This window comes from Stegostoma tigrinum, chromosome 44 (assembly GCF_030684315.1).
Source record: "Stegostoma tigrinum isolate sSteTig4 chromosome 44, sSteTig4.hap1, whole genome shotgun sequence".
Classification (NCBI taxonomy): Eukaryota; Metazoa; Chordata; class Chondrichthyes; order Orectolobiformes; family Stegostomatidae; genus Stegostoma; species Stegostoma tigrinum.
In genome coordinates this window covers 14,877,864-14,949,952 of record NC_081397.1, presented here as the reverse complement: position 1 = coordinate 14,949,952, position 72,089 = coordinate 14,877,864, and the positions used below count along the sequence as shown (strand labels likewise).

General features: G+C 45.8%; 2 protein-coding genes and 1 long non-coding RNA gene across 5 annotated transcripts; 1 reads left to right on the top strand and 2 right to left on the bottom strand.

Annotated features, from left to right (window-relative positions):
- The first annotated feature begins 43,653 nt into the window (after positions 1 to 43,653).
- On the top strand, positions 43,654 to 59,201 carry LOC132206864 (late histone H2B.L4-like). The gene is made up of 2 exons (XM_059641976.1): positions 43,654 to 44,168; positions 58,694 to 59,201. Exon 1 carries the CDS (start codon positions 43,681 to 43,683, stop codon positions 44,059 to 44,061), a length of 381 nt encoding a protein of 126 aa, XP_059497959.1. The 5' UTR covers positions 43,654 to 43,680; the 3' UTR covers positions 44,062 to 44,168; positions 58,694 to 59,201.
- On the bottom strand, positions 50,063 to 58,362 carry LOC132206858 (zinc finger protein 239-like). Of its 3 annotated transcripts, none has more exons than XM_059641962.1 (4): positions 58,233 to 58,362; positions 56,842 to 56,891; positions 52,823 to 52,923; positions 50,063 to 51,309 (listed from the first exon to the last, which is right to left on the bottom strand). In XM_059641962.1, the coding sequence occupies exon 4, from the start codon at positions 51,208 to 51,210 to the stop codon at positions 50,698 to 50,700; it is 513 nt and encodes a 170-aa protein (XP_059497945.1). In that variant the 5' UTR covers positions 51,211 to 51,309; positions 52,823 to 52,923; positions 56,842 to 56,891; positions 58,233 to 58,362; the 3' UTR covers positions 50,063 to 50,697. The 3 variants fall into 3 exon arrangements, with proteins under 3 accessions (XP_059497945.1, XP_059497946.1, XP_059497947.1); XM_059641963.1 differs by having other exon boundaries at positions 52,837 to 52,923; XM_059641964.1 differs by lacking the exon at positions 52,823 to 52,923.
- Positions 58,900 to 61,041, bottom strand: LOC132206867 (uncharacterized). Its single transcript, XR_009443215.1, has 2 exons — positions 60,903 to 61,041; positions 58,900 to 59,429 (listed from the first exon to the last, which is right to left on the bottom strand). It is a non-coding gene; the product is annotated as an uncharacterized LOC132206867 (long non-coding RNA).
- Positions 61,042 to 72,089: the final 11,048 nt, after the last annotated feature.

The window sequence follows — 72,089 nt, the reverse complement described above, 5'->3', positions numbered from 1 at the left end:
ATATTAAAATATCCAAATGATTATTAACTAAATGTTGTGTTGATCAGTTAAACATTGTCAAACCCAACTGATGCTGGTTTACACGAACTATCTCTTCTGTCCTCCTGCAGAAAAACACTTGAAGGACCAAGACAAAGTAAGATTTCTTCAGTACAACGGCAAGTGTGACCAGATCCTTCTGACAAACAGCAGGTATGTTCCCACTGTCAGAGCAGAGAACATCCTTTCCACAGTCACAGAGCAGATTGAGTCAGACACACAGTGAGCTTAATTTCCAACAGATATGTTCAAACAAACAGTAAAACAACGTTGAGGAAATGAAACTTTATTTTTCTTATCTCTCCATTCCAAATGCACAGTTCCAACAAATTTCAGAATTCATCACCCATTGACTTTTACACCATTTTGAAGATGGATAGACTGAAATTATACACTCAGTATCTGAATGAAATCCACATAAAATTACTCTCATAGCAACTATCACATAATGAATCACACCTCCACCGATAATATTCCTGGCTGCTGACAATTAAGCCAGTTTTACAAGTAGAAAATGACCGGTATGGATTGATACCTAACCTCACTGATTTGTATTGCAAATGCTTACAAAAAAAATGATGACGAGACTCACATTGACATTGCAGAAACGGACAGCTAAAGATTAATAAAGATATTCACACATTCACATCATAGCAACTGGTATGCACACATTCGTAAACAACACTCACATTCACATAGCAAACTGACAGCAACTGAACGGTAGCTACTTTCACATATCCACACAGCAGAAACTGGCAGCTACATATTGATGACAACTCCCAATTTCATAGACCACAAAGTGACAGGTACAGATTTGTAACTGCAATCACATATCCACAGATTAAAAAAATACTGACTGTTAGAGTTTGATGACTATACTCAAATATTCACAACGTATATTCCCACAGGTACACATTGATAACTTTACTGGCAAATTTTGAGGTACTGACTGGTACAGGTGCTCGACATGCACATATCCATACATAAGAAATTGATAGGAACTGATTGACGATAACCTTAGAGATAGCAAGAGCTGCAGATGCTGGAGTCAGCCTTCCCAGTTTTACAAAGCATTAGCTGACAGGTACAGTTTGGTAACTACTCTCATATTCACAGAGTAGAAGCCGACAGGCTGTTATTGATAGCTGCACACATGGTCACCAAGCAGAAACTCAGAGATTGATAACAGTGACATTGAAATTGCAGAAACTGGCAGCTCCCCATTGATAACTGCTGTCACACTTGCATTGCAGGAACCGTTGGGGTCAGATTAATAACCATGCTGTTGTTGAATTGCTTGACAAGCTTGTTGTTGCTTGTTTACAGACATTTTGTCACCATACGACATAATACCTTCAGTGCACCTCTGGTGATGCATTGCTGTTGTGTCCTGCTGGCTGTTTATGTGCCGCAGTTTGCTGGGGTGGCTGACATCACTGCCGGATTTGTTTCTCAGTGGTTGGTATATGGGATCCTGCTCTATGCATTTGTTAATGGCATTCCAGTTTGAATATCAGGCCTCCAGGAATTCTCATGCATGTCTTTGGTTGACTTGTCCTCAGATGACTACGTTGTCCCAGTCAAATCGGTGTCCCACTTCGTCCATGTGTATTGAGATGAGTGATAGTTGGCCATGTCTCTTGGTAGCTAGATGGTGTTTATGAATTGTGATGTCTAGCTTCCTACCAGTTTGGCCTTTGTAATGTTTTTGGCATCTGTCCACGATATCTCGCAAATAACGTTGGTTCTGTCAGTTGTGGTTTTTGGATTGGGGTAATATGGTGGTCATTTCTGATATGTTTTTCATGTATGGTGGGGAGACCAGTGTCTCTGGAAGTGTTGTGTTATCCATTTGTCGTCTGTTGTGCAGGTGTTGAAGGACTACGCTTTTCAGGTAACCCCGTCATTTCTGTCGACACTGTATCTGTGTTCTTACACAGAACATTACTGCACAATACAGGCCCATCAGCCCTCGATATTGTGCCGACCTGTCATACCGATCTGAAGCCCATCTAACCTACACTATTCCATGCACGTCCATATGCTTATCCAATGATGACTTAAATGTACCTAAAGTTGGCGAATCTACTACCGTTGCAGGCAAAGCGTTCCATTCCCTTACCACTCTCTGAGTAAAGAAACTACCTCTGACATCTGTCCTGTATCTTTCACCCCTCAATTTAAAACTATGCCCCCTCATGCTCGCTGTCACCATCCTAGGAAAACGGCTGTCCCTATCCACTCTATCTAACCCTCTGATTATTTTATATGTTTCAATTAAGTCACCTCTCAACCTTCTTCTCTCTAATGAAAACAGCCTCAAGTCTCTCAGCCTTTCCTCGTAAGACCTTCCCTCCATACCAGGCAACATCCCAGTAAATCTGCTCTGCACCCTTCCAAAGCTTCCACATCCTTCTTATAATGCGGTGACCAGAACTGTACGCAGTACTCCAAGTGCGGCTGCACCAGAGTTTTGTGCAGCTGCAGCATAACCTCTTCGTTCCAGAACTCGATCCCTCTATTAGTAAAAGCTAAAACACTGTATGCCTTCTTAACAGCCCTGCCAACCTGAGTGGCAACTTTCAAGGATCTGTGTATGTGGACACCGAGATCGCTCTGCTCATTGGCACTACCAAGAATCTTACCCCAGTACTTTGCCTTCTGGTTACTCCTACCAAAGTGCATCACCTCACACTTGTCTGCATTAAACTCCATTTGCCACCTCTCAGCCCCGCTCTGCAGCTTATCTATGTCTCACTGCAACCTACAGCATCCTTTGTCACTATCTACAACTCCACCGACCTTGGTGTCGTCCGCAAATTTACTAACACATCCTTCTACGCCCTCATCCAGGTCATTTATAAAAATGACAAACAGCAGTGGACCCAACACCGACCCTTGCGGTACACCTCTAGTAACTGCTGTCCAGGATGAACATTTCCCATCAACTACCACCCTCTGTCTTCTTTCAGCAAGCCAATTTCTGATCCAAAATGCTATATCTCCCACAAATCCATTCCTCCGCATTTTGTACAATAGCCTACTGTGGGGAAACTTATCGAATGCCTTGCTGAAATCCAACACATCAACAGGTTTACTCTCATCTACCTGTTTGGTCACCTTCTCAAAGAACTCAATAAGATTTGTGAGGCACGCCTTTCCCTTCACAAAACCGTGCTGACTATCCCTAATCAATTTATTCTTTTCTAGATGATTATAAATCCTATCCCTTATAATCTTTCTAACACGTTGCCAATACCTGAGGTAAGGCTCACTGATCTATAATTATCAGGGTTGTCTCTACTCCCCTTCTTGAACAGGGGAATCATATTTGCTATCCTCCAGTCATCTGGCACTATTCCTGCAGACAATGATGAGTTAAAGATCAACGTTAAAGGTTCGGCAATCTCCTCCCTGGCTTCCCAGAGTATCCTCAGATAAATGCCATCCGGCCCAGAGGACTTATCTATCGTCACCCTCTGTAGGATTTCTAATACCTCTTCCTTGTGAACCTCAATCCCACCCAGTCTAATAGCCTGTATCTCAGTATTCTCCTCGACAACATTGCTGTTTTCAGGGGTGAATACTGTTGAAAAATATTCATTTAGTGCTTCCCCTATCTCCTCTGACTCCACACACAATCTACCACTACTGTCCTTGATTGGCCCTCATCTTACTTTTGTCATTCTTTTATTCCTTAAATACCTATAGAAAGCCTTAGGGTTTACCCTGATCCTATCCGCCAACAACTTCTCATGTCTCCTCCTGGCTCTTCTGAGCTCTCTCTTTAGGTCTTTCCTGGCTACCCCGTAGCCCTCAAGCACTCTAACTGAGCCTTCACATCTTATCCTAACATAAGTCTTCTTCTTCCTCTTTACCAGAGATTCCACCTCCTTCGTAAACCACGGCTCCCGCGCCGTACAGCTTCCTCCCTGCCTGACAGGTACATACTTAGTAGGACACACAGGAGGTTTTCCTTGAATAAACTCCACATTTCTAATGTGCCCATCCCCTGCAGTTTCCTTCCCCATCCTATGCTCCCTAAATCTTGCCTAATCTCTTCGTAATTGCCTTTCCCCCAGCTATAACTCTTGCCCAGTAGTATACACCTATCCTTTTCCATCACTAAAGTAAACATAACAGAATTGTGATCGCTATCACTGAAGTGCTCACCTACTTCCAAATCCAACACCTGGTCGGGCTCTTGCCCAGTACCAAATCTAATGTGGCTTCGCCCCTTGTTGGCCTATCTACATACTGTGTCAGGAAGCCCTCCTGCACAAACTGGACAAAAACTGACCCATCTATAGTACTTGAACTATAGTGTTCCCAGTCAATATTTGGAAAGTTGAAGTCCCCCATGACAACGACCCAGTCTCTCTCACTCCTATCGAGAATCATCTTTGCTATCCTTTCCTCTACATCTCTGGAACTATTCGGAGGCCTATAGGAAACTCCCAACAGAGTGACCTCTCCTTTCCTGTTTCTAACCTCAGCCCATAGTACCTCAGTCCCCAAACATGCTTTCTGCAACTGTAATACTGCCCTTGACCAACAATGCCACACCTCCCTCATTTTACCATCTTCTCTGTTCTTACTGAAACATCTAAATCCCGGAACCTGCAACAGCCATTCCTGTCCCTGCTCTATCCATGTCTCTGAAATGGCCACAACATTGAAGTCCCAGGTACTAACCTATGCTGCAAGTTCACCCACCTTATTCCGGACGCTCCTGGCGTTGAAGTAGACACACTTCAATGCAACTTCTTGCTTGCCGGCGTCATCTTGCATCCCTAAAACTTTATTTCTGACCTCCCTACTCTCAAACTTTTCTATCCTACAACTACAATTTTGGTTCCCATCCCCCTGCTGAATTAGTTTAAACCCACCCGAATAGGCTGAGCAAATTTTGCCCCCAGGAGATTGGTACCCCTCTGGTTCAGGTGAAGACCATCTTCCTTGTAGAGGTCCCACCTACCCCAGAAAGAGCCCCAATTATCCAAGAATCCAAAACCCACCCTCCTGCACCATCCCTGTAGCCACGTGTTCAACTCCTCTCTCTCCCTATTCCTCGCCTCACTAGCACGTGGCACGGGCAGCAAACCAGACACAACAACTCTGTTCGTCCTAGCTCTCAGCTTCCATCCTAGCTCCCTGAATTTCTGCCTTAAATCCCCATCTCTCTTCCTACCTATGTCGTTGGTGCCAATGTGCTTCCTCGGCTTTACGCAGCTCTGGATGCTGCAGTGTGTTATGGCTCACTTGAACAGTGTTTTGATGCAGCTCCATTAGTGGGGATTGGCGTGATTGCTGTTGTAGTTGAGTACCTGATCAGTATGTTTTAAAAACTGTAATAACTGCACTGTCAAGACTCTTGTAACTGAAACTGACAGATACAGATTGATGTGGAGTGCCTCCGAGATGGATTCTTGGAACAGCTGGTACTGGAACCTACCAGGGAGAAGGCAATTCTGGGTCTGGTGTTGTGCAATGAACCAGATTTGATGAGGGACTTCAAAGTAGAGGAGCCATGAGGAAGTAGTGACCATAATATGATAAGTTTTAATCTGCAATTTGAGAGGGAGAAGGGAGAATCGGAAGTGTCAGTATTGGCATTGAACAAAGGGAACTATGGAGCTATGAGGGAGGAGCTGGCCAAAGTTCAGTGGTTCAATACCCTCGCAGGGATGGCAGTGGAACAACAATGGCAGGTATTTCTGGATATAATGCAGAAGGTGCAGGATCCGTTCATTCCAAAGAGGAAGAAAGATCCTATGGGGAGGCAGGGCCGGCCGTGGCTGACAAGGGAAGCTAAAGACTGTATAAAGATAAAAAAAGAAGTAGTATAACATAGCAAAGATGAGCGGGAAGCCGAAGGACTGGGACAGTTTTAAACACCAACAGAGGGTAACTAAAAAGGCAATACATGGAGAAAAAAATGAGGTACGAAGGCACACTGGCCAAAAATATAAGAGGATAGTAAAGGACATCTGCCAATGTGGTATACTGCATCCACTGTACCCGGTGTGGCTTCCTCTACATTGGGGAAACCAAGCGGAGGCTTGGGGACCGCTTTGCAGAACACCTCCGCTCAGGTCACAACAAACAACTGCACCTCCCAGTCGCAAACCATTTCCACTCCCCCTCCCATTCTTTAGATGACATGTCTATCATGGGCCTCCTGCAGTGCCACAATGATGCCACCCGAAGGTTGCAGGAACAGCAACTCATATTCCGCCTGGGAACCCTGCAGCCTGATGGTATCATTGTGGACTTCACTAGTTTCAAAATCTTCCCTTCCCCCACTGCATCCCCAAACCAGCCCAGTTCGTCCCCTCCCCCCACTGCATCCCAAAACCAGTCCAACCAGTCTCCGCCTCCCTAACCTGTTCTTCCTCTCACCCATCCCTTCCTCCCACCCCAAGCTGCACCCCCGTCTACCTACTAACCTCATCCCACCTCCTTGACTTGTCCATCTTCCCTGGACTGACCTATCCCCTCCCTACCTCCCCACCTATACTCTCTCCACCTATCTTCTTTTCTCTCCATCTTCGGTCCGCCTCCCCCTCTCTCCCTATTTATTCCAGAACCCTCACCCCATCCCCCTCTCTGATGAAGGGTCTAGGCCCGAAACGTCAGCTTTTGTGCTCCTGAGATGCTGCTTGGCCTGCTGTGTTTATCCAGCCTCACATTTTATTATCTTATTACAGAGGATAGTAAATGTTTTTTTAGGAATGTGAAAAGAAAAAAAAAAGGTTCAGACTTAAATTGGGCCCTTGAAGTCAGAAACGGGTGTATTTATTATGGGGAACAAGGAAATGGCAGAAGTTGTGTAGGTACTTTCCTTGTGTCTTTCCTAGCGAAGACAGATCGAATCTCCCAGATGTTAATAGTGGCTGAAGGACCTAAGGTAATGGATGAACTGAAGGGAATTTATATTAGGCAGGAAATGGTGTTGGATATATTGTTAGGTCTGAAGGCTGATAAGTCCCCGGGACCTGATGGTCTGCGTCCCAGGGTACTTAAGGTGGTGGCTCCACAAATCGTGGACGCATTGGTAATTATTTTCTAATATTCTATAGATTCAGGATCAGTTCCTGCGGATTGGAGGGTGGCTAATGTTGTCCCACTTTTCAAGAAAGGAGGGAAAGAGAAAATAGGGAATTATAGACCGTTAGCCTGAAGTCAGTGGTGGGAAAGATGCTGACGTCAATTATTAAGGAAGAAATTACGAATTATTTGGATAGCAGTAACAGGACAGGGCAGAGTCAGCATGGATTTACAAAGGGGGAAATCATGCTTGACTAATCTTCTGGACTTTTTTGAGGATATAACTATGAAGATGGACAAGGGAGAGCCAGTGGATGTAGTGTACCTGCTCTTTCAGAAGGCCTTTGATAAAGTCCCACACAGGAGATTAGTGAGCAGAATTAGGGCACATGGTATTGGGGGCAAAATACTGGCTTGGATTGAAAATTGGCTGGCTGACAGGAAGCAAAGAGTAGTGATAAACGTGTCCCTTTCGGAATGACAGGCAGTGACCAGCGGCGTTCCACAAGGTTCGGTGCTGGGACCGCAGCTTTTTACAATATACATTAATGATACAGATGAAGGCATTAAAAGTAATATTAGCAAATTTGCTGATGACACAAAGCTGGGTGGCAGGATGAAATGTGAGGAAGATGTTATGAGAATACAGGTGACTTGGACAGGCTAGGTGAGTGGACGGATGCATGGCAAATGCAGTTTTATGTGGATAAATGTGTGGTTATCCACTTTGGTGGCAAGAACAGAAAGGCAGATTACGATCCAAATGGAGTCAAGTTCGGTAAAGGGGAAGTTCAACGAGATCTGGGTGTTCTTGTACATCAGTCAATGAAAGCAAGCATGCAGGTGCAGCAGGCAGTGAAGAAAACTAATAGCATGCTGGCATTCATAACAAGGGGAATTGAGTATAGAAGCAAAGAGGTCCTTCTGCAGCTGTACAGGGCCCTGGTGAGACTGCACCTGGAGTATTGTGTGCAGTTTTGGTCTCCAAATTTGAGGAAAGACATTCTGGCTATTGAGGGAGTGCAGCATAGGTTCACAAGGTTAATTCCCAGAATGGCAGGACTATCATATGTTGAAAGATTGGAGTGACTGGGCTTGTGTACACTTGAGTTGAGGAGGATGAGAGGGAATCTGAGTGAGATGTAAAAAATTATTAAGGGTTTGGACACTCTGGAGGCAGGAAACATGTTTCCGTTGATGGGGGAGTCCAGAACCAGAGGACACAGTTTAAAAATAAGAGGTAGGCCATTTAGAACAGAGTTGAGGAGAAATGTCTTCACCCAGAAAGTGGTGGATGTATGGAATGCTCTGCCCCAGAAGGCAGTGGAGGCCAAGTCTCTGGATAGTTTCATGAAAGGGACAGATAGAGCTCTAAAAGATAGTGGAATTAAGGATTATGGGGATAAGGCAGGAACAGCATACTGATTGTGGATGATCAGCCATGATCATAATGAATGGTGGTATTAGCTTCAAGGGCCGAATGGCCTACTCCTGCACCTCTCGTCTATTGTCTAAACATTCACACAGCAAAACAGTGTCGTGGATAGACTGATAATTTCAGACACATATTCACTGAATAGAAACTGACTGAAAGAGAATGACATCTATACTCAGGTACCCAGAGAGCAGAAACTGACAGGAACAGGTTGATGATAACACTGACATGTATAGGGTGATCCCTACACTCTCTCATTCCAATTGCATTAACTGAGTGGTACAGATTGATTCCTGCACTCTCACATTGACACAACAGAAAGTGGCAGAGACAGACAGATAACTGCATTCATTCACGCAGCACAAATTGTGAGGACGAGGTTGACAACATACACTCTCACATTCACAGAGCAGAAACTGACAGCTGCAAAGTAAATCTGCTCTCAGACATTCACAAAGCAGAAACTGAAAGGCCCATTTAGATACCCTCACTCTCCGTTTCACACAGCTTAAATGGACAAAATAAAAATGGAAAGAACTACGGATGCTCCCCCCGCAGTGGTCGAGAATGACCTCATACCCTCACCCTGCCCTCGCAATAACTGCCAAAAGAGAATCCCCCTTCGTCCTCACTTACCACCCCACCAACGTCTGGATACAATACATCATCCACTGACACTTGCACCATCTACGATTCGACCCCACCACCAAAGACATTTTTCCTTCCCCACCCTTGTCTGCCATCCGGAGAGACCACTCTCCGCGACTCCCTTGTCTGCTCCACACTCTCCTCCAACCCCACCAGACCTGGCGCTTTCCCCTGCAACCGCAGGAAGTGCTGCACTTGCCCCCACACATCCTCCCTCACCCGCATCACAGGCCCCAAGATGACCTTCCGCATCAAGCAGATGTTCACCTGCCCATCCGTCAATGTGGTATACTGCATCCGCTGTACCCGTTGTGGCTACCTCCACATTGGGGAAACCAAGCGGAGGCTTGGGGGCCGCTTTGCAGAACACCTACACTCGGTTTGCCAATAACAACTGGACCTCCCAGTCGCAAACCATTTCAACTCCCCATCCCAATCCTTAGACAACACGTCCATCCTGGGCATCCTGCAGTGCCATAACGATGCGTAGGTTGCAGGAACAGCAACTCATACTCCGCTTGGGAACCCTGCAGCCTAATGGTATCAATGTGGATTTCACCAGCTGCAAAATCTCCCCTCCCCCCCACTATATCCCAAACCAGCCCAGCTCATCCCCGCCTGCCGAACCTGTTCTTCCTCTCACCTATTCCCTCCTCCTACCTCATGCCGAACCTCCATTTCCTACCTCCTAACCTCATCCCGCCCCCTTGACATGTCCGTCCTCCTCAGACTGACCTATCCCCTCCCTACCTCCCCACCCATACTCTCCTCTCCACCTATCTTCTCCTCTGTCCATCTTCAGTCCACCTCCCCCTCTGTCTCCCTATCTCTTTCAGAATCCTTCTCCCTCTCCCCCTTTTTCTGATGAAGGGTCTAGGCCCGAGATGTCAGCTTTCATGCTCCTAAGATGCTGCTTGGCCTGCTGTGTTCATCCAGCCCCACACCTTGTTATTTGCGGATGCTGTAAATCGGGAACAAAAACCAAGCTGCTGGAAAAGCTCAGCAGGTCTGGCAGCATCTGTGAGGGAGAAAATAGAGTTAACATTTCAGGTCCAGTGTACAGATCGATAACTAAACTCACATCTTCACATTGAGGAATCTTTGAGCAAGAGACTGATAATTACAGTCATACATTCACAGAACAGGAACTCACAGGCACAGATTGATAACTAAACTCATATTTTAACATAGCAGAAACTGACTGGCATAGATTGGAAACTGCATTCACATTATCTTGTCAGCTGCATCTAACATGTACAGATAGATAACTACACTCATACATTCACACTGTAAATACTGACAATGACAAACAGATCGCTTCAATCCCACCTATTGCATAGCAGAAACTGTCAGGAACAGATTGATAACTGCACTCAGATGTTGACACATCAGAAGCTGACCAGCACTGTTTAATATCCAAACTCTCATAATCACATACCAGAAAATGGCAGGTACAAATTGACAACCACACTCTCGCATCCACAGTCACAGAAACTGACAGGGAAAGAACTGATAAAAGCATTCAGACATTCACATCGCAGACCCTGGCAGAAATAGAGTGACAACTAAACTCTCACATTCTTATAACAGAAACTCATGGATAGACTTAAAATTTATTCATCAAGCAGAACCTGACAGATACAGAGTGATGACTGCTGCCAAACATTCGCAGAGCACATATGAAAATAAACAAATTGATAACAAAACACCCATTTTCACGTGACAGGAGACTGATGGGGAAAAAATAGCACATACACTCACACATTCACGAGGCAAAGACAGATATGGACAGAATGATAACTACAATTACACATTCATGCAGCATAATCTTTCAGGAATGTGCTGATAATTGTACAAACAAACTGACTTAGGAGAAACTGACAGTCACAGATTTAAAACCACACTCTCGTTTTCACAAACTAGAAAAACTGGCAGGTACTGCGTGACACCTGAACTCAAATAGTCACAGAACAAAGTCTCCCAGGTACAGTGTGATAACTACATTCTCACATCTGCCGAATGGAAACTAAACTCACGTATTGACAGAGCAGAAATTGGCAGGTCCAGAGTACTGCCTGCACTCTTACATTGATACCACCGAATGGACATTTAGGTACGAGTAACAACACTCATGCATTTTCTTGGAGAAATTGTCAGGCATGGATTGAGAACTACACCCACACTTTCACAGAGCACAGATTGAAAGGAACAGACTAATAATGTCACACTTTCAGACAACAGAAATGATAGAGGCAGATGAGCTGAAATATCAAGGGACATTGAGGATCTGGTCAGGAAAGGGAAGAAGGCATACATTGGGTTTAAACTATCAGGCTCAAGTGAATCTGTAGATAACTATAAAGAGTGGAGAAGCACACATCAGAGGGAAATCAGAAGAGCAAAAGATGGCATGAAATGGATCTGGCAGAAAAGGTTATAGAGGCTCCATGGCTATATTAAGACTAAAAGCTTGGCTGGGGAAAGGAGGTCCCCTTAAAGATCAGGTTGGTAGTCCATGTGTGAAGCCACAGCAGAAGGGGAGGATTTTTAACGAATATTTCTCCTCAGTGTTTGCTGAGGAGAGAATCATGGATACTGAGGAAATAAGGGAAGGAAGTGGAGATATTTTGTACCGCACATATATGACCAGAGAGTGAGTGTTTGCAGCCTTAGATCATATTTAAGATGGATGAATTCCCAAGGCCTGATAAAGTCCATCCTCAGATTTTGTGGGAAGCTCAGAAAGAAATTGCAGAGGCCCTTCCCTTGCTGAGATTTTAGCCTCATTTTTAGCCACTGGTGAAGTTCTGGATACTGGAGGGTGGCTAATGTTTTCCATTGTTTAAGAGATGGAGCTAAGACAAGCCAGGGAACTTCCAGCCAGTGAGCCTAACATCATCAGTAAGCAAGTTATTGGAGAGGATACCGATTGACAGGATCAATGAACACAGTCAAGGTATGATTATGGATAGTCATCACGGATTTGTGTGCGGGAAGGCACATCTGACAAATTTTTGAGCATTTCAAAGAGGGAACCAAGTGGAGGGCAGTGGATGTACTCAGTATGGACTTTAGTAAGGCCTTTGACAAGGTCCTGCACGGCAGAGCCCCTCTCACCGCCAGCCAAGCAATGTCCTTGTGCTTGTTTGAAAATTCTGGTGATGACGCATTCTGCTGAACGACTTTGGCAGTCTGCGTGGGCAACGACACGACGGGATCCACATTCTCCTTTTCCCGAAGGGTCTCGAGGATATTACGTGCTGACCACTGCCTGGCGGCCTTGTGGTCAAAGGTGTTTCAAAAATTTCTCCACGAAGGACAGGTGGTACGGGACGGTCCAACTACGCAGAGCGTTCTGCGGCAACGAAGCCAGGCCCATCCATCGCAACACAGGGGACAGGTAGAACCTTGGTATGCAGTGACACTTGGTGTTTGCGTACTGAGGATCTACGCACAGCTTGATGCAGCCACACACAAAGGTAGCCATCAGGGCAAGGGTGGCGTTCGGTACACCCTTTCCCCTGTTTTCCAGGTCTTTGTACATGGTGTCCCTGCGGACCTGGTCCATCCAGCCTTGACCCCCAAATGAAGTGGAAGACGGCCCGGGTGACTGCAGCGGCGCAGGTCCAGAGAATAGGCCAGGCCTGCGCCACATAGAACAGTACCGAAAGCCCCTCACACCTGACAAACAGGTTCTTACCCGTGATGGAGGGGGACCGGAGCGTCCACCTGTCCAGCTTCTGCTTCAGTTTGGTGATATGCTCCTCCCAAGTCTTAGTGCACACCTCACCTCCACCGAACCAAACACCCAGCACCTTCAAGTAGTCTGTCCTGACGGTGAAGGGGACGAAGGAGCGGTTGTCCCAGTTCCGGAAGAACATGGCCACGCTCTTACCCCTATTGACTTTGGCACCCGAGGCCAGTTCAAACTGGCCGCAGATGTCCAACAGCGTACTCACCGACCGAAGATCGGTGCAGAAGACGGCGACATTGTCCATGTACAGGGAGGTTTTGACCTGAAGGCCTCCGCTGCCTGGGATAGTCACGCCCTTCAGGCTCATGTCCTCCCTGATGTGGCCAAGGGCCCAATACTGCGCACGAAAAAGGCAGGAGAGAGCGGGCAGCCCTGCCTGACTCCAGATCTGACGGGAAAACCGTCTGATTCCCACCCATTGATCAAGACTAGGCTAAAGATGTTGGTGTAGAGCAGCCGGATCCAATTGCGGATGCCCTCCCCGAACCTCAATTTGGAGAGCATGTCCCTCATGTAAGCATGAGAGACCCTGTCGAAGGCCTTCTCCTGGTCCAGGCTGACAAGGCAGGTGTCCACCCTCCTGTCCTGCACGTAGGCGATCATATCCCTGATCAGCGCGACGCTTTCAGCGATCTTCCTGCCCGGCACAGCACAGGTTTGGTCAGGGTGAATCGCCGACTCCAGGACAGACCTAACCCGGTTGGCTATGACCTTGGCCAGGATTTTGTAGTCCACGTTCAATAATGAAATGGCACGCCAATTCTTAATTTCTTCCCTCTCCCCCTTCCTCTTGTAAATGAGGGTGATGATGCCCTTCATCATGGACTGGCACATTTCCCCTGCCCGAAGCGCACTATCGTACACCTCCAGCAGGTCCTGGCCGACCAGGTCCCACAGAGCGGAATACAGCTCGATCGGTAAGCCGTTGCTCCCAGGAGTCTTATTCCACAACAAGGAATTGAGGACTCTAGTCAGCTCATCCAGGGATATCGGCTGGTCCAGCCACTCCGTCGTGCCGTTGTCTAAGGCCTCTGTGATAGATCACAGGAACGACTTGGAGGCCGTGCTGTCTGTCGGCTTCACGTCGTGCAGTCCGGCATAGAAGGATCTGCTGATCCTCAAAATGTCGGGCCGAGAACGACGTCACCGAGCCATCATCCTCCTTCAGCCGGCTGAGCACAGAGCTTTCCTGGTGCACCTTCTGAAAGAAGAAATGCGAGCACGTCTCGTCCTGCTGCACGGAGCAGACCCTGGACCGGAAGATTATCCTGGAGGCCTCCGCGGCGAAGAGCGAGACTTGCTGGCCCCTCACCTCGGAGGTCCTCCGTGACTTCGACTGCCATCGACTGCAGAAGGAGCAAGTTCTGCACCCTTTTCTGGAGTAGCGACAGCTTTCCCCGCCTCTCTCTCGCCTTCCGAACACCCTTGAGGACAAAGAACCTCTTGATGTTCTCCTTCACTGTCTCCCACCAGTTGCCCGGAGTCTCAAAGAGGGGTTTCACGGTTCTCCAACTGGCGTACTCCCTCTTAAGCTCCTTGACATTCTCTGGGGTCAACAGAGTCGTGTTGAGCTTCCACGTTCCCTTGCCGGCCTGCTGGTCATCCTGTAAGTGACAGTCTGCCAGCAGGAGGCAGTGGTCAGAGAAGAACACCGGCTCGACGCCGGTGGAGCTGAGCGAGAACGCCCGTGACACAAACAGGAAGCCTATCCTTGAGCGGATAGACCCGTCTGGCCGTGACCAGGTGCATCTCCGCTGGGCTCCGTCGGCAGGGGTGCAGAAGACGTCGAGCAGATTGGCGTCATTCATCGTGCCCATCAGGAATCTGGACATGACGACCAGTTGACTCCCCCCACCCGCTGTCCCCACGCCGGATCTTCCATCTGCATCAATGATGCAGTTGAAGTCTCCGCCAAGGATGACCGGCCTGGACGTAGCCAGCAGGGGTGGAAGCCGCTGCAGGACGGCCAACCGCTCACTCCGTACCGCTGGGGCATACACATTGATCAGCCTCCGGAGAGCGTTCCTGTCGGTGACATCAACCACGAGGTGGCGACCCCCCATCACCTCCTGAACTTGAGAGATGGCGAAGTTGCGCCCCCGCAGCAGAATAGCCAGGCCCGAGGAGCGACAGTCGTTACCACCCGACCAGATCGAAGGCCCACAGGTCCAGGCGCTGGACCATTTCCCCGTGCCTGCTGAGGTGCAGTGTCCCACAGTCCTGTAGAAACAGGAGGTCCGCCTTGACGGTGGTCAGGTTGGCCAACATGGACACACATCTTGCGGTGGACTTGACGCTGCGCACATTAATGCTCGCAACTCATACCCCCATTGTGGGCAGTGACCACAGTACCCTCCCCAAGTTCAAGGTCCAGCCCATCCATCTGTCCCTTCATGCCCATTGCCCGGGATAACTGCTGGACGCTCTCCAGGCTCAGGAATCCGTGTGTGCTGTCTTCTGGGTGGCATCCACCCGGCGGGGGTTGGGAGGCAGGAGAGTCTGGCTCTGGGTCAGGCTGGGGACATGCTGTTTCCTTCTTCCCACCTGAAAATTCCAGGGGGCCCTCCAGGGCGCCAGCGGCACGTGGCTGGGTGTCGGAGAGAGCCTCAGGACGCCTCCCATCACCTGGAAGCGGGGTGCTGCTTTCCTTCTCCCTTGAGATCTATAGCTTCTGCTTTGGGCGGGCCGCCTCCGAATCCCCCTCGTCAGAGGAGCTCTTATAGCCCCCCTGCAGCTGTCTCTTCCCGCCTGATGGTTGCGGTGACTGGGCCTGCAGGCGCGCCCTCCTCCTTGCTTTCCAGACCGTCGCCCATCCCTGGGTCACCTGACGCCTCCTCCATCGACTCCGGGTTGTCGGGGCCGGGGTGGGGGTGGGGCGGTGTCTACAGGGGCGCTTTGCTGGCCTCGGGTCCGTCCTGCGGGGCTGGGCCCTCCTGCACGGCCTGGCCCTCCTGCACATTTGGAGGGGGGTGGGGGGGGGGGGGGCCTTGCAGGGCCCTGGTGCCTTCCTCTCCTCCGGGGGGGTGGGGAGTGGGGGGCTTGCCCTGCAATGCCCCTGCCGGCGACCTGGGCGTAGGTGGACCCCGCCGCAGGCATGCCCTATAGTGCTGGCCCGCTTCCCCACAAAGGTTGCAGCTTTTTTCTTGTGGGCAATCCTTTGTAAGGTGTCCCTCCTCCCTGCAGTTCCTGCAGATGGTGGACTTGCAGTCGGCAGCCACGTGACCTGACCTACCACAGGCATGGCAGACTTTAGGTTGCCCTGCGTAGGTCAGGTAGCCCTTGCTCCCGCCGATCGCGAAGCTGGACGGTGGGTGTACGATGTTCCCGTCCACACACCTGTCCTCAGCGTCACCTTGACCTGCCTCTTCCTGGTCCAGATCCCAAAGGAGTCCATGATGTTGGTGAGGTCCCCTTCCACCTTCACGTACTTTCCAAGGAAGGTCAGGACATCAACTGCTGGCACATGCGGGTTGTACATGTGTACAGTCACCATACGGCTCCTCTGCGCCGGCATCACGAACAGCGGGACAGCAGTCAGTACAGAGAGGGGGCCCTCACCTCCATTCTCCTTGAAAACCTGCAGGAAGCGCTCGCAAAGCTTGGCACTCCTGAAGGTTACATCGTAAAAACCTCCTCCGGCGAAACCCTGCAGGCAGTAAATGTCCGCAGCAGCATCCCACAACAGTCCAACAGGACCATCTTCATGAAGAAGGTGCGGTCCACAGGTGCACCTTCATCCACCTTCTTCATAGAAACACGGATGGTGTTCCGGACCCCCTGACCTGGGGCACAAGCACTCGCCACAGCCATCGTTGCAGGTTGGCTGCTCCCCTGAACCAGCGTTAGGCTGAAGCCAGCATTAAGATCCACCGGTTGCAAGGGTGCACAGCCAACGAGACGTCTTCCTTCCACCTCCAACACAGTCGCGCTCTCCTCTTCTCGGTCCACAAAAGAGTGGGTCTTTATTTTGCCCCGGATGTAAGCTGGTTCACTGAGCGGGAAGGTTCGTTCCCAGATGTTTTGTCACCATTCTAGGTAACATCATCAGTGAGCCTCCGGTGAAGCGCTGGTGTGATGTCCCGCTTTCTATTTATCTGTTTGGGTTTCCTTGGGTTGCTGATGTCATCTCCTGCATTGGTGATGTCATATCCTGTTCTTTTTCTCAGGGGATGGGAGATAGGCTCCAAACCAATGCAACTCAATCCAAACAAACGCAGCCTAAACGAAAACAGATAAATAGAAAGCGGGAAATAACACCAGTGCTTCACCGGAGGCTCCCTGGTGATGTTACCTAGAATGGTGACAAAACATCTGGGAACGAACCTTCCCGCTCAGTGAACCAGCTTACATCCGGGGCAAAATAAAGACCCACTCTTTTGTGGACCGAGAGGAGGAGAGCGCGACTGTGTTGGAGGTGGAAGGAAGACGTCTCATTGGCTGTGCGCCCTTGCAACCGATGGATCTTAATGCTGGCTTCAGCCTAACGCTGGATCAGGGGAGCAGCCAACCTGCAACGATGGCTGCGGCGAGTGCTCGTGCCCCAGGTCAGGGGGTCCAGAACATCATCCGTGTTTCTGTGAAGAAGGTGGATGAAGGTGCACCTGTGGACCGCACCTTCTTCATGAAGAGGGTCCTGTTGGACTGTTATGGGTTCGCTGCTGCGGACATTTACTGCCTGCAGGATTTCCCCGGAGGAGGTTTTTACGATGTAACCTTCAGGAGTGCCAAGCTTTGCGAGTGCTTCCTGCAGGTTTTCAAGGAGAATGGAGGTGAGGGCCCCCTCTCTGTACTGACTGCTGTCCTGCTGTTCGTGATGCCGGTGCAGAGGAGCCGTATGGTGACTGTACACATGTACAACCCGCATGTGCCAGCAGTTGATGTCCTGACCTTCCTTGGAAGGTACGTGAAGGTGGAAGGGGACCTCACCAATATCATGGACTCCTTTGGGATCTGGGCAAGTAAGAGGCAGGTCAAGGTGATGCTGAGGACAGGCGTGGATGGGAACATCGTACACCCACTGTTCATCTTCGCGATCGGCAGGAGCAAGGGCTACCTGACCTACGCAGGGCAACCCAGAGTCTGCCATGCCTGTGGTAGGTCAGGTCACGTGGCGGCCGACTGCAAAGCCACCATCTGCAGGAACTGCAGGGAGGAGGGACACCTTGCAAAGGATTGCCCACAAGAAAAAAAGCTGAAACCTTTGTGGGGAAGCGGGCCACCTCTATAGGTCATACCTGCGGCGGGGGACCACCTACACCCAGGTTTCTGGCAGGGGCAATGTGGGGCAAGCCCCCACGGAGGAGAGGAAGGCACCAGGGCCCTGCAAGGACTCCCTAACGAGCAGGAGGGCCCAGCCCTGCAGGATGGACCAGAGGCCAGCAAAGCGCCCCTGCAGGCTCGGCTCCCCTGCAACAACCCGGAGTCAATGGAGGAGGTGACAGGTGACCCAGGGGAGTGGACCCAGGTGAGGAGGAAGGGTTGGCGAGGGCCCCGGCACTGCAAACATCAGGCGGAAAGAGGCAACTACAGGCGGACTATAAGAACTCTTCTGACGAGGGGGATTCAGAGGAGGCCTGCCCAAAGCAGAAGCTAAAGATCAAGGGAGAAGGAAAGCAGCACCCCGATTCCTGGTAACGAGAGGTGTCCTGAGGCTCCGTCCGACACATAGCCACGCTCTGTTGGGGCCCTGGAGGCCGCTGCGGAACCTTCAGGCAGGAAGCAGGAAACAGCGTGTCGGCAGCCTGACCCAGAGCCGGGCTCTCCTGCCTCTGTACCCCCGATAGGGGGACGCCACCCAGAAGGCAGCAAAGATGGTTTCCTGAGCCTAGAGAGCGTCCAGCAGTTCGCCCGGGCAATGGGCATGAAGGGACAGATGGCTTGCTGGACCTTGGACTTGGGGAGGGTAATGCGGTCACTGCCCACAATGGGGGTATGGGTTGCGAGCATTAATGTGTGCAGCGTCAATTCCACCACAAGATGTGTGTCCACGTTGGCCTACCTGACCACAGTCAAGGCAGACCTCCTGTTTCTGCAGGAGTGCGGGATACTGCACCTCAGCAGGTACTGGAAATGGTCGGACGCCTGGACCTGTGGGCCTTCAATCTAGTCGGGGGGGTAACGACTGTCGCTCCTCGGGCCTGGCTATTCTGCTGCGGGGGCACAACTTCACCATCTCTGAAGTTCAGGAGGTGGTGGGGGTGGCACCTCCGTGTGGTTGATGTCAGCGACAGGAACGCTCCCCTGAGGCTGATCAACGTGTACGCCCCAGCGGTACGGAGTGAGCGGTTGGCCGTCCTGCAACGGCTTCCATCCCTGCTGGCTACGTCCAGGCCGGTCATCCAAGGCGGAGACTTCAACTGCATCATCGATGCAGATGGAAGATCCAGCGTGGGCACAGCGTGTGGGGGGGAGTCAACTGGACGTCACATCCAGATTCACAATGGGCACGGTGAAGGACGCCAAGCGGCTCGGCATATTCAGCACCGCTGCAGACGGAGCGCAGCGGAGATAGACCCATCTGGCCGCGACCAGGTGTATACGCTCAAGGATAGACTTCCTGTTTGTGTCACGGGCGTTCTCGCTCAGGTCCACCGGTGTCGAGTCGGTGTTCTTCTGACCACTGCCTCCTGCTGGCCGACTATCACTTACAGGATGACCAGCAGGCCGGCAAGGGAACGTGGAAGCTCAACACAACTCTGACCCCAGAGAACGTCGAGGAATACACTGGTTAGAGAACCGTGAAACCCCTCTGAGTCTCCGGGCGACTGGTGGGAGACAGTGAAGGAGAACATCAAGAGGTTCTTTGTCCTCAAGGGTGTCTGGAAGGCGAGAGAGAGGCAGGGAAAGCTGTAGCGGCTCCAGAAAAGGATGCAGAAGTCGATGGGGGTCGATGTCACGGAGGACCTCCGTGAGGTGAGGGGCCAGCAAGTCTCGCTGTTCGCCGCGGAGGCCTCCAGGATAATCTTCCGGTCCAGGGTCCGCTCCGTGGAGCAGGACGAGATGTGCTCGCATTTCTTCTTTCAGAAGGTGCACAAAGAGAGCTCGGTGCTGAGCCGGCTTAAGGAGGATGATGGCTCGGTTACGTCATCTCGTCCCGACATTTTAAGGATCAGTAGATTCTTCTATGCCAGACTGTAGGACGCGAAGCCCATGGACAGCATAGCCGCTGCGTTGTTCCTGTCGTCTATCACGAAGATCTTGGACAACAGCACAAGGGAGTGGCTGGACGGGCCAATATCCCTGGACGAGCTGACTAGAGTCCTCAATTCCTTGGTGTGGAATAAGACTCCTGGGAGCAATGGCTTACTGGTCGTGCTGTATTCCGCTCTGTGGGACCTGATCGGCCAGGACCTGCTGGAGGTGTACGATAGTGCGCTTCGGGCAGGGGAAATGTGCAAGTCCATGAGGAAGGGCATCATCACCCTCATTTACAAGAGGAAGGGGGAGAGGAAAGAAATTAAGAATTGGCGTCCCATTTCATTATTGAACGTGGACTACAAAATCCTGGCCACGGTCATAGCCAACCGGGTCAGGTCTGTCCTGGAGTCGACGATTCACCCTGACCAAACCTGTGCTGTGCCGGGCAGGAAGATCGCTGAGAGCCTCGCGGTGATCAGGGATATGATCGCCTACGTGCAGGACAGGAGGGTGGACACCTGCCTTGTCAGCCTGGACCAGGAGAAGGCCTTCGACAGGGTCTCTCATGCTTCCATGAGGGACATCCTCTCCAAATTGAGGTTCGGGGAGGGCATCCGCAATTGGATCCGGCTGCTCTACACCAACATTGTTAGCGCAGTCTTGATCAATGGGTGGGAATCAGACAGTTTTCCCGTCAGATCTAGAGTCAGGCAGGGCTGCCCGCTCTCTCCTGCCTTGTTCGTGTGCTGTGTGGAGCCCTTCGCCGCATCCATCAGGAAGGACGTGAGCCTGAAGGGCGTGACTATCCCAGGCAGCGGAGGCCTTCAGGTCAAGACCTCCCTGTACATGGACGATGTCGCCATCTTCTGCACTGATCATCGGTTGGTGGGGTAGGCTGTTGGACATCTGCGGCCAGTTTGAACTGGCCTCGGGTGCCAAAGTCAATAGGGGTAAGAGCGAGGTCATGTTCTCGGGAACTGGGACGACCGCTCCTTCATCCCCTTCACCGTCAGGACAGACTACCTGAAGGTGCTGGGTGTTTGGTTTGGTTGAGCTGGGGCGTTCACTAAGACTTGGGAGGAGCGTATCACCAAATTGAAGCAGAAGCTGGGCAGGTGGACGCTCCGGCCCTTCTCCATCGCGGGGAAGAACCTGGTTGTCAGGTGCGAGGGGCTTTCAGGACCATTGTATGTGGCGCAGGCCTGGCCTATTCCCTGGACCTGCGCCGCTGCGGTCACCCAGGCCATCTTCCACTTCATTTGGGGATCGAGGATGGACCAGGTCCGCAGGGACACTATGTACAAAAACCTGGAAAATGGGGGAAAGGGCGTACCGAGCGCCACCCTCGCCCTGATGGCTACCTTTGTGTGCGGCTGCATCAAGCTGTGCGTAGATCCTCAGTATGCAAACGCCAAGTGTCACTACTTACTGAGGTTCTACCTGTCCCCTGGTGTTGCGAAGGATGGGCCTGGCCTTGTTGCCGCAGAACGCTCCGAGTCGTTGGACCGTTCCGTACCACCTGTCCTTAGTGGAGAAATTTTTGAAAGGAAACACCTTTGACCACAAGGCCGTCAGGCAGTGGTCAGCATGTAGTATCCTCGAGACTCGTTGGGAAAAGGAGAGGGTGGATCCCGTCGTGTGGTTCCCCACGCAGACTGCCAAAGTCGTTTGGCAGAATGCCTCATCACCATAACTTTCAAACAAGCGCAAGGACATTGCTTGGCTGGCAGTGAGAGGGGCTCTGCCAGTGAGATCCTTTATGCATGCCCAGAATCTCTGCACCACCGCATGCTGCCCTCGAGATGGCTGCCGGGGTGGGTGGGGGACGAGACCGTCGATCACCTCCTTCTGGAGTGTGCCTATGCCCAGGAGGTCTGGAGGGGGATACAGTGGTATTTGTCGAGGTTCGTCCCGAGCAGCTCCGTGACACTAGACTCCGTGCTCTACGGGCAGTTTCCCAAGACGCACACCGAGACCAACATCAACTGCGCCTGGAGGACCATCAATGCGGTGAAAGATGCTGTTTAGCCTGCCCGCAACTTGCTGGTCTGCCAGCTGAAAGAACTGACCCCGACCGAGTGTTGCAGACTGGCGCTCTCCAAGGTCCAGGACTACGTGCTGAGGGACGCTCTAAAGCTTGGGGCAGCCGCCGCCAAGGCGCGGTGGGGAAAGACCACCGTATGAAACCCCTCGTCCAGAATGTGAAAAAGGGCCCTATCTGGTAACTGGGCCCAGCTGGTGCCTTCCTCAACTGGTCAGGAGCCAATGGGGACTGTGCGGGTGGACGACTGCCGGGGCATTTTCTTTGCTTTGTTTTTTTTCTGCTTTGTTTGTTTTTTTCCTTTAGTTGGTGTATGTACCCCCTGGGTAACCCGAAGCGGTCTGCATGACTGGGTAGGTGTGTAAATGTTTTATTTTTTGTACATCTTATGAATAAAGTATATTTTTTCAAATAAAAAAATGGTGACGAAACGTCTGAAAACTAACCTTCCAGCTTAGCGAGCAAACTCACATCCAGAACCTCAAACTGAGCTACAAATCTTCTCAAAACTCATTATGAGATTGTGTCAAACCTTGGCCTGGCTATTGGTGGGCCCATCTTCAATTAGGAGTTTCAAAGGATTGATCATATAGAATAAGGGGAAGGGTACAGTGATCCCGTTTCATTGGATTACTGTAACACAAAATGTATTGCACTGCAAGAATCAGAGCATCATCACTCTCGCTTTCCAATCTGAGCTAAAGATTAATGCGGTAACTGCATCTTCAAGAGGGGTGGCTGTGGCCCTCTCCCCGCATGATCTGGTGACTGGTTGACGAAATACTGCGATGGCCCTGAATTCTGACTGTACCCCGAGTCTTTGTCCAAGGTCTGGAGTTTCACTCCTGCAAGGAATCAAAGCAGCAGATTTAAAATTTGGCCCATTCAATTTGCTCCACTGTACAATGACAATATCTGATCCAAGTGAACTGTTAACTATAGTATTCATTCACCTTGACCTTTATCCCATAAATATTAATTCAATGTTGAAAGAACATACAGAGAAATGAAAGAAATGGGACATTCTCACTGAAGCAACACATAAGTATTGGATGGCACCCTGTGTCACAGTGGTATCTAGATGGAAGTGGTCGTGGGCTTGGAAGGCACTGTCTATGGAGCGTTGGTGAATTCCAGCTGTGCATCTTCTGGAAGGTACACATTGCTGCTTGAGCATTGGTGTTTGAGGGAATGGACGTTTGCGGATGTGGAGCCAATCAAGTGTTTCTCTCCTGGATGGTACCTTGCTTCTGGTGTGTTTGTGGAGCTGCATTCATCCGGGTAAGTGGGGCTAAACTATCACATTCCTGACTTGATCACATTAGATGTTGGACAGGATTCGGGGAAGCAGGAGACCAGACACTCACTGCAGGATACCCAGACTCTGACCTGTCCTTGCAGTATCTGTATTTATGTACAGAATCAGCTCGAGCATCACAGCGTCCATGAGTGAAACAGAATGGGAACAGACCCTTTCATCCAACTGGTCTGCAATAGATTAACATCCCAATCTGATCTCGTCCCATTTGCCAGCATTTTGCACGTATCCCTCTCATGTCGACCTGTTCATCTACCTGTCCAATGGTGTTTAAAACTTATCATTGTACCCTCCACAAGGCGTACCTCTGTCAGCTTGTTCCAAACATGCCGCACACTCTGCACGAAAGAAATCTCCCTCAGGTCTCTTTTAACATTGACCCTCTCACCATGCCCTCAAGGTTTGGGCTCCTCCACCCAAGAAAGAAAGACCATGGCTATTCACCCTATCCATGCCCCTCATCATTTTATAAACCTCTATAAGGTCACCCCTCAGTCTCTGATGCTGCAGGGTAGAAAGCCCGAGCCTGTTCACCCTCTCCAAACAGTTCACACCATCTAGTCCAGGCAACATCTTTGTAAATACTTTCTGCACCCTCTCCAGTTCAACAACTTCCTTCCCACGGCAGGTTGGCTACAACTTCAAGCAGTAAAAGTGGGACTCAACAAATTTCCTGTACAGCCACAACGTGACATCTCAACTCCTATTCTCAATACACTGACCAATGAAGGCAAACACTTGCTTCACCACCTTATCTACTTGCGACTCCACTTTCAATGAACTACGCACACAAACACCTTGGTGTCTTTGTTGGGGAACACTTCCCAGGGCCCTCCCATTAACTGTCGAACCCCTCTCCTGTTTTTGAACAATGAGAATGTGTGTGTTATCATCATTCTCTTCTTGTCAGTTACTGCAACATGAACAAGAGCAACTATTAATGTATGCCTTTCCGTTTCTGTTAGGTCCATTTGTGAGTTTAGTAATTGTTGCAAATATACCAGTTTTTGCTGTGTGACTGTGTGAGTGAAGTTCTCAATCCAAAATAATCAATTTCTACTCTTGTGCATCAAAGTGGTTTTATTCTCTGGCCACCAGTGATATTCTGTGACTGTGCTTCAATCTGAGAGAATAGTTATGAGGGTGTAGAGAGTGAGCTTTCATCCCATTTCCATTTGATGTTTATGAGCTTTCTGTCAGTCAAAGAGTACAAATGTTCTAGAGCAAGCACAATGGGCTGAATGGCCTCCTGCTGACATGTACCAGGTCTGTATTTCTGAGGCATTTTCATTTATCCATCTGTGGTATAGTGTATCAGGATAAAGATATCATGTAGAAATGGACAGACAAGCTAATTTTTCTTTTAAAAAAGCTGGCCCTGTGAGTCAGTGTGGGCTGTTTCCTTTTTTAGGGTTCTATGGTATCACAGATACTTAGTTTTACCTTGCACTAGGATTTTTTGTTTTATTTATTTGCAGAGTTTTATTCTGCATCTGGCAGTCCATGTTGCATTCTCTACTTGTCAGGCTTTGGCAGGGAAAGTGCATTTGTATTTCACATTATTTAATTTCTGTGTCTTTGTATGGGACATGTATTCATCAAAAGATTATTTTAGTCCTAAATAAAAATTCAAAAAAATCTTCCGGTGCTGTATGTCAGTAACAAAAATGGAATTTGCTGGAAATGCAAAGCAGGTCTGGCAGCATGTGAAGAGAAATCATAGTTAACTTTTCAAACACTTCCACGGTTCTGCACAAAGGTCACATGGATCCGAAACATTAATTCTGATTTCTCTTCACAGATGCTGCCAGGCCTGCTGAGCTCAACCCGAAAATTCTGTTTTTGTTTATTATTTCTGTCCTCCTCAGTCACTGATAACACCAAAAGTTTCCTTCCATATTTGTACTCAATACCTACTCCATATATGGTCATTGTAACTGTGTAACAATTTGATCTGTTTGTATCAGCGATAAATAGAACCGCAGATGCTGGATAATCCGAGATGACAAGGTGTGGAGCTGGATGAACACAGCAGGCCAAGCAGCATCTTAGAAGTAGGAAAGGTGACATTTCGGGCCGAGGTATAGGTATTTAAGGAATAAAAGAATGAGGAAAGTAAGATTAGGCCCAATCAAAGATAGTAGTGGTAAGTTGTGTGTGGAGTCAGATGAGATAGGGGAAGCGCTAAATGAATATTTTTCAACAGTATTCACTCTAGAAATTGACAATGTTGTCGAGGAGAATACTGAGATACAGGCTATGAGACTAGGTGGGATTGAGTTTCACACGGAAGAGGTATTAGAAATTCTTCAGAAGGTGAAGATAGATAAGTCCCCTGGGCCGGATGGGATTTATCCTCTGATCCTCTGGGAGGCCAGGGAGGAGATTGCCGAGCCTTTGGCATTGATCTTTAACTCGTCATTGTCTACAGGAATAGTGCCAGATGACTGGAGTATAGCAAATGTGGTTCCCCTGTTCAAGAAGGGGAGTAGAGACAACCCTGGTAATTATGGACCACTGAGCCTTACCTCAGTTGTTGGTAAAGTGTTGGAAAACAATATAAGGGATAGGATTTATAATCATCTAGAAAAGAATAAATTGATTAGGGATTGTCAGCGCGGTTTTGTGAAGGGAAGGTTGTGCCTCACAAACCTTATTGAGTTCTTTGAGAAGGTGACCAAACAGGTAGATGAGTGTAAACTGGTTGATGTGGTGGATATGGATTTCAGCAAGGAATTCGATAAGGTTCCCCACAAGAGGCTATTGTACAAAATGCGGAGGAATGGAATTGTGGGAGAGAAAGCAGTTTGGATCGGAAATTGGCTTGCTGAAAGAAGAGGGTGGTAGTTGATGGGAAATGTTCATCCTGGAGACCAGTTACGAGTGGTGTACCGCAAGGGTCGGTGTTGGGTCCACTGCTGTTTGTCATTTATATAAATGACCTGGATGAGGGCGTAGAAGGATGGGTTCGTAAATTTGCAGATGACACTAAGATCGGTGGAGTTGTGGATAGTGACGAAGGATGCTGTATGTTGCAGAGAGACATCGATAAGCTGCACAGCTGGGCTGAGAGGTGGCAAATGGAGTTTAATGCAGACAAGTGTGAAGTGATGCACTTTGGTAGGAGTAACCGGAAGGCAAAGTACAGGCCTCATGGTAAGATTCTTAGCAGTGTAGATGAGCAGAGAGATCTCAGTGTCCATGTACACAGATCCTTGAAAGTTGCCACCCAGGTTGACAGGGCTGTTAAGGCGGCATACAGTGTTTTAGCTTTTATTAATAGTGGGATTGAGTTCCGGAACCAAGAGGTTATGGTGAAGCAGTACAAAACTCTGGTGCGGCCGCGCTTGGAGTACTGTGTACAGTTCTGGTCACCGCATTATAAGAGAGGATGTGGAAGCTTTGGAAAGGGTGCAGAGGAGATTTACTAGGATGTTGCCTGGTATGGAGGGAAGGTCTTACGAGGAAAGGCTGAGGGACTTGTGGCTGTTTTTATTAGAGAGAAGAAGGTTGAGAGGTGACTTAATTGAAACATATAAAATAATCAGAGGGTTCGGTAGAGTGGATAGGGAGAGCCTTTTTCCTAGGATGGTGACGGTGAGCACAAGGGGGCATAGCTTTAAATTGAGGGGTGAAAGATATAGGACAGATTTCTGAGGTAGTTTCTTTACTCAGAGTAGTAAGGGAATGGAACGCTTTGCCTGCAGCAGTAGTAGATTTGCCAACTTTAGGTACATTTAAGTCATCATTGGATAAGCATATGGACGTACATGGAATAGTGTAGGTTAGATGGGCTTGAAATCGGTATGACAGGTCGGCACAACGTCGAGGGCCGAAGGGTCTGTACTGTGCTGTTATGTTCTATGTTCTATGAATAGTGAAGAACATTAAATGGACGGAGTGGCTTTGCTCTAAATGAGAGTGAAGGGAATAGGGAAATGACCAATTGCTAACAAGGTGTAGAGCTGGATGAACATAGCAGGTCAAACAGCAACAGAAAAGCAGGAAGGCTGACGTTTCGGGCCTGGAGCCATTTCAGAGAGAAGGGTCGAGGCCTGGAATGTCAGCCTTCCTGCTCCTCTGATGCTGCTGGGCCTGCTGTGTTTATCCAGCTCAAACCTTGTTATCTCAGATTCTCCAGCGTCTGCAGTTCCGACTGACAATGACCAAATGATGTTTGTTTCTGGGGAGCATTGTGAAGTGCAGCGCATGCGTGATGTTGTTTCTGCGCGCCGCCCCCCCTCCCAAAACCGCCAAAAGGCAACAAAAAAAGCTGCTTGTTGTGACCGGAGGAGCGCATGCGTGAGGTCCTCCCCCCAGCGCTGCCATTGAGGAGCATTGAGTCAGTGAGTGGGAGAGGTTTGTTTGAGACAGGCCGCAATGGAGAGACCAGCGCCCAGGGAAGCGAGGGAACAGCAGGCTCCTTCCAGCAGCGCATCGAGATGTGAGTCTGGGGCACAGAGGGGGCTCCGAGACCGGCATTGATTCGGGCTCAGTTCAGGGAGAACCGGGGGCTGTTGGTAAGAGGTGGAGCGGAGCAGGAACTGGTCCCGGAACTTGGAGTGAGTGGCCTGGGGGCGGGGAGAGAGAGGTGTATTGGGAGCTGGGTATTGAAATGTGTAAACATTCAGTTCAAGGACTGTACAGGTGTTGGTTAGTTTTTGTATCTTAATAAATTGTTTTAGAATTTTGCACAAAGAAAGATGAGGAGGAGTCCAGGTCAATTATCGAGCCAACTGTTCTCTGTTTGAATTGTTGGCTTTAAAACAAGGAAGTATTGTGAGTATTAATTAAATTTTGCCTTGATCAGTTCTAATATTTTCAAAATTGTTGGATGTTAATTTACAGGAGAATTCTGTTCTTTCTTCCTCCAGGCAAATACTTGATGGGCCAAGACTGTGTCATATTTCATCAGTACAGCATCTACCAGCTGCTCCAACCAAACAGCAGGTATGTTTGCACTGTCAGAGTGGAGAATTTACTTTCCACAGTCATAGGGGTAAGACTTGCACTGAGCTCAAATTCCAGATATATATATTCAATCCAAGGGTCAAACAACATCAACAAAATACAAACGTATCTCTTTCCCCATAAACCGGTGCAGTTCCAGTAAAGTTCATCTTTGAAAGTCCATTGTCTCTTTTAAGCATTTGAAGGGGGATCAATTGAATCTTCATCACAAATATATGCTCACTAACTGCATTGAATGCATGTTGAGGAAGGGCATTTTTAAAGTTACAGTCAAGGTATGTAAATAGTTCAAGTTGTCCTTGTAACAATGTAACCATATATGGAGTGGATATTGGGTACAGACATGGAAGGAAACTTTACATGTTATCAGTGACTGAGGAAGACAAATAATAAAGGGAAGATTCTGGAAAAGCACAGCAGGTCTGGCAGCATCTGTGATGAGAAATCAGAGTTAATGTTTCAGGCCTGGTACGCTTCCTCAGTTCTGAACAAAGGCCACCAGATCTGGGAGGCATTGACTTCGTGGTCGTATCACTGCACTGTTAATGCAGAGACCAGACAACATTCTGGGGACATGGTTTCGAACACCCCACAGCAAATGGCGGAATTTGAATTCAGTAAAGATCTGGAATTAAGAATCTAATGATGACAATGAATCCATTGTCTGTCAGGAAAAAGAATCCATCTGGCTCACTTGTGTCCTTGAGGGAAGGAAACTGGCATGCTTACCTGGTCTGGCCTCCGTGAGACTCCAGACCCACAGCAATGAGGTTGACTCTGAACTGCTCTCTGGGCAATTAGGTGCAGGCAATAAATGCAAGCTGAGACAGCAACACCATCATGCTGTAAATGAATAAAAAATTACAGGTATTACTATTAGAAGAGAAGACGTTATTCTGACACAAGAGGGAGCATTTGTATGAACAACTGCGAGAAGGTTTGTGCGAGACAGTTTGAAGATTTGGAACAAACATTGAAGGGGATAGTAAGCTCCTGCAAGAACAAACAGATGAACTAATGGTTTGCATAAGTACCAGAGGATCAAGCACATTCATCAAATTACAGCCATGATTAATTCCAATCTCATTAATGAAAGGATATTGTCCCTTCGGGTGAACAGAGTTGGTTAGGGCAAGGGATGTGAATGATCCCAGATGACAGTCAGCCTAGAATTTCATGAAAACAGCAGATAAGGCCATTATGCAGCAATTTGTTGTTTCTTTCAAATTATTCTTAGTATTAAGAAATACTTTTAAAGACTCTTCTGATAATTATGATGAAATCGAGAAATATATGCACATAATACAATACAAAGATCACTAAAAGCGTTTGGGGGAAAGCTTCAAATAGAGATGTTAATTAGTCTCCGGAGGCTTTCCTACATCAGAACAAGGTGCACTAAGCATTCCTTTAAAGGTGAATTATTAGTTCATGCCATTGCATAGTTACGCCAACCAGATGTGAAGTAGATAATGAGTACAGATGTGGATGGAAACATTCACATCAGTAACTGAGCAGGATAGTATTAATCATTTGACCAACACATGTTCCAGACAGAGACAGAACAATTAAATAATGTGACGTTTAAATGCACACATCCTGTGTCAAAGCCTGACAGAGAATGCTTATTGAGTGCATGTGTTTTTTCACTCTCGAAGTCTCACCACACAAACACACTCTCAACATACACACCTACAGTGGTTTACAATGACTTGCAAATACATACACAGCCCTGACATGTGCTAAACATGTACCAGGCATGAAGATCAAATACACTGCAAGCCTCAGAGCATGTAACATTCAAAATTGCTTCTCCTCATGGATTTCAGATCAGAGAGCTACCTTTTCATAAGAGACAAACAGTACCGAATGTGAGCGAAGGAATCTAATTCCCATGCATTTAAATCCATGGTAATTGCCGTGGTCATAAACTAAATATCATTTGGTCGCTCCCTCAGAAGAAAAAAACTGTTGGATTTTGTGACAGAATTCTCATGAACTGCTCATGAAACCAACAGATACAAACTGATAACTGCACTCAAACATTCACATGGCAGAAACTAACATGAACAGATTGATGACTAAACTCACATATCGACATTGCAGAAAAGAGAGGTAGGGATGGCTGTCTGAATATATAAATGTCTTTTTCAATCAGTCTGTCAGTTTTAGAAACTGAATTCAGTCAGAAACTGAATTAAATCTATGTTTATTAAGCATATTTTTCAAGTTACAATCCAGATGATCACTGTTACATTGTTTCAACAGTCTTCTTAGAGGTCGATGTTTAATACAGATGTGGGAAATACTGCAGTCACCATGAGTCAACGAAATAAATGATGAATGATACTTAAGTTTAGTTGACCAATAACTGATCAGGACAGAATTGCTCCTTTGATAAATATTAATCCCATACATAAGCACAACAAATAAATGACGTGAATTCCACATGCATTTTTAGTGTCAAAGCCTGACAAATAGAAAAATCAAGGAACTGCGGCTGATAGAAATCAGAAACAAAAGTAGAAGTTGCTGCAAAACCTCAGCAAGTCTGGCAGCATCTGTGAAGAGAAATGAGTTTTCTGAAGAAGTGTCACAGGTCCCATAATATTAACTCTGCTTTGTCTCCGTGTGGATGGACTGACAGACATAGGTACTGACTGATCCAGAATTAGTTCAAAGCGCAAACGCCATAACTACAGATATGATGCAAGGACTAACAACTGTGGAGTTCCATTTAAACTCCAGCGAACAGAAAATGATATGCACAAAATGATTATCACTCACATACAGTCATAGACATCTGCGACACAGAAAACAGTCCTGTCTCTCACTGAGTCTGTACTGGTTAGAAACAACCAGGCAACAATTCTACATCCGTTCAGCCAGCATTCAATTTCCATCAATATATCATGGTGGTAGAGGAACTACCATCCCTACCTTTATTGCCGGATAGTTGTCAGTTTTGTCACCGAGCAGAAATAGATTTTTCTTTTATTCTGTCCTAAGCAGGAGGACTTTATAATCATGGACGTTTTTTTTCTAATTAGCTTAAATATTATTCAAATAGCCCTGTGTTCCACATGACACTCCCTTTGAAGTATTCCATCTCACACAATAGAAAACTAGTTGCCATTTTCTCAAATAAGGAACATAATAAAAAGCCATTCTTCAAAACAGTGGAGAAAGAAGGATTTGGCCAAATCAGGTAGATAGTAAACATTCTCTTTTTTTGTTTGCCAGGAGAGTTCAGCAATGTTTATTCTTCAGTAAATTTAGTTTGACTGTTGCAATTTTCTCCACTGCATGACAGAAAATAAAAATTCTGTCTTCTTCCTCCCCACACAGCGAGGGTAATGTCTGAGCCACAAAATAAAATAGAAGTAAATAAGCCAATTTTCTTTCCTGCACAAGGAACATTGTGATCAGTCAGCTGCAATGCAGTTGATTTGTTCATGGCACTTTCCCTTTGGCTATAACATATTAAATTAATACCTTTACTTCAGTATTCCAAAATGTATGTCACTATGCAATATGAAACAATACTCATATCAATACTCAATACTGATATCATACTCGAAGATGTCCCTTGATATCACCACTGCTGTTTAGACTCTAATATAGCAGTTGCAAAGGTCCGTTCCTTTTCCCTCCTCAACTCTGAAGAAAAGCCAACACTCATACTATTGCAATGTCCTGCATTTTCATCTGCCTGTGAAAGCTACAGGCTCAAACAACTGAAGAACATACGGTTCTTCCCATTCACTACGGGAGAGATGACTTGAAAACTCTCTCCTCTCCCACTGTGGTAAATGGTTCTCCAATTTACAGGAAACATTTAAACCGCTCAGTCGCATAATGCAGGAAGATTGAAACTGGATCCATCGAGTGTGGCTGTCCATCTTGTTTCATCACAACAGCTCTTTTCAAAAAAACTCTCAGATGAATTCTGAGAATTTGCACATGAGAGCAGCCCTAGTCCTGAGTGTTAAATTTTATTTTCCAAGTTCTTCACAAAATAATCACGCTGGTCTGTGTTGACTGTCTGTCTAATTTTAACGGGCAACAGACTGAAACCTGCAGCCCCATTGAATAGCACATTCTGACGGGTAGAGAAGTAATTCCTATATACAGAAATTGTACCTGTGAATGGAAGAAACAAGTAACAGAGAAGACCAAATAGGCAGCACCAGGTATTCTCCTTATTCATGCAATTAAGGACTTGAGGAAACTGATTTTCTGACACAACAACGAATGCAGTGAGATGGTGCCAATACACAATGCACGAACTCTTTTAAGAGCAACCTGAACCTCCCCCGTAAGTTCTGTAAGCTGCAGGGCTATGGGATGTGTTGAGGAAAATGGGATGGTGATGGCTGTCTGGTGTTGTTCGGGTCAGCATGGACATGATGAGCCACATGGATGCCTTCTGTGCTGGATCGTTTAAGTCAGTCTGGAGATCTGTACCATTCTGTCCTTGTCAGTTTCTGCTGTGTAATACATAAATAATTTACCAAATTTGACAACAACGCTCTCACATTCGCCAAGTAGGAATTGACACGAATAAATCAATAACTAAACTCATATCCACAGACAGGTTTGTATAAGGTAGATGCAGTCATGGAGCTGTGCAGGTTTTGGTTACTTTTGAGACCTCACTCAAATGGTGTTGATGTCATTAAAAATTATTAGACAAGAAGCAGCTCAGTGCAAGACTGGAATCTGACCCATAGTTATGTTAGAATTCCTGGTGATAAACAAAATATCCAAATGACTATTAGCAAAATGTTGCATTGATCAGTTAAATATTGTCAAACCCAACTGATGTTGGTTTACAGGAGCTATCTGTTCCGTCTTCCTACAGACAAACACTGGAAGGACCAGGACAATGTAACATTGCTTCAGATCAAAGCCAAGTGTGACCAGCTCATTATAATAAACAGCAGGTATGTTCCCACTGTCAGAGTAGAGAACATCCTTTCTACAGTCACAGAGCGGATCGAGTCAGTCACACATTGAGCTTAATTTCCAACAGATCTGTTCAAACCAACAGTAAGACAGCACATAAAAAATGCAATTTTATTTTTCTTTGCTCTCCATTCAAAATGCCCAGTTCCAATAAGTTTCACCATTCATAGCTCATTGATATTTACACCATTTTTAAGGTGGATAGACCTCCTTGTCCAAAGTATGCACGCAGAAATTGAAGAAAATCTACATAAAATGACTCTAATAACATCTATCACATTATGAATCACATCTCAACCCATAAAATTACTGATTGCTGACAATTAAACCACTTTTAGAAGTAGAAAGCAACAAACATGGATCGATATCTAACCTTTCAGATTCATATTATGCAAACAGACCAAAAAAGATTGATGAGTCTCTCATATTGACTTTGCAGTAACTGACAGGTAAAGATTGATGAAAATATTCGCATAGCCAAAACTGGCATGCACACATTAATAACCACGCTCACATTCACACAGCAAACTGACAGCAACTGAACAATAACTACGCTGTCATATCCACATTATCATATTGATGATAACACTCTCAATTTCACAAAGCATGAAGTGATAGGTACAAATTTGTAACTGCACTCACATATCCGCAGATTTGAAAAATACTGACAGGCACAGTTTGATCGTTGTCCTCAAATATTTGCAAAGTAGATTCTCACGGGTACATAATGATACATCAGTTTACTTTCAAATTGACAGAGAAGAAACTTTGAGATACAAGTTGCTGTACATGCACATTTCCATATCGAAGCAACTGACAGGAAAAGTTTGAAAATAACCTTGAAGATAGCAAGAATTGCAGATGCTGGAGCCAGCTTTCCCAGTTTCACGTGAAAAGGAGAATATTGTAGAGGAGAAGACTGAATTACACGCTACTAGAATTGAAAGGATTGAGGTGAGTAAGGAGGAAGTGAGATCAGTTCTACAAGGTGTGAAGGTAGATAAATCCCCTGGGCCGGATGGGATTTTTCCGAGGATTGCCTGGGAAGCTAGGGAGGAGGTGGCAGAGCCCTTGGCCTTGATCGTTGAGGCCTCATTGTCTACAGGTTTAGTACCAGAGGACTGGAGGGTTGCAAATGTTGTGGCCTTGTTCAAGGATGGCAGTAGGGATGACCCAGGCAATTATAGACCTGTGAACGTTGTGTCTGTTGTAGGAAAAGTTTTGGAAAGGATTATAAGAGAGAGGTTTTATAATCATCTAGCAAGCAACAATTTGATTGGAGATAGTCAACATGGATTTGTCAAGGGCAGATCATGTCTCACAAACCTCATTGAGTATTTTTGAGAAGGTGACCAAGCATGTGGATGAAGGTAGGGCAGTTGATGTGGTGTACGTGGACTTCAGTAAAGCCTTTGGTAAGTCTCCACATGGTAGGCGATTGAAGAAAATACGGAGGCTTGGGGTTGAGGGAGATTTAGCAGTTTGGATTAGAAACTGGCTTTCTGTAAGAAGGCAACGAGTGGTGGTTGATGGAAAATATTCAGCCTGGAGTCCAGTTACTGGTGATGTGCCTCAAGGATCTGTTTTGAGACCACTGCTGTTTGTCATTTTTATAAATGAATTGGACGCAGGCCTAGGTGGATGGGTTAGTAAGCTTGCAGATGACACTAAGGTCGGTGGAGTGGTGGACAGTGTGGAAGAATGTTGCGGGGAGAATTGGATAAACTGCAGAATTGAGCTGAAAGGTGGCAAATGGAGTTCAATGTGGATAAATGTGAGGTGATTGACTTTGGGAAGAATAATAGGAAGGCAGAATACTGGGTCAATGGAAAGATTCTTGGTCGTGTGGATGTGCAGAGGGATCTTGGTGTCCATGTACATAGATCCCTGAAGGTTGCCACCCAGGTTGATAGTGCTGTTAAGAAGGCGTACAGTGTGTTAGGTTTTTATTGGTAGAGGGATTGAGTTCCGGATTGGTGATGTCATGTTGCAACTGTACAAAACACTAGTGCAGCCTCATTTGGAATATTGCGTACAGTTCTGGTCGCCCCATTACAGGAAGGATGTGGAAGCATTGGAAAAGGTGCAGAGGAGATTTACCAGGATGTTGCCTGGTCTGGAGCGAAGGCCTTATGACGAAAGGACTTGGGTCTGTTCGCATTGGAGAGAAGGAGGCTAAGAGGCGATTTAATAGAGACATAGAAGGTGATCAGAGGATTAGACAGGGTGGACAGTGAGAGTCTTTTTCTGAGGATGATGACATCAGCTTGCAAAAGAAGGCATAGCTACAAATTGAGGGGTGATAGATATAAGACAGATGTTAGAGGCAGGTTCTTTACTCAGTGTTTAAGGCACTGGAACGCCCTGCCTGCCAATGTGGTTAACTCAGCCACATTAGGGGCATTTAAACTGGCCTTGGATAAAAATATGTATGATAATGTGATAGTGTAGGGGGATGGGCTGAGATTAGCTCACAGGTCAGCGCAACATTGAGGGCCGAAGGGCCTGCTCTGCGCTGTATTGTTCTATGGCATAAACTGACAGGTACATTTTGATAACTACTCTGATATTCACAGAGCAGAATCTGGCTGGTCCTTATAAGCGTATTCACACGGTCACCAAGTAGAAACTGAGATTGATAACAGTAACATTCAAAATTGCAGTAACTGACAGATAGAAGTTGATAATTGCAGTCACATTTGCATTGCAGTTACTGTCAGGGTCAGATTAATAACTATGCTTTTGCTGACTTGCTTGCCAAGCTTGTAAGTTTGTTTACAGACATTTTGTCATCATCCTACGTGACATCATCAGTGCGCCTCCAGTGAAGCAGTGGTGTTCTGTCCTACTTGCTGTTTATGTGCCTCGGTTTGCTGGGGTGGGTGGCATCACTTCTGGATTTGTCTCTTCGTACATGGAGTCCAGCTTGACATGTTTATTAATGGAGTTCCAGTTTGAGTGCCAGCCTCTAGGAATTCTGGTGCATGTCTTTGGTTGGCTTCTCCTTGTATGCCTACGTTGTCCCAGTCAAATTGGTGTCCGTCTTTGTCCGTGTACATTTAGATGAGTGATAGTTGGTCATGTCTCTTGGTAGCTGGTTGGTGTTTATCCTGAAGGCTAATTTCCTACCGGTTTACCCTGTGTCATGGTAACGACGATCTCTTCATAATCTTGTAAATAACTTAACTCCTTTTTACATTTCATATCTTGTAAATAACGTTGGTTCTGTCGGTCATGGTTTGCGGATCCTTTGTTCTCATCAGTAGCTGTCCGTTTGTGGCCTACCATGATTCCTACTGGGCGGTGTCATCTAGTGGTCATTTCTGGTATGCCGTTAATGTATGGCAGGGTGACTAGTGTCTCTGGACATGTTGTGTCTTTCTGTTGTCATCTGTTTTGTAGTTATTGGCAATGACGCTTTTCAGGTAACTATCACTTCTAAAGACACTGTATCAATGTTCTTCCTTGGCTCTACACAGCTCCGGGTGTGACAGTGTATTGTAGCTGACTTGAACAGCGTTTTGATGCAGCTTTGTTTGTGGTTCTTGGGATGATTGCTGTTGTAGTTGAGTACCTGACCTGTATGAATTACAAACCTTAATAACTACTCTTTCAGATGCTCAGAGCTGAAACTGACAAATACAGATTGATAAGGAAACATTACCGTAGCAAAGCAGTGTGTCATGGACAGACTGATAATTTCAGAAACACATTCACTGAGTAGAAACTGACAGGAAGAGAATGATCTCTATACTCAGGTACCCACTTAGCAGAAACTGACAGGAACAGGTTGATGATAACACTCCCAGTTTCACACAGCATAAACTGACAGGTTTAGATTTATGATGACACTCAAGTATTCACAGAGCAGCTCATTGTTACATGTTGAAAACTGCACTCACAAATTCACCTCACAGAAACTGACATGTACAGATTGATAATTAAACTGTCATATTGACATAGCAGAAACAGAGAATGAACTCACACATTCACCCAGCAGGAAGTGAATAGTATGGATTGATAACGGCACTTTCACCTTCATATTGCAGAAACTGAGAGGCGTCAATGAATAACAACACTCACACAGTCAAGTCTGACAAACTGACAGGTACAGGGTGATCACTATACGCTTTCATTCCAATTGCATTAACTGACAGGTGCAGGTCGATGGACTCAACAGACGTAACAGAGACAGATAATTGCATTCATTCACTTGACACAAACTGTGTGGACTGTGTTGATGACTGCGCTCTCAGATTCACAGAGCAGAAACTAACAGGTACAAATTAAAACTGCACTCATACATTCACAAATCAGAAACTGAAAGGTCCAGGTCAATATCTACACTCACATATTCACAGAGCAAAAACTGTCATGAACAGACTGATCATAACACTCTGTCTCCCACAGCATAACCTGACAGGTTCACTTTGATAACTACGCACATTCACTGAGCAGAAAACACCAGGGATAAATTGATATCTAAACTCACAGATGGACATTGCAGAAACTGACTGACCTAGAAGGATAAGTACACTCACCTTCTCACAGCAGAAAATGACAGGGACATGTTGATTACTACAGTCACACATGCATATTACAGAAACTTTCAGGTTACATTCAGAGGTTGACATGACAGAAACTTGACAGAGACAGACCGATAACTACACTCCCTTTATTCACATTGCATATACCTGCCAGAACAGTCTGACAACCAGACTTTCATACTTGCATATTGGAAAGTGACATTTACAGATTGATAATTCTGCTCAAATAGTCACCTGGCAGAAACTAACATCACATCAATAACTAAAATCATTGTAATAGCAGAAACTATAGAGACTGAAAATGACACCCATAGCCACAGAGCTTAAAACAAAACCTGACAGATACAGATTGATAGTAAGCTCACATTTCTTTATTCATTCACAGGGCAAGGGTGTTGCTGGCAAGGCAACATTTTTGCCCATCCCTAATTGCCCAGAGGGCAGTTAAGAGTCAACTACACTGTTGTGGGTCTGGGGTCACATGTAGCGTGGACCAGGTAAGGATGGCAGTTTCCTGCCCAAAGAGACATGATTTTTATTTTCTTCTGACAATTGCCAATAGATTCATAGTCATCATTAGACTCTTAATTCCAGATATTTATTGAATTCAAATTCCACCATCTGCCATAGCGGGATTTGAACCTGGTACCCAGAACATTATCTGGATCTTTGGAGTAACAGTCCAGTGATAACACCACTCGGCCATTGCTTCCCCCATTCACACAGCAGAAACTGACACGGAGACAATAATAATGACACTAACGTTTACGTCACAGAAAATGACAGGCACTGACTAACAATTATGCTCTCATGTCCGCAGCGCAGATCTGACAGGGAGAGATTGGTAAACACACTCACATATTCACACAGCAGTGACTGAGAAAGATTCATACCTGTCCTCTCATTCACAATACAGAAACTGACAGGTATAAGTTGATAACAGCACTCATGGTTTCACAGCATATTGCCTGACACTCGCATAAACCTCATAGAAATTGTCAGATATAGGTTGATAATTAAACTCTCATTCGCGTAGCAGAGATTGACAGGTAAAGGCGGATGACAACAGTCATATCTTTACATCGCAGGAACTGACAGGCATAGATAGATAAATACACTCAGATTTTAACAGCAGGAATGGGAAGGTGCAGGTTAATAACTACAGTCACATAGTTGAACTGCAGAAACTTATAGGGTCACATTGATGACAACAGTCAGACATTCACATGACAAACTGACAGGTACAGATGAATATCGAAACACACACTCAGCAGAAACTTTGAGGTAGAGACTGGTAATGACAGCCATACATTCACAGAGCACGCACTCACAGGCATGGATTGATTATCAAACTCATATTTTAACACAGCAAAAACTGACGGGCGGAGACTGGTAACTGCATTCACAAAGCCACACAGCTGAAACTAACAGATACGTAAGGATAACTGCATTCATGCATTCACACAGTAAATAGTGACAGTGACTGATAGATAACTGCACTGCCATCCTTTGTGTATCACAAACTGTCAGGAACAGATGCACTCAAATATTGACACACCAGAAGGTGACAGGTACAGATTGACATGCAAACTCTCATATTCAGATACCAGAAAATGGCAGGTACAAATTGATACCCATACCCACACTCCCATATGCACAGAGAAACTGAGAGGGAAAGACTGATAAAAGCAATCAGACATTCACATAGCAGAGCCTGGCAGCAACAGAATGATAAATAACTCTTGCATTCTTATAACAGAAACAGTCATGGATTGACTGAAAATGTATTCATCGAGCATAACCTGACAGGTACAGAGTGATAACTGCTGCCAAACATTCAGAGCGCAGACAAAAATGAACAGATTGATAACTAACCTCACATTTTCATATGACAGGAAACTGAAGGAAACAAATTAGTAAATACACTCCTATTCACATGGCGAAGACTGATACGGACAGAATGATAACTACAATTACACATTCACGCTGCAGAACCTTTCAGGGATAGATTGATAATTGTACAAACAAACTCCCCAAGGAGAAGCTGACAGTCACAGATTTAAAACCAAACTCTCATATTCACCAAGTAACATGTGGTAGGTACACTGTGACAACTGAACTCAAATAGTCACAGAACAATATCCCCCGGGTAGAGTGAGATAACTACACTCTTGCATCTGCCTTGCAGAAACTAAACTCTCATATTGATGGAGCACAAATTGGCAGGTACAGATCAATGCCTGCCCACTCATATTGATGCAACAGAATGGACATGTAGGGACTAGTCACAACACTCATACATTCTTTTGTAGAAACTGATCGGTATAGAATTGAGAATTACACCTGCACTTTCACATAGCACAAACTGAATGTTACGGACTAATAACATACACATTCGGACAGCAGAAGTTGACAGAAGTGACAAAAGCTGACCTGAGATATTGAGGGATACTGAGACTCTGCTCACGGAAAACAAGGAGGAATATATTGGGTTTAAGCGATCAGACTCTGATGAATCCCCAGATAGCTACAGAAGGAAATCAGAAGGTCAAAAAGAGGGTATGAGATGGATCTGGCAGATTAGGTAAAAGGTAATCCCAAGCGGTTCTACAGCTATATTAAGAGTAAAATGGTGGCTCAGGAGAGAACAGGCCCCCTTAAAGGTCAACATGGTGGTCTATGCGTGGTGCCAGAGGAGTTTGGGGTGGGGGGTGATTTTTAATGAATATTTCTCCTCTGTATTTAATAAGGAGAGAACCATGGATGCGAAGGAAATAAGGGGAACAAGTGGAGATATTTTTAGACTGCATACATATTACCAGAGAGGAGGTGTTTTCAGCCTGAGAGCATATTGAGATGGATGAATCCCAAGGCCTGATCAAGTCCAGCCTTGGATGATGTGGCAGGCTAGTCAAGAAATTGCACAGGCCCTTGCAGAGGTTTTTGCTTTCTTTTTAGCCACTGGTGAAGTTCTGGAAGACTGGAGGGTGGGTAATGTTGTTGCATTGTTTAAGAAAGGTAGCAAAGACAAGCCAGGGGACTACAGGCCAGTGAGCTGACATCACTGGGAGGCAAGTTAGCAGAGAGGATAGTGAGGGACAGGATCAACCAACATTTGGATATTCCATGTCTGATTAGGGATAGTCTGCAAGGATTTGAGAGTTGGAAGTCATGTCTGACAAATGTTTTGAGACTTTCAAAGAGGTAACCACATAGATAGATAAGGGTAGGGCAGTGGATGTTGTCTGTGTGGACTTTAGTAAGGCCTTTGACTAAGTCCTGCACAGCAGGCCAGTAAGGAAGGTTCGGTTGCATGGCTACCAGGGTGAGTAGGCTAATTGGATTCAAAATGTATTTGATGGGAGGAAGCAGAGGGTGATGGTTGAAGATTGTTTCTTGGACTGGAGGCCTGTGACTTGTGGTGTGCCACAGGAGTCTGTGCTGAGACGTTAGTTATGTGTCATTTACATAAATGATCTGGATGTCAATGTACAAGGTATGATGAGTAAGTTTGCCAATGACACAATATTGAGAGGCATTGTTAATAGCGAGGAAGTTTGTCAAAAATAACAGAAGGATCTTGATCAGATGGGTAAGTGAGCTGAGGATTGGAAAATGCAATTCAACACAGAGAAGTGTGAGGTTTTGCACTTTGGAAGTCAAACCAAGGTAGGACTTGCACAGGAAGTGTTCAGGTCCTGAGGAGTGTTGTGGAACTGAGGCACCTTGGAATACAAGTACATGGCTCATTGAAAGTGATGCCACAAGTGGACAGGGTGGTGAAGAAAGCATTTGACATGCTGGCCTTCATTGTTTGGAACATTGAGTGTAAGAGTTACGTTACAGTTGTAGAAGTTGCTGGTAAGGCCACATTTGGAGGATAATGTACAGTTTTGGTCATCCTGTTAAAGGAAAGTCATTTTTAAACTGGAAAGTGTGCAAAGAAGATTTACGAGGATGTTGCCAGGGCAAGGAGGCCTCAGTTATAGGGAGAGGTAAGCCAGGAGAGTACTTTATTCCTTGGAACAGAGGAGAATGAGGTATGACCTTATTGATGTGTGTTACATCATCAGAGGACAGTTAGGATGAATGCATACAGTGTATTTTTTCTGCAAGAATAGGGAATTGAAAACTAGAGGGCAAAGGATTAAGAAGGACATGAGAGAGTGGTGCATATGTGGAATCAGTGAAAGTGGTTGAGGCAGGTACAATAGGAACATTGAAAAAAACATTTGAATAGCAAGGGTTTAGAGGGACATAGACCAAATTCAGGCAATTGGAACTAGCTGAATCAGCACTGTGGTCAGCATGAACCAATTTGACCTGAAGGGCCTTTCTCCATGCTGTATGACCTCAGACTACAATGGGACCTTGATCAAAAGGAGCAATGGGCTGTGGATTGTCAGATGGAGTTTAATCTTGACAAACATGAAGTGCTACATTTTGTTAGGGAAAATCAGGGCAGGACTGGCAGACTCCAGATAAGCTCCAGGGAAGCCAAACCAAAGGGTCTTCGAGTACAGGTTCATAGCTCCTTGCAATGGAATTACAGATAGACAGGTCAGCAAAGAAGGTGTTTGATACACTTGCCTTTATTGGTCAGTGCATTGAATGTGTGGTTTGGGAGGTCATGTTATGAATGTACAGAACATTGGTTCAGCTTCTGAGAAAATGCATTCGGGTCTGGTGTCCCCTTAAAATGGGAAGGGGTTTTTAAACTTGAAAGAGTTCAGAAAATGTTTAAAAGATTGTTGCTACGGTTGGAGACTTGGCCTTTGGGGAAAGACTGAAGAGACAGGGTTTGTTGGGGCTTGTTTTCCACGGAGTGTTGGAGGCCGAGTGGTGACCTTCCAGAAGATTATAAAATTATGAGCAGCATGGATAGGGTGAATAATCAAGTTCTTTTGCCCAGAGTAGAGGAATCCATAACTCGAGGGCATGGGTTTAAGTGGAGAGGTGAAATGTTGAAGAGCAACCTAAGGTGGGCAACAATAGCTCGCAGCGAGTGGTGCATAACTGGATTGAACTGCCAAAGGACCTGGTAGAGGATACGACAATTACAACATTTAAATGGCTTCTGGATGGGCACAAGATTAGGAAGGGTTCAGAGTGGTATCGGCTAAATGCTGGTAAATGGGACTAGATTAATTTACGATATCTGATTATTATGGTCGAGGTGGACCCAAGAGTGCTGTACATCTCTATGACTGTATGACAGGAACAGATTGTGAGAGAGTGATAATCACTCACACTGCATAAACAGACAGGGACGGATAGATAACTGCACTCGCATTTTCACATAGGAAAGACTGACAGATATTGGACAAAACTATCCTTCAATAAACCTGAATCTCTCAATGACACAAGTGTCCTGCGGAACTCAGAGAGAGATGAAATAAAATAATATTACACAGAAAGATTACTTTGAGTAGAACAAAACACACTGCCACAATTAAAATCACTCAGATACTGTGTTCAAGGTATCATTAAATGACAATAACCAGTTGATTTGCGAGTGAGCTCGGAGTTTGTTCCGTGTACAGAATTTGGTTTGTGTCTCACATTTCATTGAAGATCCTGACAGATCCGCATTGTCTCCATAAACTAACCAATCACAGCGAGGCTGATGTCATGTTTGACATTCTTTTTAACTGTCCAATCATGAACAAGACTTTCCCCCATCCCTCATTAGCATTGCTGACGCGGTAAGGCTATAAAAAGCGAGCTCCGAGCCCGTTTTTGCTTATTCTGTGTCTGAAAGTAACCGTCCCGATGGCAGATGAGAAGAAAGCGCAGGCACCTTCCAAGAAGGGCGCCAAGAAAATCATCAAGAAGGCGCCAGCGAAAGGCGGTAAGAAGAGGAGAAAGTCCAGGAAAGAAAGTTACGCCATCTATATCTACAAAGTGATGAAGCAGGTTCACCCCGACACCGGCATCTCCTCCAAGGCCATGAGCATCATGAACTCGTTTGTCAGCGATATTTTCGAGCGTATCGCGGGGGAGGCTTCCCGCCTGGCCCATTACAACAAGCGCAGCACCATCAGCTCCCGGGAGATCCAGACCGCGGTGCGGCTGCTGCTGCCCGGGGAGCTGGCCAAGCACGCCGTGTCGGAGGGTACAAAGGCGGTGACCAAGTACACCAGCTCCAAGTGAGACCCCACATTGTGTAGAGAAAACACATCCAAAACCCAACGGCTCTTTTCAGAGCCACCCACAACTTCGCTGAAACAGCTGAACCAACTTTTTGCAAGTGATTTTCGGTATGTATTAGTAATGTCAGTCGGCTTTTTAAAAATAATGTAATTGTTTTAGAACTTGATGTGTGGTCCCTCATCTGCCCTTTATTTTAGGTTGCAGCCATACCTTGTCTCGTTTCCCTGTATCTGCAAAGAGCATAATTATCTCCAATGAATCATGTATCAACAACTTCCATTTTTTTTTCCCCAAGTTCCTCTTTCACACTTGATGACCCCGGGAAACAAAATTAACATCGAATCCCTTTTTACAATCTACTTGCTGTTGTTAATTTTACAATGAACCGAGATAAAGCCAGAGCAGCTGCCGAATTGCGATAGCAAGTGTGAAATATACAAGGCTATCCTCGGGTCTCCGCTCTCTTTCGAGGGTTTGGGTGGCTCTGAAAAGAGCCTTTGGGTTCGCTGGAAAAGGGACGATTTGCTCAGCCGCCGAATCCATACAGAGTGGGTCCCTGGCGTTTCAGAGCGTACACCACATCCATGGCAGTCACTGTCTTGCGCTTGGCGTGCTCCGTGTAGGTCACCGCATCCCTGATCACATTCTCCAGGAAAACCTTCAGCACCCCGCGGGTCTCCTCGTAGATCAAGCCCGAGATGCGCTTGACCCCGCCACGGCGAGCCAGGCGCCGGATGGCTGGTTTTGTGATGCCCTGGATGTTATCACGGAGCACTTGCGGTGCCGCTTCGCTCCGCCCTTTCCCAGGCCTTTACCTCCCTTCCCTCTTCCAGACATCACGCTTCTTCACTCCAATCGCTGCCGAATAAGACCCGAGGTGCCTCACCTTTTTTATATAGCCCGCCCCGACCTGACTGAGAAAGAGCTGACAGAGAGTGAGAGGCGGCCCGGGCAGGCAACTGAGTGACAGGCAGAGAAATGTCCAGCTCCGCCTCCAGCTAACTCCCGCCCCCAACTGGATCTGGAACTAAACCTTTTCTCCACAAGGGCAGTGAACACAAGGCCCGGCAGAAAACCTGCAGAATCAAGTTTCACGATGAAAGATAGTAAAAAGGCGGTGAGCAAGAACACCAGCTCCAAGTGAGACACCACATTCTGCTGAGATAACACGTCCAAAACCCAAAGGCTCTTCTAAGAGCCACCCACAACTTCATTGAAAGAAGCTGAGCCATTGTCTCTATTACTGGTTTGCTTGAGCTCACAGGCTCCTGAGAAAGGGTAACTATGCTGAGCGTGTGGGTGCCGGAGCGCCGGTCTATCTGGCTGCGGTGCTCGAGTACCTGACGGCTGAAATCCTCGAGCTGGCCGGTAACGCGGCCCGGGACAACAAGAAGACCCGCATCATCCCCAGGCACCTCCAGCTGGCCGTGCGCAACGACGAGGAGCTCAACAAGCTGCTGGGAGGGGTGACCATCGCTCAGGGCGGGGTGCTGCCTAATATCCAGGCCGTGCTGCTGCCCAAGAAAACCGCCGCTGGGGGCGCCACTAAAAAGTGAAGGGGCCGTTCTTTAACCTGACAACCCAAAGGCTCTTTTAAGAGCCACCCACAACATCAGTGAAAGAAACTGGACCCTCACCACAGCCGAGTTAATTTTAATGTCCTCTGTATTACTGGGAGACTGGTAACACAATACTCACCCTGCCATTATTGTTAGTGTTATTGAGCTATAATCCGCCCGGACGGAATGTATCCATGAGGTAGTTTCCTGTAATTGTATTGGAAAGATCTGACACTGTTAGAGGAATAGCAACAAGTTTAGAAATCGGGAAATAATAACCCTGGAAGCCGTAAAACAATTCAGTATCCCTTGACATGATGCATTCGACCAGATAAAACTATCTGTGGTACGGTAGCCCTTCCGCCTGCGCTGTTTTTCCTCTTCTCGGGTCTCCGTTCTCAATGTAAGGTTGTGGTGGCTCTGAAGGGGGAATGGAGGCTGCCCGTTTACCACTTAAGCAGTTGTTGACCGTGTGCTGTATTTTGTGTTGAATGTTTGATTTTTAAAGATTTGAGATTGTTCAATTTGTTTTATTTCAACATTGGGTTTTTTTGATGAATAAGCTGAAACGAGTATTTAAAACAAACGAGCATCCAATCGATGGTTCTGGCGATTCCATTCTAGGATGACTGATACCAATGCTTATGGGTAGAATTTAATCGAGTGGATTGCCGTGGTTTATATATAGGATACTAAATATGAGTGTGAATGACAGGCTTCGATATCCTTTTGCAATTTAATGCTACACTGTTTGAAATGCTCCATAGGGGGCACTGTATCATATCACATACAATCACGAGGAAATAGTCAATGTGAGAACTGCACCCAACGGTGAGATGGGAGTGAATGAAGCCAAGAGCTTTATTTCATTTGCAATTCTGTTTTATTTTTATATTTAGACAATTGAGATTTGAAAGTCGTAACAATTTAGTATGGAATTGGAGAAACTGTTAATTTGTGGAATGAACTCAAATGCAGGCAGATGGAGTTTTCATCAAATAATTGTGAGGTGCTTTTTTTCAGAAAGCCAAATCAGGCCAGAACTTGCACACCATGATGGGGAATGTTCCTGAACAAAGAGGCGTTGCAGTGCAGATTAATAGTTCCTTGAAAGTGGAGTTGTAAGTAGATGGGATAGTGAAGAAGGTATTTGGTATGCCTGTCTGTATTGGTCAGTGCATGGAGTATGGGAGTTCGGAGGTCATGTTGCATCTGGACAGGACATCTGTTTGGCCACTCTTGCAATACTGTGTGTAATTCTGATCTCCCTGCTACACAAAGGATGTTGTGAAACTAGAAATGGCTCAGAAAAGATTGACAAGGATGTTGCCAGGGTTGAGGATTTGAGCTGTTCGGAGAGGTTGAATAAGCTGGGGCTTTTTTTTTTGTTCACCCCTGGAACCTCGGCAGCTGAAGTGACCTTCTCTAGAGGTTTAGAAAATCATGAGGGAGATGGATAAGGTGAGTATCAAGGTCTTTTCCCTTGGGTGGCAAAATCCAAAAACTGGGGCCGGGCGGGGGTACAGTTTTAAGGTGTGAGGTGGTTAATAAGTGACCAAGGGCCAACCTTTTTCAGAGGATCGTGCATGCCTGGAATGAGCTGCCAGCGGAGGTTGTGGAGGCTGGTACAATTACTGTATTTCAAAAGCATCTGGATGTGTATATGAATAAGGAAGGGTTTAGAGGGATAAAGGTCAAATTCTGGTAAATGGGACTAGATTAAATTAGGTGGTCTGGACCAACTCGTCCATGTTGACCAAAGGGCCTGTTTCCAAGCTGTAAAATGCTATGACTATGACAAACAAGTAAATGCAGTGGCTGATCTGACATGTAAGCTTTTCTGTATATTCGTGTGAAGCATAGAAGCAAGTTATGGGAACAGCATTCTCCATCATACAACTCCCCATATTCTTGTGCCAAACAAACTAACATTTGCTAAAAAGCAAGAATGAATAAAACAGTTCTTAACATGCCTTTCCTGAAAAGACAGAACTCCAGCCTTATTTTTCACATATGTAAGATTCAGTTTAACGTAAATTAAATCAGAACTTTCACTGTCCCTGCACCCGTTTCACATCCCACCCATTGGTTTGTTGTCCATTTTATCAGAATCCCTGCATCCTTCTGAAGTTAGCTCCATTTCTTTTCCTTGTTTCCACCATAGCAGTTTTAGCAATCTCAAAACTCATGCTATGATCTGGGATCCTGTGCACAGTCAGATATTCAAAACAAAAACTGAATTTATCCCTGCACCATCAATACATTTGTCCCTCACATGGCCATTTCAGCTCTCCCATCATAATTCTGACAACAACTGGAGTAGAGTTATATATAAATAGGGGAGATTATATCAGGGAAAGCTTTGTCTGAATAAATACTTGAAGCATATCCAGGTTAGGTCAGTTAAACCATTGTGATTCTGGGAATGTGCATTGTGTTTTTTACAAATGTTGCATAAATTAACAAGTGATCACTGACCCGATGCACACCTTATTCTCAGATGCATCCCATTTTCCCTGCATCTACAGAGAACGAGCAAATTACACACCAGAGTGTCATTTTTCAGCTACTTGTGTGTTCAAGTTCCTTTTTAATACTCCATTAGTGCAGGAGATTCAAACCCTGGTGGAATCCGAACCCTGAGTTTCACACCCAGCAAACAAGTGTCCCATCCCTTGCCAGCAAGTAAAAGAAAATTGTTTCCCTCCGAGTTCTGCAAATACATTTTATATGTTTCTGTTTTTTTTATTAATTTTGTAACTCTCTGCAGGGGTCCTGCCTGGTGGTAGAATGCTGTAAATGAGGCTTTCTGCTGTCAGTGAGAGGCTTTCAAATTGAACCGAGATACACCAAAACAGCTGCTGGACTTTTCACCACCAGCAAAAACACGATGTGACCAGGGCAATAACAACATGAAAAACGTGACAGGAAGTAGGGATTAAATTAAAATGGAGTTGGAGGGCTGTTTGAGCTTTATTCATTTTGCAAGCTGCTCTCTGGGAGAGGGAGGGATTTCTTCTGTAAAAATCCACCTTAAGTCTGGTACGCAACCAAGAGTTTCACTCTGCTTCTGACAGTCTTTGCTCCTGTGAGTAAATATGGGGTAAATTATTGAACAACTAGAGTATCAGGTGGAATTGAATTTCATTTATTATTTTATACTGGATGACACTTTATTTCCACATCTTCTGGTACATTGGGTGACAGTTTAATTGTGTGTCTGACTATCTCCACTTGAGATTACTCTTTTAATTTGGTTAATATGGTGGTCAATCATGTGACGCTGCAGAGATTCTTCAGCAAAATCAAAAAAAAAATTGTAATTACACAAGACGAAAACAGAGAGAAAAACAATGCTCCCAACCTATTTCTCAACAGCACCATTTGGTCCCTTGAGCCTGCTCTGCCATTGTACAGAATCAGGGCTGATCTGACATTCTTCACGGCTGCTTTCCTGTAATTTTCCCATAATTCTTCATCAAGAATCTACATCAGCCTTCATTTTAGACTAGGCCCGACTTTGCCTCCCTGTTCTGTGGCAACAAGTTCCACAGGCTCTCAACGCTCCACAGAAGAAATTCCTCCTCATCTGTCTTAAATTGGTGGTGGCCCTATGTTCTGAGACAATGCACTTTGGTCTGAGATTCTTCCAGCAAGTGAAAAATCCTCTCAACATTTACCCTTTCAAGCCTAATTTAATACGTTTCGTCACTTCTCATTCTTCTGAACTCCAGTGAATAGACTCCCACAAAGTTTAGCCTTTGCTCACATGACAGTCCCTCCATCCAAGGGAATATCCTGGAGAACATTCTCTGAACGACCTTCAATAAAATAATATCTTTCATTCCGTAAGGGGGCCAAAATTATTCGCTGCATTCGAGATGTGGTCTCACCAGCACCTTGTACAGTTGCAGGAAGACATCCCAACTTTATTTCAAGAGAGTTGGAGATTTAAAGTGCCATTGTTCCACAAGCCTTCCTGATTACCTGCTGCAACTGTGTGCCCGCATTTCTTAACACAGGTTTAAATCCAGAGAAATTACATCAAATATTAAATCTCTAAATTATATCTGAACTGGTTTGGCCCAAACACATCCTGTGAACAATGGAATTTTCTTTCATGAATTCTCTGAAATTTGAGAGTATAAACATTTTCCACTTCTAATACCTTCACAGCTCAAACCAAACCCTCCTCAGAAGTTCTGCTCAGGTAACTTTTTGTTCTTTTGTTTCTAGTGAATTATTCTGAGCTCTATATAGTAGACAGGCTAAACTTGATTCTGATCTTAGTCCTATCTCCAAACTAAACAAAATACCTTCTAAGACAACAAAATGTGAGGCTGGATGAACACGGCAGGCCAAGCAGCATCCCAGGAGCACAAAAGCTGACGTTTCGGGCCCGAAACGTCAGCTTTTGTGCTCCTGGGATGCTGCTTGGCCTGCTGTGTTCATCCAGCCTCACATTTTGTTGTCTTGGATTCTCCAGCATCTGCAGTTCCCATTATCCCCAAAATACCTTCTAACCTTGGGTTTATAAAGAAGAATCAATCCTTGATTACTCTGAACTGAAAACAAGATGATGTCCTTTGATGTTTGCTCATCCATTGCAAATCAACAAGAGTCTAAACAATTTCCCATTCACTCCACATGGGGCTCCACAGCCACTTGCATTCTGAGCAGTGCTGGAGGAAGGTCACTGTTTCACAAGGATTCACACTTTTTCTTTCAAAGAAAACTTTCAGAAAATGAACCAAATTCAGTGTCACTATTATAAAAGCCAACTTCCATCTGGAATTTATATAAATTATACATCCTTCATCACAGCAGTTACTCAGGATCTCACTGACATTTCAGCAGTTTTCATAACTCAATGAATCCCTTCCCTGACACAGAGAAAGTGAACAGCCTCTCCCCAGTGTGAACTGTCCAAAAGGTGGCAGATTCAGTGAATCCCCTCACTCAGCTTCTCCACAGGCAGTCTGCTGATGTACAGTCGTTTATCTGAATTGACTCAACACTGTCCTACAGTAGGAACAGGTAAACACTCTCTCATCAGTGTGAATTCACCAATGTGTCATCAAGCTACATGTGTCAGGGAATCCCCCTCCCACACTAGGAGCTGGTGAATAGCCTCTCCCCAGTATGAATTCGTTGATGAGTCTGGAGGCTGGAAGCTGGAAGCCAAAGTGAATCCCTTGCCGCACGTACAGCAGATGAACGGCCTCTCCCCAGTGTGAACTCGCTGGTGTATCAGCAGGTTGGAGGAATTAGTGAATCCCTGCCCACACTCAGAGCAGGAGAATGGTCTCTCCCCAGTGTGAACTCGCTGGTGTCTCTGCAGGTGGGATTTCTGACTGAATCCCTTGCCACATTCAGAGCAGGAGAATGGTTTCTCCCCAGTGTGACTGCGCCGATGAATTTCCAGTTCAGTCGAGGATCTGAATCCATTCCCACAATCCCCACATTTCCACAGTTTCTCCTTGTGACTCCGTTTATGTTTCGAGAGGTCAGATGATCGGCTGAACGCTCGTGCATACACGTCACACATGTACAGTTTCTCACCGCTGTCAACAGTGTATTCTCCTTCCATGTTCAAAACCCAACGAGATTCAGGTTACACCAAATTGGGCCACTCTGAAATCCTGATCGGTTGCAGTTTCCCGACTGTAAATTCTCTCCTTCTAATATCCTGTGGAATTGATTTAGAACAGAATTAATGGAAGTGAGAGTCTCCCCATAAAAATACAAAGTCATGCATCTGTCCCAGTATCGCATTTGGCTCCATGTCAAATGTATGAACACAACGGCTAACATATGAACTATCGGGCCCTCCCGCCTGTTCCATCATTCAATACGACGATGACCGATAAGATCATGTTTTGAATTTCTAGTTACACCCAATAACTTTTGATTCCCTCGCTGAACAAGTATCTACAAGTATCTACCCACCTCTGCCTTAAAAATGTTCAATGATCCAGTCTCAGAGATACTGGGAACTGCAGATGCTGGACAATCCGAGATAACCAAGTATGGAGCTGGATGAAGGGTCAAGGCCCGAAACATCAGCTTTTGTGCTCCTAAGATGCTGCTTGGCTTGCTGTGTTCATCCAGCTCCACACAATGATCCAGTCTCGACTGTCTTTTGAGGCAGAGGGATCCAAAGTCACACTAATCTTGTATAAAGAACTCCTCTCATGATAAAGCCGTCTTCCCCCATTCTGGACTTAGCCTGAGGAGAAAATATGTCCACATTCACCTTGTCAAAACCCATTCAGGTTATTAAACATGAGGCAAGTCACACCTCACTCTTCTGAACACGTGAGCATTCCCCAGGCTGTCCAAAATATCCTCAGAAGACAACCCACTCTTCAGGGATAACAAGGTGTAGAGCTCAATGGACACAGCATGCTAAGCAGCATCAGAGGAGCAGGAAGGCTGACGTTTCAGTCCTCGACCCTTCATCAGCCTTCCAGCTCCTCTCATGCTGCTTGGCCTGCTGTGTTCATCCAGCTCTGCACCTTGTTATCTCAGATTCTCCAGCATCTGCAGTTCCTACTATCTCCACTCATTCAGGTATCAGTCTATTGAATCTCCACCGCATTTACATCCTTCCTTCAATAATGAGACCAGAACGGCACACAGTCATGGAGGTGCGGTTTCACTTATTCCCTGTACAACTGAATTATCAAATCCTTACTTTGCTATTCGATTCCACTCATGATAAACAAGAACATTCCATGAGCCTTCATCTTCACTTGTTAATTATATCCCAATCTTTTGTGTATTTTACACCAGATCTCCCTGATATCTAAACCCCAAAAGATTCTGCACCTGTCTTCTTTTCTCATTTTTACCCTCAAGCAAACAATTTCACATTTTGTTATATCATAGATCACCTGAAATATTCATTCAAAAAGGCTGCAAACTGTTGTCGGGAAATTAAGTCTTCACAGCCACCTTTCCTGATATCTTTGTAGCAACACAAAGTGTACCTACCATGACTTCATTTCCCTCGTCCAAGTCATTGATATAAACTGCAAAAGGTTTAGGTTCAGCAGAGCCCTGTGGCTCCCCACTCATCACATTCTGACAATCTGAAACACACCCATTTATGGATATTCTCGGTTTTCTATCATCCAGCCAATCCAGTATCCAGGCCAGTATGTACCACTAAACCAGTAGCTCCCACGCAAAACAGTCACCTTTTCCATGGTACCTTGTGAAATGCCTTCAGGAAAGCCAAGAACAAGAGATCATCAGGCTCCCTTTATCCACAGCACAAGTCACTCCTCAAAGAATTCCACTAAATTGGAGAAACACAAAGAAGTAATTGTTCCCTTAGATGAAGGGTGAATAACACTGGGCATCATTTTGCAGTAAAAGGCAAGAATTTTACAGGGGAATGGAGGAAAACATTTTTCACCTAAAGGGTGGTGCAAGTCTGGAATGCACTGCCTGGGACGGCCGTTGATGCGGCAAGCCTCACAACTCAACCTCCACTGCTCCAGGGAAGAAAAGCCCCATCCTTTCCAGCCCCATCCCACAGACCAAACACTCCAATACCGGCAATATCCCTGTGAATCATCTCTGAACGCTTTCAGGATTCACAACTTCTTTCCCATAGCAGGGAGACCTGAACAGAATACAGTATTCTAACTATGTCCTGTACAGTCGCAATATGACATCCCAACTCCAATAACTCAATGCAGTGACAAATGAAGGCGAGCGTACCAAATGCCTTCTTCACCACCCTGTCTACCTGCAACTCCGCCTTCAAGGGACTTTGCACCTGCAACCCTAATCCCCTTGTCCAGCTACATTCCCATGGGCCCTACCATTAACTGTCTAAATCCTGCCCTGATTTTCCTTATTGAAATGCAACACCGCTCATTTGTCTGAACTCCATCTGCCACTCCTCAGCCCACTGATCAAGATCCCAAACTACTCAGAGAAGATCACCTTCCTCACTGTCCATACACCACCAATGTTGGTGTCATCTGCAAACCTATGAGCTATACCATCACATGCAAATCATTTGTATAATTACTAAACGCAGTGGACCCAGAACTGATTCTTATGGCACACCACCTGGTCACAGGCTTCCAGTTCAAAAGACAACCCTCCACCACCACACACTGTTTCATACCCTGAATCCATATTTGATTCCAACTGGCTAGTGCTTCCTGTATTCCATGTGATCTAACCTTGCTAACCAATCTACCATGCGGAACCTTGTCAAGTGTTTTGCTGAAGTCCATATACACAATGTCTACTGCCCGACCTTCAATCTTCTTTGCCACATTTTCAAAAAAAATAACACAACTGACAGACTGAGACACGATTTCCAATGCACAAAGCCATGCTGGCTCTCCCTAATCAGTCTTTATCTTTCTAAGCACATTTAAATCCTTTTGTTCACTTATTTCTTCAGTTTTTTTTTCAAATTCATGCAGAGGTGGTGGGCGGCACTGGCTAGGCCAGCATTCACTGTCATCCATAAACTGCCCAGAAGGCAGTTAACAGTCAACATTGCTGTGGGTCTGGACACGTAAACCAGACCAGTTCAGGATGGCAGCTTTCTTCCCCAGTGGACCTTAGCGAACCAGATGGTTTTGTTCCGAAAAATCAGCAATGGATTCTTGACCATTGTTCAACTTAAAGCCAGAGTTTTATTCAATTCAATTTCTACCACCTGCCATGGCAGGATCTGAACCCAGGTCCCCAGATTAATAGTTTGGTGATAATACCGCCAAATAATTGATTCTCATTCCCTCCATGACAGATCACCCTAACTGGCCTGTATTTTCCTGTTGTCTGCCTTCCTCAGCTCTTCAATACAGAGGTTGTGTCTGTTGTTTTGCAGTGAGACAGAAACTTTCCAGAATCTGATGCATTTTGGAAAGTTAACACCCATGTTTCTGAAACAACTGCAGAATATTTGTTCGCCAAGCCATTTCTTTTGTTATACACTGTCTGGAGTGTTAAGCAACCCAATCTTCTGTAGTGTCCAGCTCCCTTTGACAAATTCACGCTGGAAGTTGTAGGGCCCAGCTGGCTTTGAAAGGACTCGGGGTAAACTCAGCCACTTCTCATTCATCACCACTCCAGCTCAATGTGATACAAAGACTTACAAAAGCTAACTGGAAAAAGCCCCTGAAGACGAAACAAAAGGGCAAATAATAGGAATCACTGATTTGCTTTTGGAGAAAGGCCAGCACAGGCATAATGGACAGAGTAGCCTCCTTCTCCACTGTAATCAGTGATTCTGTGTGACTCAAATAATAGGAACCCATAGGCCACAATATGACCACCACCCACCCTGTTAGAAATGGCCTTTTAATTCATCAGTGTGTGTTTCTTGACTTGGTTCTGGGAGGAAGGCCGAGATGGAGTTGAGAAATGTATCAGCCATGACTGACTGCAGACTCTGGTTCTGCTCCTCTGTCTTATGGACTTATCATCAAAAGAGCAGCAAAATACCGTAGCTGCTGCTGCAAGTCTGAAATAAACAGAAAATGCTGAAAAATCACAACAGGTCGGGCAGTATCTGAGGACAGAGAATCGGTTAATGTTAAGGGTGTGCAAGTTACAAAAAAGATAGAGTGCTTTTCTAAGATTAGAGAATTATACAGAAAATGGGTCTCTAAACAGCTGCAGATTTCAGGCAGTACCAAAAATGGAAGCATGTACTGATTGGTTGCATAATTGAAATCCTTAGGCTTGTTGTGATGTTTTGGCAATGAGCTGGAAACAGCCAATTCATAACCCGAGCAGCTAATGCAATTGTAAAAAAATGGACGGGTCATCAAGGGTATATATGAAGAGGACAATTGGAAAATCGGCAGAGAGCCAACTGCCATCTGACAAATAAGCACCCAGCTGACACAAGAAATCACGAAGCTGTCAATGAAAGCACCATCAGATCCACAAAAGGTATCACCACGGCACTTCCAGCAAAGAGTCTTCACTGAGAAAACATCCTTGACAGCAGAATGAGCGGTATAAAAGTGTATATGGCATGAGATGAACAGAAGGAAGAGCGTTCCAGAGACAGATTCTATGCGAACTTGGAGAGATTATGTTTTAATTTATTATTCTTATTCATTGGGCTTATAATGCATGGGACTTGTGTTTCTTTGGACAGCATGCCAAGAGAATTCAGTTCAGTTAGGGAACAGATCGTGCCTGGTGTATGGGGTAGGGTGGGGGCAAAAGTTGTTCTGTTTGTCAGTAATTCTGACAATTTGGTTATTGTTAGGGCTAAATAAATAAATTGTTACTTTTACGTGTGACTTCTCCAGTGGAGATCAGGGATTTCTTTTCTTTGAACCAGAGACTGCTGGACATGCATATGGTCACAGAAAATTGGGGGTGCATACATGAGGATCAATGGTCGGCACAACATCATGGGCTGAAGGGCCTGTTTTGTGCTGTACTGTTCTATGTTCAATGTTCAATGTTCTATTCTTTTAACAGATTACAAAGCAAGCTTCTCTGGGTGTTAAGGACACCATTAGAAATGAACCTCTACTCCCATAACATCAGATTGGGGCTTGAGTTTTGGGTTAATTAACTGAACGTTCGACCCTCCACTGCTTCATAACACCCTACTCCTGAAATCTATGCAATGATCCATAAAGGGAAGCATCCCTTATATGCTCTTAACTGCATGAATTGATTTGTCCTGCTATATTTTTCAGGAGTATGTGGATGAGCACACAAGATCCTTTTGCTCATTTGAGCTTCCTAACGTTTTGCCATTCATTGAGAACACCCTTGTCTTGTTCCTTCTGCCAAAGTGCATCACCTCCCATTTATCAGGGTTAAACTGCAACTGCCACTAATCTGCCTTCTGACCAATCTGTTCATATGTTCCAGTCACGCAACACCTGTCTCCTCACTGTCAAACACCCGACTAATTTTAGTGTCATTCACAAACTTAGTCATCATCTCTCTCAAGTCTTATCTACTTCACGTACAAATATCACGAAAACACATTGATCCCTGTGGTATGTCACAGCACACTGCATTCCAGTCACACAAACTGCCTTCTACCATCGCCCTCTGTTTCCCAGTACTGAGCCAATTTTGGGTCCAGCTTGGCAAGTTACCAGGCATCCCATCAAGGATTGATTTCAAAGGGACCGTATGCATCGTCCCAGATATAACTGGCACTCACCAAAAACCTCAAAATTGTAAAAGAATGGTCAAAGTTACTCACTCAATAATTTCACCGTCTGCAATTTGGAAATCTCCCGCTGGAGCCGGCACCTGTAAAGATATCAGAAACACCAGAGTCAGAAAAATCCCACATTTGAGGAAATTCCCCACAGAGTGGGCGATGGCTTTATCAGAACGGTTTGAGGGATCGGGGATTTTAGTTGCAAGATTGCATTCAAAAAACTCATTGCCCCAAAGTGAATAAAAGGACACAGCGGGGTGATAACAGTATAAAAGTTACAACAGTCGTCGAGGTCCACACACAAAGAAAAAGGCCCTTCAGCCCATTCAGGCTGTGCCAGTCAGAAACAATGACCTCACCGCTCACCACTTGTCCAGTACAAGACAATCTTGAATCTAACAGAGTTATGATCAATGTCTACAACTGATTCCCTCACTGATATTTCAACTACTTGCTCAGCTTCAATTACCTAAAACTAAGTCCAGTACCATTCCCTCTCATGTGGGATCTTCTCAATACTGGCTTCAAAAGCTGCCATGGATGCATGTTAAGAATTCCACTTCCTCTAAACCTTTCACACTATGACTACCCCAGTTGATGTTTGGAATAGTTCTTGCACCAGTTACTTCATGCGTCATCAATACAGTCAGAGAAACTAACATCAGGAGAAGGCCATTCAGCCCTTTCCTCCAGCTTCAACATTTGAATGATCATGGCCAAACATGCAACCTTCTTTCTCTTTGAACACTTCAGTCCTATGTTTTGGCCTCAACTGTTTGCTGTGGGAGAGAATTCCACAAGCTCACCACTCCCTGGGTGAAGACATTTATGTTCATCTTAGTCTTTGGTCCTACACTGCATCCTTCAACCTCGAACCTTGGTTCTAGACCCCCCCCCCAGTCATTGGGAACATCTTTTCTGCATATATCTTATAGGACTCTAAATTTTATACATTTCTATCGGATGCTCCCTCAGTCTCACAATGACCCTGTGCAATTCCAGCACAACAGTCTTGCTTCTGTATTCAAATCATCTCACTGTGAGGGCTAACATACAATCTGCAATCTTCACCACCTGCTGTGCATACATGCTTACCTTCACAAGCTGGTGTCCCTTCTCAAATCCATAACCATTCAGATAATAAACTGGTATAACAAGGTGTAGAGCTGGATGAACACAACAGGCCAAGCAGCATCAGAGTTATCCTCATTGTAAGCAATTGGTGGTAAACTCCTTCCAGTCAGGAACAATGTTGCCCCCTAAAAACATGGCGGCACCGCGAGCGCATTCCCCCAACAAACATTGCCGCCGCACCTGCGCCCCACCGCCCGTCATTATCAAACGAAATGGCGGCCATCAATTCAACTTTAAACTCCGGCATTGGCGACAAACGGAAGCATCAGAAGGTCGTGCTGGGGTTTACAGCTTACCGAACATCTTTACGAAGCTTTTCCGTCCATATGCTGAATGCAGCGGCCCCATCGTTCTGTCCGTTTGTTAACGGTCCAGGAGCCGCCTGAACCAACGCTCCTCCATCGCTATCACCCTGCACAAAGTCGTCACACATGGCACTGCGCCGGCGCACATTTTCCTGTCCTGTGACGAGGGAACATTTAATGCTCTTTGGCATTCTGGGTAGCTGTGCCGCCATTGACTATTGTACGCACAGGCTGTTACTTGGCTGGTTCTGTTAGCTCAGTTAACTGTATGATTTCCGGTTCTAATGTTTCTTTTAGGGAAATGGCATATGTGCCATTCTGATTTGTTTTCTCATATAACAAACGCATAAACATTCAGTGCATTCCAAGTGAGGCCTGAATAGTTCCTTGTATAATTGCACAGAATTCGTTGCAAGCCTCAAACTCTCACTTGTTTGATTTTCTGTGAACAGATAGGAACTGCAGTAATGGAGAGAAGCAGAAGAGTTGGGAGTCGGAAGAAATCTGGGAATTGTGGAAGGAAACAATAGATATGGATTTCACCCCAAAGAGGAATGGACGTGCGTGTGGCCAGCATTTACAACTTTGGGACAGCAGGAGGGGCAAAATAAGAGAGAAAAAAATTGTGTTCTGAATTTCTACCCTGTACTGAGAGTGATGTCATTTGCAAACTCCTTTTATTTGAAAGTGAAAGTTTACAGACGTTTATCTCAAATCATTACATTAAGATATGACAAAGTCACTTAAATTCATCATGACCGACATAGCTTTGAGATAAATGGAGAACAGTTTAACCAGTTAAACAGCGAGGACAAAAAAAGTCCCACATTCATCAGCTTTTTGTTTCAGAGTTCCAGCATCTGCAGTTCTTTATTTTATTTAAGTGTTTTGTTTTCCCTCGGCTCCATTCTATATTGCATAACAACAAGACTGACTCAATAAAAAGGCAAAGTCGCCATAGTCCAACTGGAGTTTCAGGCTGCTCACTTAAATAAGGGGGTCGCCGCGAATCTGGCAAATGGGGACGTTGCAAAGCAATGGTAAACTCAGATTTTTCAAGAATTAAGCCGACGATGCTGAGATCAGTCATCCAGCAGGCTGAGCTAATCGATCCTCCCGTCGAGACGACAGTCGGGCCAACAGTCAATTGTGTCTCAAGTACCCGGGATATTTGGCGGTGGGGACCATCTATTCAGAGATAAAAGATCAAAGGGTCAAACCACTGATGAGGCCGTGTTAAACAAGATGCTGTAAAATCTTTCATCAGTAAGAATGTTTTAAATTGATTGATATGTACGTGTAAATCCCCGAATTCCTGTCGTTGTTGCCCTGAGAGAACTAAAGGTTTTTTTGGGGGTAACATTTTTGGTCGGACAGTGCACATCAGTAGTGAGACCTTGTTCAGAATCTGTTTCTGTTTTACTTTGGAGTCAAACTGGTTTTTATTTCTCAAGCAGAAATTTAAAAAACACCATTTTGACTGACTATCAATAGATTATTTGCTTTTTGAACAAAACTGAATGTCCCTGCAAATACAAATGCATCCCATAGATTCACGTGAGTGTGACAGAGAGAGAGAAAGTTGGTCTATCACCTGATGTTGTGCGCTTTCAGACATTGTCCACCCCGGTCCAACACCACCACCTCCTCACCATCTGCTTGTGGAAAAGGAGAACAGTGCACGGGCGCAGTACTACGTGTGAATAGAGCATGCACGAGATCCACCACGGTGATGGACAAGCGGTTTCTGTCGCTTCTGTAGGACGATTAACAATTCAGGACGGCGTGGGGAGCACTGGACACGACGGAAAAGCTTCCTAACCATATTGGGTAAGCCGTAAATCCGAATACGACCCCACCACACCCTGCACCTTCCCTTACAACTGCAGGAAGTACCACATCTGCCCTCACACCACCTCCCTCACCCCCATCCCAGGCCCCAAGATGACTTTCCACATCAAGCAGATGTTCACCTGCCAATGTGGTATACCGCATCCGCTGTGGCTTCCTCTACATTGGAGAAACCAAGCAGAGGCTTGGGGGTTGCTTTGCAGAACACCTACTCTCGGTCCACAGTAAACAAATGTACACCCCAGTCACAAACCATTTGAACTCCCCCTCCCATTCCTGAGACGACATGTCCATCCTGGGCCTCCTGCAGTGCCATAACGATGCCACCCGAAGGTTGCAGGAACAGCATTTCATATTCCACTTGGGAACCCTGCAGCCTAATGGTATCAATGTGAATTTCAGAAGCTTAAAAGCTCCTCTCCCACCACTCCATCCCAAAACCAGCCTAGCTCGTCCCCGCCTGCCTAACCTGTTCTTCCTCTCACTTATCCCCTCCTCCCATCTCAAGCCGCACCTCCATTTTCCACCTACCAACCTCATCCCGCCCCCTTGATCTGCCCGTCCTCCCTGGACTTACCTAGCCCCTCCCATACTCTCCTCTCCACCTATCTTCTCCTCTATCCATCTTCAGTCCGCCTCCCCCTCTCTCCTTATTTATTTCAGAATCCTCTCCTCATCCCTCTTTTCTGATGAAGGGTCTCGGCCCAAAACGTCAGCTTTTGTGCTCCTAAGATACTGCTTGGCCTGCTGTGTTCATCCAGCCCCGCATTTTGCTATCTTGGAATCTCCAGCGTTTGCGCTTCTCATTACCTCTGACCACGACCTTCCAATGCTACCGGGTTTTTTTTTAACCTCTCCCGGAATTTATAGCTCGGTTCATTGCCGCCATCTTGATTTGAAATGAGGGGCGCAGAGGCGGCGGCCCGGTTTGCTCGGCAGTGCACGGGTCGCCGCCATCTTTTTAGGGGGCAATCTTGCTCACGCCTGAGGAGTTTTTGACCAATTGATCTGTATCGGCTTATGCGTGATTTTTGATTTGGACAAACTTGTGAGAGGGCACGTACATGGCAGGTGAAATGTAATGTGAATAAATTATTTTTATTTTCCCCACACACTTGCAACTCGTCCGCGACGACCAACTTTTCCAAACTGAACTAATCCCGTCTGCCTGCATTTGGTGCATATTCGTCTCAACCTTTCCGATTGGTGAACCTGTCCAAATGCATTTTAAATGTGTAATTGCACACGCCTCTACTAATTCCTGCAGCATCTCATTCCATATATGTACAACGCACTGAGTGAAAAAGTTGCCTGTTTGGTCCGTTTTAAATCTTTTCCTCTCACCTTAAATTTTTGCCTTCGAGTTCTGAACTCCCCCACCTGGGAGAAGAGACTTTCGTTATTCACTTTCTTTCGGCCCTCATGAGGAAATGTCCCTGGCTATCCAGTCTCTCCTTAAATCTCAATCTTCCAGTTTCAATAATATCTTTGTAAATCTACTTTACAGACAATCTGGTACCCGTGACAATTTTTTCTCCCTCCAAGTCCTTAACTCTATATTTAGAGAGTTAAAATCCCGTACATTACAAGCCAAGTTTCCTTACAGATAACGGAGATCTCCTGACGAATGTACTTCTCAATTTTCCACTGACTATTGGGGGGTTGGGGGTGGTGCAGCTATACACCAGTGTCAGTAAGGTGATCACCACTTTCTCATTTCTCAATTTGACCCAAGTAACATCACTGGACCTACTCCCCAGAATATCCTACCTAAGCACAGCCATAATGTTATCCCTAACAAGGATTACCACTCCTCCTCCTTTCTTGTCCCCCTTTCTATCCTTTCCTCACTGGCACCTCCATAGCATATCCTTCCATGAGCACCCGAGCCCTGCAATATTAAGTTGCCAGTCCTGTTCATCTTTGAGTCATGTTTTTGTAATAGCTATGATATCCCAGTCCCATGTTCCCAATCATGGCCTGAGTTCATCTTCCTTACCTGACCGGCCTCTTGCTTTGAAATAAATGCAGTGTAATTTATCAATCCTGCTCCAGACTGCTTTGAGTGTTTGATTTGCTCCTTTTCTCAACTGCTCCAGCCTCGGACTGACATCTTTCCTCACTATTTCTCCGACACAATCGACATCCCCTCAAAAGAAACTCCCGAGAGGGCAAATCCGTGTTCCGTGTCAGATTAGATTAGATTCCCTACAGTGTGGAAACAGGCCCTACAGCCCAACAAGTACACACTGCCCCTTGAGAATCCCACTCAGCCCCATCCCTATAACACTACAGGAAATTTAGCATGGCTGATCCACCTAGCCTGCACATCTTCGGACTGTGGGATGAAACCAGAGCACCTAGAGGAAACCCGCGGCGACACAGCAAGAATGTGCAAACTCTGCACAGACAGTTATCCAAGGCCAGATTCAAACCCGGGTCCCTGGCGCTGTGAGGCTGCAGTGCTAACCACTGAGCCATTGTGCCGCTCAGGTGCAACATGTCCTTCTTAGACAGATCAATTGTACCCCAGAAGACATTCCAATGAGCCAAAAATGTGTTTCCTTCTCCCACACTCCAGCTCCTCAGTCACAATCATCTGCTCTATTTTTCTATTCTGACTGCCACTAACACATGGCACAGGAGTAAGCCACATATTATTGCCCTTGAGGGCCTATGCTCAGCCTGCTTCGTAATTTCCTGCATTCTCGCTTTAGAAACTCATCCTTTTCTCTTCCTCTGTCGTTGGTACTAACCTGTACACTTGACCTTTGCTGTCTATATTTGTCATATGTTTCCTTCTTATTCTTGACTAAAACTTCAATTTCTGTCATCACCCAGCATTCCCTACACCTACCAGCCTTACCCTTCACGTTAACGTTCAGGAGATTCCAATGATCCAAAAATGTGATTCCTTCTCCCCTGCACCAGCTCCTTAGCCATGCATTCATCTGCTCTATCCTCCTATTCCTCCCCTCACCAGCTCATGGCACTGGGAGTAATTCAGATATTATTCCCCTCAAGGACCTCCTTTTATATTCCTGCCTAACTTCAAATATTCTCTCCTCAGAATCTCATCCTTTTCTCTTCCTTTATCATTCAATCCAATGCATACAACACCCTCCTGCTGACCCCTCTCCCCATTGAGAATATTCTGCACCCTCTCCCCATACCCTTGATTCTGGCACCAGGGAAGCAGCACACCATTCTGATTTCTCACTGTCAGCAACAGAAACATCTGTCTGTGCCTCTGACTAGAGAATCCCCGATCACAATCAATAGCTTGGGATCTGATGTACCCCTCGTTACATTATAGCCAGTCTCAGTACCAGAAACCTGGCTATTTGTGTTCCGTTCCCCTGCGAGTCGATCAACCTCTACATTTTCCAAAACAGCATACTTGTTTGAGATGGGGATGGTCACAGGAGACTCCTGTTTGCCCTGCTTTGCTCACCTACCTTTCCAGGAAGTCACCCATCCACCTGACAATACCTTCTGTTTATCTCTCACTCTGCAACTGCCATCCATCACACACCCGCTTAGCTCCTGTAAACCCCTCATTGCCTCTAACTGCCGCTCCAAAAGATCCATGCAATCTGACGGGATTCAAAACAAAACACACTTCCTGCAGACATAACCATCAGTAACGTGGAAACTCTCCCACATCTGACAGGAAGAGCACATTACTCTGCTAAAGGCCATCTGTGCACCTTAACAATCTACAGACCCAGAAAATAGTACAGTCTTATGGCTGTAAAAAGCACTGGTTCAGGCAAACTTATTACCTATGTTTTATACTTTTAAAGCTTAATCAAGAGACAGATCTTTTAAAGATTTCTGGCACAGACCATAATCCTGGGACTTTTCAGCATTTAGGCCCATAGAATTTGGGTACAGATACTAATTGCATGGCAAAGCCTAAAACCCTTCAACAGAAGTTAAGCTTGATTTTATAATTCATATTTCAAACAGACACCACCAAGGAGAACCTACCCTGTTGCAAACTGTTCAAAAAAATGACTAATAACTGACGTCATACTTGCTCAGTCAGCTTACTGGAGGTCAGAAATGTTGTGTTTGTAAGTTTCTATTCAGACATACCTGGAATCAGCTGATCATAACTGTTCCAAATCTCAGGCAGTTAAACCAGTCACATTCGCCTGCATTGCATTGACTTCGGTGAACTCAAACAGTGATATTGCCAATCCAATTTGTGTCAGGACAACTGATGTTCCTATTGCAAAGATGTGAAGGAAAGGTGCAGAAGTTTACTTCCTATTAGAACTATAGAAATGATACAGCACAGAAGGGTGGCATTCAGCTCATCTTGACTACGATGACTCGAAGACATCCAGACGCTCTTTAATCCAATCTTCCTGCACATGGCCCATAACTGTACAGCTTTATAGCACTTAAGGTGCGGGTTAAGGTATTTTTAAAAGAGTTAAGGGTCTCCCTCCACCACCAACTTGGGCAGCAAATTCCAGGCACCCACTGTAGTGACTATAATGAAGCCAACCAGCTAGACCTCATAGAATATGCGTTCTTCAATTGGTGCTGTGAACCTGGTTCAATAAGGGAGCCCTGGATGACACACAGCAGTATGATTTCAGTAGCACAATTCTCTTGTTCTTAAGTATCACTTTAGGACAGACAACATGCAGCAACTTTCCGCTCAGAGGCAGGTTGGTGAGATGCCTTATTCTTGTCTCACAGCAATCTCATTTCACACGCGCTGCATGACACAGAAATTGACTGATTGCTGTACATTTTGACAACCCATTATTTAGATGTTATATAATAGAGGATGTTATTAATATGTCCAGCTAAAACCTGAATGGAAATGCATAGTCACCATTGTATCATAAAGTCAACCTGTTGAACAAGTGGCCAGCTCCAGGGATGCTGCCTCCAGGGTGAGCTCAGGAACATTAGCCCTTTCTCGATTCCACCACGATCTGGGTGAAAAAGCTTTTCCTGCCTTTCACCTTAAATTTATGCCCCTTCTTATTGACCCATCGACTAAGTTGAACAGCTGCTTCCTATCCACCCTGTCCATGCCCCTCATAAGCTCTATCAGGTTCCCCCTCTATCTTCTCCACTCCAAGGAAAACAACCCAAGCTTATCCAGCCTCCCACCATTGCTGAAATTCTCCGTCCCAGACAACATCCTGGTGACTTTCCTCTCCACCCTGTCCAATGTAATCACATCTTTCCTATAGTCTGGAGAACAGAACTGCACATAGCACTCTGCCTATGGCCTAGCCAAAGTTCTGTACAGCTCCAACATAACCTTCCTGCTCTTAAAATCGATGCCTCAACTGATAAAATTGTGTCCCAAATGCCTTACGAACCATCCTATTACCCTGTTGTGCTGCCATCAGGGATTCATGGATAAGCACTCCTGATCTCTCTGATCCTTTGAGCTTCCCAGTGTCCTATCATTCATTGAACTCTCTTTGTCTTAGTGCATCACCTCCCATTTACCAGGGTTAAATTCCACCTGCCACTGATCTGTCCATCTGACCAATCCATTTATATCCTTCTCTAACTTAACAACTTCTTCCTCACTGTCAACCACCCACACAATCATTGTGTCATTCACAAACTTACTTATCATTCCACACCTTCCCCCCCACTGTGATCTGTATTGTTTATATATCTCACAAACAATAAGGACCCTGTGACCTCCCACTGCACACTAGGCTCCGGGCACTCAAACAGTGCCTCTACCACTCTGTGTCTCTGGGCACTAAACCAACATTGGACTCAACTTGCCAAGATGATTTTACCTTCTTTAGCAGTCTCCCATGTGGGACCTTGTGAACGGCCTTGCTGAAATTCCTATAAACCACATCTTCTGCATTACCGTCACCCACACAGCTGGTCACCTCTGCAAAAAAATTCAGTCTGACATATTTGATAAGATTTCCCTCTGACAAAGCTATGCTGACTATCCCTTATCAAATCTGGCTTCCCAAGTGGAGATTAATTCTCTCCTTCTGAATTTTATCCTGAGGTTTCCCTACCATGATGGGAGACTCTCTAGAGTTTAATTCCTTTGTTTATCCCACAACCGGCTTGAAAAGTAGAATGGCATTATCTGTCCTCCAGCTCCCTGGCACCTCCACTGTGGCCAGAGAGCAATGAGCATTTTGGGTCGGAGCAGCTGTAATTTCCTGCTCTGTCTCTCACAGCAGCTTGGGATACAACTCAGCCAGACCTGGGGCTTTGTGCACTTTCAACCTGCCAAAACCTCTGATACCTCCTCACTCCCGATGTCAATCTGCTCAAGAACCTCACAGTCTCTCTTCAAGAATTCTGCACCTACATCCTTCTCTGAGTAAAAACAGATGGGAAGTAAAGTCAGGAGGTATGGGATACAGGGTAATCTGGCTGTCTGGATTCAGAATTGGTTGGCTGACCTGAGGCAGAGAGGGGTTGTAGATGGTAAGTATTCTGCCTGGAGGCCCAGTGCTGAGTGGTGTCCTGCAGGGCTCTGTTCTTGGGCCTCTGCTCTTTGTAGTTTTTATAAGTGACTTGGATGAGGAGGTTGAGGAGTGGGTTAGTATGTTTGCTGATGACACAAAGGTTGGAGGTGCCATTGATAGTATCGAGGGCTATTGCAGGCTTCAGTGAGACATTCACAGTCTGCAGAGCTGGGCTGAGAAATGGCAGATGGAGTTCAACCTGGATAAATGGTAAGTGATGCATTTTGGAAGGCCGAATTTAAATGCTGAATATAGGATTAAAGGCAGGATTCTTGGCAGTGTGGAGAAACAGCGGGATCTTGGTGTTCAAGTGCATAGCTCCCTCAAAGTTGCCACCCAAGTGGATAAGGTTGTTAAGAAAGCATATGGTGTTTTGGCTTTCATTAGCAGCGGGATCGAGTTTACGAGCCATGAGGTTTTGCTGCTGTGTACAAGACCCTGGTGAGACCACACGTGGAATATTGTGTCCAGTTCTGGTCGCCCTATTATAGGAAAGATGTGGAGGCTTTGGAGAGGGTGCGAAGGAGGTTTACCAGGATGCTGCTGGACTGGAGGGCTTGTCTTACGAGGAGAGGTTGACTGAGCTCGGACTTTTCTCTCTGGAGAGAAGGAGGAAGAGAGGTGGCCTGATCGAGGTGTACAAGGTAATGAGAGACATGGATAGAGTCAATAGCCGGAGACCTTTCCCCAGGGCAGGATTGACTGCCACGAGGGGTCATAGTTTTAAGGTGTTAGGAGGAAGGTATAGAGGAGACGACAGAGGGAGGTTCTTCACCCAGAGAGTTGTGAGCGCATGGAATGCTTTGCCAGTGGTAGTCGTGGAAGCAGAGTCATTAGTGACATTTAAGCGACTGCTGGACATGCACATGGACAGCAGTGAATTGAGGGGAATATAGGTTAGGTTATTTTATTTTTGGATTAGGATTATTCCACGGCACAACATCATGGGCTGAAGGGCCTGTACTGTGCTGTACTTTTCTGTGTTCTATGTTATATGTACAGCGACCTCCTGCTGATCGCTCTCCTCTTTGGGAATATTCTGCACCCTCTCCAAGATATCCTTGATCTTCACAACAGGGAGGCCACACACCATTCTGATGTCTCACTGTTGGCCGCAGAAGTGATTATCTGTGCCTCTGACCAGAAAGTCCCCTGTCACAATTGATCACTTGAAATGTGATTTCCCCCCACCCCCATTTCATCAGAGCCAGCCTCAGCCTCAGAAATATGGCTGTTAATGCTGTATTCCCCTGAGAGTCCATCACCCACTATATTTTCCGAAACAGCAAACTTATTTGATATTGAGATAGCCACAGGAGACTCCTGAATTACCGGCCTTCCCTCCTACCTTTCCTAGAGGTAACCCATCTACCTAATGGTATCTGGAATTTTTCTACCTTCTTGATACTTCCATTCATCACACCCCTGGCTCCTGCAAATTCCTCATTACTTCTAACTGCTACTCTATGTGATCCAATAGGATTTGCACTTCCTGCAGACATTATCACCAGTACCACTGAATTTTTCCTGAATGTCCCACATCAGGCAGGAAGAGCACATCACTCTACTAAAGGCCATCTCTGTGTCTTCATCGACAACCCAAAAAATAGCGCAGTCTTACTGCTCTAGGATAACTTAATACCTGTTGTTTATTTTTTTAAAACAAGAGAGTGATCTCAGTAAAACATGAAAAATCTCACCCTGCTCATTACAATAGATTTTTAAAAAAACAGATTCAACAAACATTTAGCTGATCAATGCTGTGAAATGCTGACACTCCCAGCTGTGAGTATTTCCAATATTGAAGTCTCTCTAAGGTCAGCTGTAAAATTTCTTTGTTTGTTTGCCTTTCATTTTTTTGTTGTTAAACGTGAGCTATTTTCTGACCTCCCTCATTTTCCCTCCTGAAATTATGACCCCTGCCTGAAACAATGCTGTGACGCCTGCAATATGTCAGCAAAATTTCAAATGAGAGAGAGAGAGAAATGTGACAGAAAATTATCATAAAGGAGCTGACTATGTCACCCGCTCCCCTCACCGTCCCCACCCCCCGCTTACCCTTTAACAGAAAGACCTCTCCTAAAGTTTATGTCTTATCTTCCCAGGAATATATAAAATACAAGTGGTTAAATATCGAGTGCAACCCTGGTAAGGGCTAGTGGCAGAGGTTTGCTAGTGAACTACAAGCCTGTCTCCACCAGCTGGGGATCAAGCACCACAGTACCGGAAAAGTCGCAGCCAAAAACTCACCCAACAGCAGCCCTTGCTTTGCAGGTAAAAGAATCTCTCACTCTAAATGCTACCAGCCAACCACCATCAAAACAAAACAGGATAAAGTATCAAAGTGAGGAGGTTCTGCTGAACCTATACAAGAGGATAGTCAGATCGCAGCTGGACAACAGTGAATAGTTTTCTAGTTTTCAGCTCTTTATCTAAGGAAAGATATATTGGCATTGGAGGCAGTCAGAGAAGGCTTCCAAGGCTGATCTCAGGTATGGAGGGATTGTCTGATGAGGAGAAGTCGTGGAGCTTGGGCCTGCATTCATTTAGTTTCAAAGAAGGAGACGTAACCTCATTGAAACATAGAAGTTTCTTGGAGGAACTTGACAAGCTGGATGTGGAGAAGCTGTTTCCCATTGTGGGAAGACTTTAGCACCAGAGGGTATCATCTCAGAATAACGGATTGTCCACTTAAGATACAGATCAGGAGGAATCTCTTCTCTCTGAAGGGAGTGTATCTGTGGAATTCTTTACTTCGAGGGCTTTTGAGGCTGGGTTATTACGTATGTTCAAAGATGTGATAGATGTCAAATTAGTAATGGAAACCAAGTGATATGGGAAAAAGGGCAGGATACTGGAGTTGAAGATAATCAGATCAGGCATAATCTCACTGAACAGCAGAGCAGACTCGACGGGTTGAGTGGCCTACTTCTCCTTCTACACCTTATGGTCTTTAAAATGATTTACACAAAATTGTAAAATCCAAGCATCCTGACATCAATTGTTCAATAGTCATTGTTCTGGAAACTATTCTTCACAAACCTCTGACAGAGATTGACCCGTGTGCCTTTCAACTTCTGCTTATTTTTGGCCTCACTGTTTTTGAAACAGTGTGTATGTGTGCCTTATTATTCATTTTTCTTGCCTGCCTGGCCTCTCACATTTGCCATGCACACTCACTCACTGAGCTCTGGCGAGACTGGGGAGTGGCACTGGATCAATACTGTGACCTGGGTGTTGGGGGGGTGATGGGATGACCATTCTCAGGGCACTAGTTAGTTGCTGAGGTGAAATTGCAAACACCTAATTTGGCAAAGTGCATGTCAAGTTTAGAGGTATATTAAAGCTTTGAAACCATAAGCAGTAAACAGAAACTCACTCACAACTCATTAAGAATCTAACCCCACTGGCTTTAACCTTTCACCACATCACATCTGTGGGCCTGAACAATGAAACGCACCGTCCACTGTTCAGGGAGGTTTCACACGAAATCAACCGCACACACAGACACAAACAATGACGAACCTTGTGTGATTCATGCACTCGAGCACGCAGATCCCTCAGCATCTCCGAGCTTTGCAGCTCATCTATTATAGAGCTCTACATAGTGCCCTGAATAGCAAGACAGTGCAGGGCAGGCTGCCAACTCCCAGAAAACTGAGTAAACTAGGCAGAGTCATGGTGAGCCCAGGTTAAACTAAGCAGAACAAGTCACACTGCAATTAAATGGAGACATTCTGGTTGGATCGCAGGTAGAGTGATAGATATCCAGAGTGAGTTATAGCTTGGAACTAATTGAGAGGTTTGAAAGGTTTCATGAAGAAAAAAACACTCATGGGATGTGGGCTAGGCCAGGATTTGTTGTCCTTTTCTCATTGTTCCTTGGGAAAGTGGTGGTGAGCTGCCTTCTTGAACTGCTGCAGTCTGTGTGCTCTATGAAGACTCAAAATGCTTTTAAGGAAGAGAACTCCAGGACTTTTAACCAGTGACACTGAAGTAACGGCGATATATTTCCAAGTAAGACAATGAGTGACTTGGAGGGGAAACTTACAGATGTGATGTTACCATGTGCCTGCTATCCTTGAGCTTTTAAATGCAAGTGGTTGTGGATTATAAAGTGCTGTATAAAGGAGCCTTTGAATTTCTGCAGTGCATCTCACAGATAGTCCACCGTGCTTCTATTGAGGATAGGTGGTAGAGGGAGTGGATGTTTGTGAATGCGGTGCCGGTCAAGCAAACTGCTTTGTCCTTGAGGGTATCAAGCTTCTTGAACGTTCTTGGAGCTGCACACATCCAGGCATGTGAGGAATATTCCTTCACACACCTGACTTGATAAACACTGGAAAGACTTTGGAGAATCAGGATGTGAACGACACACTGCGAACATTCGTAGCCTGCTCTCACAGCCACAGTTTCTGGTTAATAATCTCCACAGTATTTTGATTGTGTGGGTTCAGTGGTAGTAACGCCATTAAATGTTAGATGGTCTCTTATTTGAGACCACTATGTCTGGCATTTGTGTGGGACAAATGTTACTTGCCACTTTTCCGCCCAAGCCTGAAAATTGCCCAGGCCTTGTTGCATTTGGACACAGACTGCTTCACTGTCTGGGGAATTATGAATGATGCTGAACATTGTGCAAACATGACCAAACGCCTTCACTTCTGACATTAAAGTAGAGGGGAGGTCATTGATGAAACAGCGGAAGATGGTTGGGCCGAGGACATTGCTCTGAGGAACTCACTTCCCAGGTTGACCCCTCTTTAGGTATGCCTGGTGCTGCTCCTGACATGCCCTCCTGCATTCTCCATTGAACTAGGATTAATGCCCTGGCCTGATGGTAACGGTTAAGTGGTGAATATGCTGGGCTATAAAGTTGCAGATTGTGCTGGAGTACAAGTCTGCTGGACATGGCCTACAGCACCTCAGGGAAGTCCAGCCTTGAGTTGCTCGATCTGTTTGAAGTCTGTCCCATTTTGCACAACAACAGTGCCATGCAACAAAATGGAGGTTATTCTCAATGTGGAGGTGGGGTTTTATCTCCACAAGGACTGTGCAGTGGTCACTTTTACTGATACATTTGTTTGTGACAGTATCTACAGCCTGCAGATTAGTGAGGATGAAGTCAAGTAAGTTTTTTTTCCCCCTCTTGCTGGTTCTTCCCTTATTACTTGGGCAGACACATTGTAGCAGCTGTGCCTTTTCGGAGCCGACCAGCTTGATCAGTAATGCGGCTGCCAGCCACTCTTGGTGATTAAAATGAACCTCTTTACCTAGAGGAGTGAGATTTCCTCCTACAGGATGTTCATCTGATGGTGTTTATCACACCTTAGATAAAAAACTGGGAGAAGAGTGGTATTGAAGAATCCAACAAGCATTTATTCCAACTCCTTCTCAAACACAATCACTACATCCCACAGGCACATGGGCGAGTGGGAATATTAAGCCACTAGTTTAACATGCCCAGCTATCTCTTAAACTCTCTGCATTGAGTATTCTCAGGACA

Coding starts and splice junctions, on each gene's coding strand:
- LOC132206864 (XM_059641976.1), top strand. CDS start 43,681: ATGGCAGATGAGAAGAAAGCGCAGGCACCTTCCAAGAAGGGCGCCAAG.
- LOC132206858 (XM_059641962.1), bottom strand. CDS start 51,210: ATGGAAGGAGAATACACTGTTGACAGCGGTGAGAAACTGTACATGTGT.